The sequence below is a fragment of the Balaenoptera borealis genome (genome assembly GCF_965194805.1).
Source record: "Balaenoptera borealis genome assembly, chromosome: 1".
Lineage (NCBI taxonomy): Eukaryota > Metazoa > Chordata > Mammalia > Artiodactyla > Balaenopteridae > Balaenoptera > Balaenoptera borealis.
In genome coordinates, this window is record NC_138860.1 from 21,158,743 (window position 1) to 21,220,828 (window position 62,086).

General features: G+C 40.9%; 1 protein-coding gene across 1 annotated transcript; it reads left to right on the top strand.

Moving 5' to 3' along the window:
• Nucleotides 1-7,593: 7,593 nt before the first annotated feature.
• On the top strand, nt 7,594-60,641 carry MIA3 (MIA SH3 domain ER export factor 3). The gene is given in 29 exon segments (XM_082349689.1): nt 7,594-7,746; nt 10,598-10,731; nt 14,735-14,821; nt 17,084-19,916; nt 21,500-21,661; nt 23,921-24,066; nt 38,705-38,836; nt 41,805-41,826; nt 42,540-42,628; nt 43,019-43,096; nt 43,183-43,293; nt 44,627-44,698; nt 44,878-44,982; nt 45,676-45,798; nt 45,908-46,019; nt 47,152-47,207; nt 47,298-47,388; nt 47,535-47,673; nt 53,840-53,941; nt 55,002-55,062; nt 55,165-55,200; nt 55,281-55,348; nt 55,472-55,572; nt 55,743-55,882; nt 55,884-55,912; nt 56,618-56,658; nt 56,784-56,863; nt 58,627-58,777; nt 59,793-60,641. Coding segments are annotated over 29 exon segments (5,745 nt in total). The 5' UTR covers nt 7,594-7,613; the 3' UTR covers nt 60,104-60,641.
• The last annotated feature ends 1,445 nt before the right edge of the window (nt 60,642-62,086 follow it).

A 62,086-nucleotide genomic window follows, 5' to 3' on the forward strand; every position in this document is an offset into this window, starting at 1 on the left:
AATACAAACAAAAAAACAGACAGACAGAACCCTAGGACAAATGGTAAAAGCAAAGCTATACAGACAAAAATCACACAAAGAAGCATACACATACACACTCACAAAAAGAGAAAAAGGAAAAAAATATGTATGTCTATATATAAAAAAAAAAAGGCAGAAGAGAGCAACCAAATCAATATATCTACCAATGATAATAAACTGTAAATACTAAAGTAAGATAAACATAAATCCAGGAACAAATTAGATGCAGAAAGCAAACCCCAAGTCTACAGTTGCTCCCAAAGTCCACTGCCTCAATTTTGGGATGATGCGTTGTCTATTCAGCTATTCCACAGATGCAGGGTACATCAAGTTGATTGTGGAGATTTAATCTGCTGCTCCTGAGGCTGCTGGGAGAGGTTTCCCTTTCTCTTCTTTGTTCGCACAGCTCCCAGGGTTCAGCTTTGGATTTGGACCTGCCTCTGCCTGTAGGTCGCCTGAGGGCGTCTGTTCTTCGCTCAGACTGGACGGGGTTCAAGTAGCAGCTGATTACGGTGCTCTGGCTCACTCAGGCCAGGGTGTGGGCTGGGTACGGAATGCGGGGTGAGCCTGCTGCCGCAGAGGCCAGTGCCACGTTGCAACAGCCTGAGGAGCGCTGTGTGTTCTCCTGGGGAAGTTGTCCCTGGATCCCGGGACCCTGGCAGTGGCGGACTGCACAGTCTCTCAGGAGGGGAGGTGTGGATAGTGACCTGTGCTTGCACACAGGCTTCTTGGTGGCGGCAGCAGCAGCCTTAGCGTCTCATGCCCGTCTCTGGTGTCTGTGCTGATGGCTGTGGCTCACTTCTGTCTCTGGAGCTCATTTAGGCAGTGATCTGAATCCCCTCTCCTCACGCACCCCAAAACAATGGTCTCCTGCCTCTTAGGCAGGTCCAGACTCTTTCCTGGACTCCTTCCCAGCTAGCTGTGGCGCACTAGCCCCCTTCAGGCTGTGTTCACGCAGCCAACCCCAGTCCTGTCCCTGGGGTCTGACCTCCGAAGCCCGAGCCTCAGCTTCCAGCCCCGTCCCGCCACCCACCCCAGCGGGTGAGCAGACAAGCCTCTCGGGTTGGTGAGTGCTGGTCGGCACCGATCCTCTGTGTGGGAATCTCTCTGCTTTGCCCTCCGCACCCCTGTTGCTGCGCTCTCCTCTGTGGCTCCAAAGCTTCCCCTTCGTCCAACCCTCACCCCGTCTCCACCAGTGAAGGGGCTTCCTAGTGTGTGGAAACTTTTCCTCCTTCACGGCTCCCTCCCAGAGGTGCAGGTCCCGTCCCTAAGCTTTTGTCTCTGTTTTTTCTTTTTCCTTTTGCCCTACCCAGGTACATGGGGAGTTTCTTGCCTTTTGGGAAGTCTGAGGTCTTCTGCCAGCGTTCAGTAGGTGTTCTGTAGGAGTTGTTCCACATGTAGATGTATTTCTGATGTATTTGTGGGAGGAAGGTGATCTCCATGTCTTACTCCTCTGCCATCTTGAAGGTCTCCCTATTATAGTCTTCTTAGTGGATATGAAATGATAGCTCATTGTAGTTTTGATAGTTCATTGTGGTTTTGATTTCCTAATGGCTAATCATGTTAATCATCTTTTCATCTACTTATTGACCATTATATATTTTCTTTGGAGAAATGTCTATTCAAATTATTTGCCTATTTTTAACTAGGTTATTTGTCTTTTTATTATTAAACTTAAAGAGTTCCTTATATATTCTAGATCTAAGTCCCTTATCAGATATATGAATGGCAAATATGGTTGTCTTTTCACTGTCTTGATTAGATCCTTTGAAGAGCAGAGGTTTTAAATTTGATGAAGTCCAATTTATCTATTTTTTATTTGGTTGCTTATGCTTTTAGGGTCATACCTAAGTCATCATTGACTACTCCAAGATTTCTCCCTATGTTTTCTTCAAGGATTTTCAATCTTCCCAATTTTACATTTAAGACTGTGATCCATTTTGAGTTAATTTTTGTATGTGGCTAAGGTAGAGTTCAGTTTTATTCTTTTGCATGTAGATATTCAATTGTCCCAGCACCACATGTTGAAAAGACTTCACCTTATCTTTGAAAAATATTTTCACGTGATATACAACTCCAGAATTTCATACTTTACCCCCAGCACTTTAAATATATTGATCTTCTGTCTTCTGGCTTGCATGTTTCCAAAGAGAAATTTATCTTTACTCCTACATACATAGTGTGTCTGTTTTCTCTAGACGAGTTTCAATTTTTTTTCATTATCACTGGTTTTAAGCAATTTGACGTGCATTGGTTTAACTTTATTCATGTTTCTTGTGTTGGGGGTTTGTTGAGCTTCTTAGATCTGAGTTTTCATCTTATTTGGAATGCTTTCATTCATTATTTCTTCAGATACCTTTTCTGTCTCCTACCTCCTTTAGGGACCCCAATTACATAAATATTGGGCTAACCGAAGGTGTCCACACTGATGCTCTGTTCATTTCTTTCAGTCTCTTTGTTTCATTTTGGGGAGTTTATATAACTATGTCTTCAAGTTCACTAATATTTTCTTCTTCTGTGTCTAATCTACTGTCAATCCTGTCCAGTGTATTTTTCATGTCAGCCATTGGTTTATTCACCTAAGTTTGATTTGGATCATTTTTCTATCCTCTGTGTTTTCCTTTACATGTTTATGCTTTCCTACAGAATCTTGAACATATGAAATATAATTGTGTTAATGTCCTGTGTAATAATTCTATCATCTGTGTCATTTTGGAACATTCCTATTGATTGATTTTTCTTTTCATTATGGTTTGTATTTTCCTGCTTCTTTGCATACTTCATAATTTTTTTTTGTATTCCAGACATTGTGAATTTACCTTGTTGAGTGTTGGATATTTTGTACTCTTTTAAATAATCTTGACCTCTGTTCTGGAATGCAGTTAACTTACTTGAAAACATTTTTATCTTTTCAAGGCTTGTTTTCAAGCCTTGTTAGGCAGGATAAGAGTAGCTTTAGATCTTAGGCAGATTTTTCCCTTTACTGAGTACTCTACCTGATGAACTGAATATGACAGGTTTTTCACTCTGGCTAGTGAAAATACAAACTATTCTCTACTCCAGTGATTGTTCTCCTTTTTCCCTCAGTGGTTCTTTCCCTGGCCTCAGGTAGTTCCTCACACACAGGCACTTATCATTACTCAGTTGAAGACTTGAGAGAAACCTTCTGCAGATCTCTGGAGCTCTCTCTGCAAAGTTCTCTTTTTTTCCATGTAGCTCTCTTCTCTCCTGTACTCTTCCCTTATGCATTCCAGCTGTGTTGGCCTCCCCAAACTTGCAAATCTGTCTCTTCAACTCAAGGCGATCACCTGTTTGAGTTTCCCTTTTCTGGTTGTGTCCTGGAAACTTTATCTGGGAAGTAAGTTGGGACAATCATAGCACTCGCCTCGTTTGTTCCACTTATTTTAGGGGTCACTGCCTATACTGTTTGTTGTCCAATGTCTAAAAATTATCATTTCATAGATTTTGTCTAGTTTTCTAGATATTGAATTGAAGCACAGAGGGAGGGTAAATCTAGTCCCTGTTACTCCCTCTAGACTGGAAGCCATAGTCCTTAAAGAAATGTTTTATCCTATTCTCTGGACTCTGAGTGGTTTCAGCATTGGGAACAGACTGGGTTATTTCTGATAACTTCAGTGTTAGGCCTTATGGATGTTCCTGGGTAGGCACGATGGGAGGTTTACAATGATATATGTTATTATGCTGTCCTCTATTTGTTTCAGATGTACTTGTGTTGTTTTCTCAATCAGATTGCAAATTCTCTAAGGTCAGGGACCCTCCATACCTTATACTTTATGCTCTCCCTGCCACCAAACTACACACATTTATTTTTTGACTTTTACTCAACCTTTACTTAGTGGAAATTCCATTTGAGGTGTTAACAAATAATGTACTTGAGATTAGAATTTATGTTGAACATCTGTGTTTAAATGCTATGAGTAAAGCTGAATGCTGATTCATCCACTATAATTATATATATGCAGGCAGGAAGAACTACTACCACCACTCTCACTGTGGTCAGCTGAGATTTTTTTTGATTAGCCACCAAACTTGTTAATATCTCTTTAAGGCAATAATAATAGTAAAAAATAATGCACATAAACCCCTAGAAAAGCTACAAACTAAGCAGCCAGTTCCTTAGTAACTGAGTACTCTCACTCATATAAAAGCATATGTGAAAATCAGTCAAATTAAATATTAGTGAAGTGATATTCAGTTAGGTCATTTTGGAATTTTGCTTTTTCCACCCATGAATTGTCATTAATACTGCTCTAAATAGAAATAACAAAAATTAAAATGACCTCTTGAGCTGCTTTAATATTCTGATAAGATACAGGAAAAGAGTACAGTGCAATTTCATTCACTCCACAACAAATATGCCCTCAATCAACAGTGCATATATTCCAAGTTCGGTTTCCAGTGTTGAGGGTGCCGCTGAAGGGAAAACACAAAATGCCTTGCTCTCATGGCATATTCCCTCTCGGTACTATTTATATATGGAGGCTCCATGTAGGTTAATAGTGTAGTATATTTACAATACATGAGGAATTATGGGTTCATCTATCAGATCATTTGTTGAGTACCTCATACATTCTAGACGTTTTAGACATTTTCCTTGGGGATTATGTTACACAATGAGCAAGGCAAATTCCTTTCTCCCATGAAGCTTACATTTGGGGGAGGGGGGCAGTCAAATAGATAAACAAATGTAAGGCAGGTGGTAACTGCTCTGAAGAAAAATAAAGCAGGGTGACGGGCTAGGTAATCATGGGAAGGAGTTCTTGTTTATATAGAGTGATCAGGGAAGGCATCTCTAATAAGATATGGTATTGTTACAGACCCTTGATGAAGTGAGGGAACTAGTTAGCCAAGCAGACTATTTAGGGGAACCGTTCCAGGCTGAGGGAAAATTGCAAGTGCAAATGCTCTGATGCAGGAGTGGGCTTGGTGTATTTGAGCGAAACTAACAGAGCCAGGGGAGAGTGCTAGGAAATGGGGGTAAAAGGGATGAGCAGGGTCAGATCAAGTAAGACAGTGCAGTCCATAATAAAGTCATTGCATCTGACTTGGAAGTGGAAAGCTAGAGGAAGGTTTTGAGTAGAGGAGAGACATGACCACATTTATATCACGAAATGATCGCTCTGGCTGCTATTGAGACAATAGACTTTGGGAGGGCAGGGCAGAAGCAGGGAGAACAGTGAGGAGGCTCCTGCAGTCTTTCAGTTGAGAGATGATGGTGGCTTGGCCTGCAGTGTTAGCATAGGAGACGGTGAGGAGTGGTCAGATCCTGGACGTATTGCAAATGCTTATGCTGAGTGAAAGAAGTCAGACAAGAAAGAATACATAATGTATGATTCGATTTATATCAAATTCTAGAAACTATTCAATACAGATCAATCTGTAGCAACAGAAGGTTGTTTGGAGATGGGCAGGGGAGGGGAGGGAGGGATTGCAAAGAAGCATGAGGACTCTTTTTGGGGTAATGGATATGTTAATTACCTTGATAGTGGTGGTGGTCTCACGAGTGTGTATGTGTCAAAACTTATCAAATTGTAAACTATAAATGTGTGCAATTTATTGTATGTCAATTACACCTCAGTAAAGCAATTCAAAGAGAGTGCCCAGGATTGTCTGATGGATTGGACTTGGGGTATGAGACAAAGAGAAGTCAAGAACAGTTTGTAAGTTTTTGACTTGAACACCTGGGAAATAGAATTAAATGGCCAGTTATTGAGATAGGGAAGATTGAAAGGAGCATGGTTTGAGGGAGAAAATAGGAAGTTTGCTTTTCAACATATGAAGTTGGAGATGCCTATTAGACACACCTAAGATTCTAAAGCAATGAAACACAGAGTAGAAAAGAAAAGAAGAACTCCTCATGGCACTGCTATTTGGACAGTCACCTAATCTATTGTACATTCTCTCCAGACAGCATGGAAACGACACTGGACCAATGGGACATCTCATGGCCCCTATAGATAAACAACTGTGAACATCTCTCATCTTTTCCTTTATTCAGCATTATGGTTTGCATGGATGGGCCACATTCTTTCCTCTTGCTTTTAAAGAATCCAGTCAGTTTGGGAAACCAACTAATGCATTTGATTGGCATTCAAGGTTGATAAATAGCCTTGGCAGAGACAACAGTGAGAAGACCCTGGTCACAGACAAATGCAATGTACTCATCTTGAAAATGAAGATAGTAATAGGACCTACTATTGTTGTGAAGATACATTAAACAAATTGATTTTATGTATATATATATATATATATATACATACACCTTAGAATAACACTTGGACGTAAAGAAACTGCTCAATAAATGTTAGCCACTATTGATTAGCTTTTTCCTCCTAACGACATTTATTCTTTTTAAATTAATTTTATTTTATTTATGGCTGTGTTGGGTCTTCGTTTCTGTGCGAGGGCTTTCTCTAGTTGCGGCAAGCGGGGGCCACTCCTCATCGCGGTGCACGGGCCTCTCACTGTCGCGGCCTCTCTTGTTGCGGAGCACAGGCTCCAGATGCACAGGCACAGTTGTGGCTCACGGGCCCAGTTGCTCCACGGCATGTGGGATCTTCCCAGACCAGGGCTCGAACCCGTGTCCCCTGCATTGGCAGGCAGACTCTCAACCACTGCGCCACCAGGGAAGCCCGACATTTATTCTTTAGTCGTTTTGATGTGAGTTGTTTCCACTAAATTGTGGGCTTCTTTAGACAAAGGCCTGATATCTTGTCTGTTGATCTACGTGTTTCCCCTCACCATCCTAATGCTTTGTCCAGCGTCTGGCCTGAAATAATAGCATAAAAGGGAAACTCAATATATTTGCATTGAATTAAATTATTCTCCCCTTACGGATAAAGACCCCCAAATCTGAAGATCTCAGCATGAGGAGCCATTGCCCACCTCCAACCCCCAGGGCCGGGGGTGGGGAAAAAGACCAAGCAGGCCACCGGCTCTATTGTACGTCACCGACCCACCATTCCACTGACACCCCCCTTTCCTAATATAAGGGGGTCATGGGATGGGGCCCCCCAAAACCCCTGGGAGTCAGAAGAAGACGGAATCTCGAACTGGAGACTATCAGTGGTAAATCGTGGGTGGGATTTGGTAGTTCGGAAAAGGAGGTACCAAAGCAAGAAGGGGCGGTGAGGGTGAGCAAGCTGGGGACGAACCAGAAATCAGAAGCTGCAAGAAGGTATCAAAGAAGACCTGCTGTTGGGATGGCCGCGGGGTCGGGGGATCCAAAGTCGCAGAGAGGGGTGGGCGAGGGAGGGAGTGTCGCGGAGGGCCGACTGCGAATGGACAGGGGCAAAGGCAGGCGATTGGACGAGGGAGAAGATAGAGTCCCGGTTGCCAAGGCAGCAACCGGAGGAGAAAGCCTTGGGAAGGAGGTGCGAGTGCGGGTCCCCCTCCTCCTCCCGGACCCCCTCCATCCCCTCCCGGAGGCCGTGCTGACGTGTCGGTCATGGACTCACACCCCGGCGGGCACCGCCCCGCCCCGCCGCGCGTCCGCCCGCCCCCCGCGCTCCGCCCCCCGCCCCGCCCGGGCCGCCTCCTCCGCGTCACCGGCTCCGCGAGGTGACCACAACATGGCTGCGGCGCCGGGACTCCTCTTGTGGCTGCTCCTGCTCAGGCCGCTCTGGCGGGTACCCGGCCAGCCGGACCCGGACACCGTCCGGCGCTTCTCGCAGCACAAACTCTGCGCGGACGACGAATGCAGCAGTGAGTGCCCGGGAGGGCGGCGCGGGGGCGGGGGCTCGGCAGCGCACCAAGCCGGCCCGGGGGGCGCAGGCCGGGCGGGCGGAGCGCCGAGGTGGGCGAGCCCCGGGTCCTTGCGTCTGCCCCTCCGGCCCTGCGGGCGCCCGGGCCAGCCGACCTCGGCCGTGGGGGTGCTGCACCTCCCACTTGTTGCCAGCTGTTCATTTTTCCTTTGCCGACGGAGGCGGGGGGTGGGGGTGGGGGGGTCGGAGGTGGCCCCCGGTTTCCCCGGGGATCGCTCACAGCGTCCCCTCCTCCGGCCCGCCCCGGTTCCGAGGAAGGATGGGGTGGCGCGCCGCGCTCCCTGGGCTCCCCGCGCTGCCCGCAAGCGCTATCCTGCCTCCTCGGCGGGGACCTCGCTGGGTGCAGTCCGGGGGCAGATGCGCTAAGGGCTCGGTGGGCGTCTTCCCTGCGGCAGGTTGCTGGTGGGGCTCGGGAAAGGCTTCCTGGCGCTGCCGCTTCGCCCCTCTGCTTCACTGGGATTCGGGGATCGGACTGCCTTTTGAACAGGGATTGGAGTTTAGGTTTGGGACGAGCCTGGAGTCCAGGCTTGCGGTGTGTTCCAAGGTCTCCTCCCCGGCTCTGCCTCAGTTCTGTCATTTCTGTGCTTGGAAGGCTCCTGCAAGCAGCCAGGCAGGGAGGGCACCGGAAAGGCCAAAATCTTTCGTTCTCGAAGGAGGCCACCTGGGACCAGCAGCCTCCTCTTCGCGCAGGAAGCGGAATGGTTCCCTAACCGCGAATTGGGGGTGGGAGGGCGGACTGCGAGCCAACTTGAGGAGGGCAGAGAGCCCCAAACTCAGGTGAAGAGGATTGTTAAAGTAAAAACAGTAAATACTGCAAGAGTTTTATAAACCCAACTGGCTTCAGCCTTAATCATTTGTGCTCTTGGGTTGTCTTCCTGTGTGTTTGCCGGACAAGTATCATCCTTGTGGCCTCCCGGCCGGTCTCAAATAACCTTGTAAACTTACCGATAACCGCTTCAGAAACGGTTGTTCATCTGTTGTAACCAGTACCTATAGAAAAATGTTCGTTCCGAGGAGGCCGAAGCCTACAATTTAGCTATTTATATTCAAAATGGGTGTTATTCGAAACCAGATTTCACTGTTTGAAGAACTATAGCACTGCCAGCCGTTAGAGGAAAGAAAGGAGGCAGTCTTTGATTTGTGTTAAGCCATTCCTAGAAGTAACCCTAGGACTGATGTAAATAAACGCCACAAAAGTGGAGCAACTTCCATGAATTGTTCCTGCAGTTTTCTCAGAGTAAATCCGGGTTATTAGCAAGCAGGGTTGGATATAGCAGATGTTTGCTATTCGTTGCTTTCAAGCACTATCCTACCTGGGTTCCTCAAAACCAGTTATCTAGAGAATCACATCACTGATGCTTCCTTAGTATGGAGACGTGGTGTTGGAAGGGCCCATGGTGGTCACATAACTTGAGAAATGGCATGTGTCAAAACAGATGTAACCAAACACAACAGGCAGCAGCTAGAGCAGGCTCTGGGTCTGTGTTGTGTTGCCTAAAGTGTTTACTTAGTAAGGTGTGTGCCTGTGAGCTGTCTTTGTGTGCTTTTCAGATAGCTGTTCCTCAGTGTGCACTATGTTGTTATCTGATTTATTATTACAAATCTGCAGTGATCTCTTTTAAGGGGGAATAAGAGATACATTGCCGTTTCCAATTCTGATAGAATCCCCAGTCTTAAATTGTCCATCACCTTCAACTTGGCCTCTCACCTAATTATATCTGAATTAGGATGCTGACATGTGTTAAAATAATAAGATTTTAGCTTTAAAATCCGAATAACCCCTTTTATATGTTTGTCCCTCAAATACGTATTTAAAGATGTGCTTTAATGTACTTATTGCTAATTGGCTGTTAGAAAAAGTGTTATTTCCCTTTCATTCTTCTTTTTCTCTGCTACTTAATTGCATTTATTGTCCATTTCATCTTACATTAGAAACTGTGTATTTGGCCAACAAAAAGAAAAATATTGCTTCTACCAATTTCTAGATCGAGTGTGATTTGTCCTGCATTTTAAGACTGAAGGTAACTACTAAACAATTCTCATAGTTTTGCTTGTCCCTGCCACATATGATTTTGTTTATAGAAACAAAACCCGCTTGCCTACTTTTGATTTTGTTTATAGAAATAAATAAACCTTAATGTTGGGTATAGTCAACATTATATACTTTCAGAAAAATAATATCTTGTAATGTGACTGGATCCATAATAGGGTGTGATGTCCTTTCCCATTAATTTATCCATCTACTGAGGGAGAGAGCAACTTGACTGCAAATGAAATGGACAGTGTTTACTGCTGCGTGGTAACAGTTACAGCCACTTAAAGATATAGGGCCTTTCAGCGGTTAGTTCAAGTTAATTGACCCCTTGGGGGTTCTTGGGTGCTCTCCCCAATTACCTGTTACCTCTGCATTTAGTCATGCTTACACTAGTAGCATCTGCGCTCGAATTTACCCAACTGCAAAATGAAGCTTTTTATGATTATGCAACAGCAAAGACTGAGGACTAGACAGAGAGGGAACCAAGAGCTTCACTTGAGACCAGCCATGTGTGGCGGTGGACGCATTGGGAAAGTTTCCCTCTCTCCTGTCTACTTGCAGGGGGATGTCATGATCTATAACGAATAAAGCTCTGTAGAGGCTCTGCGCATATGAGTTGAAAGCGATTGGTTCCAGAGAGTACTGGAGAAACCTGATTGTTGTTTACAGTGGATTCTTATATTTCCTGATCACCCAATATGGACTGTGGAAGTTGAATCCTGGTATCTGCTTGTTTTTTTTCTCTCTTTATATACAGTGTTAATGTACCGGGGTGAGGCTCTGGAAGATTTTACAGGCCCGGATTGTCGTTTTGTGAATTTTAAAAAAGGTGACCCTGTATATGTCTACTATAAACTGGCAGGGGGATCGCCTGAAGTTTGGGCTGGAAGTGTAAGTAAAAATTTGACATACTTAATTTTCTTCCTTTTTATTGGCTTGTTTAGCACTGTAGATTTTTTTTTTAATTTTTATTTATTTATTTTGGGCTGCTTTGGTTCTTTGTTGCTGTGCGCGGGCTTTCTCTAGTTGCGGCGGGCGGGGGCTACTCTTCGTTGCGGTGCGTGGGCTTCTTATTGCAGTGGCTTCTCTTGTTGCGGAGCACGGGCTCTAGGCGCGCGGGCTTCAGTAGTCGTGGCTCGCGAGCTCTAGAGCGCAGGCTTAGTAGTTGTGGCACGTGGGCTTAGTTGCTCTGCGGCATGTGGGATCTTCCCGGGCCAGGAGCTCGAACCCGTGTCCCCTGCATTGGCAGGCGGATTCTTAACCACTGCGCCACCAGGGAAGCCAGCACTGTAGATTTAAGAAACTGTTTCTTGGGGTCTTTAATGGAGTTAACCTGTCCTCTCTGCTAGACTGTGGAAAAAGAGGATGGTCCTGTGTCCCCAGCTGGGGACACAGAAGAGGGACTTCAACAGAACTGAGCTGCTTCTGGCTATCACTCCTCAGCATCAAGTTCTAGGCCTTACCAGCCACGGATGCTCCATACATATAGTAAATAAGGATGTGGTGGATATACATACAATAGAGTATTATTCAGCCATAAAAAGTCTGCAGTCTTGCCATTTGCAACAGCATGGATGGATCTGGAGGTTGTTGTGCTTCGTGAAATAAGGCAGAGAAAGACAAATACTGTACGTTATCACTTATAAGTAGACTCTAAAAAGTAAAAACGAATGAATGTAACAGAACAGAAGCAGACTCACAGATGCAGAAAACAAACTAGTAGTTTACCAATGGTGAAACCTGAAAAATCTTAACTTCATTGTTTCAAAAAGGAAGTATTTGTGGGCTTAATCCTGTAAAGTATGCAAGGTAGTGTTTCAGGTATTCACGTTTAGAGTTAATTTTAAAAATAATTTTTTTCTAAATTATTCACATACCTAATCATGTGTGCTGTTTCTGTTAAAAAAGCAAAATGTCATTTTCACTGTGTGCTTTCTTGCTTGTTTTGCTTGCAACTGCTGGGGCATCCTTTTCCTGCTTTTTTGGACAATTGCTCCCCCAAGTTCACTGAAGCAGCTCTATTCCCAGCCAGCTCTGTGGGTGCCAGGACAGGAGACATGGAAATCAATGACTTTGTCATGCTTTGATGTTTTTAATGAGGAGATTCACTAGGAGTGACCTGATTGGGAGGCTTATGAGCTCTTGTCCTTTCCTTTTTATGTGATGTGTGGACTGGTTATTTACTGAAAGTAATAAGAGTCCTCAGTGCCCTTAGGATTGTACATACTTAGAGAAACACCCAGTCCCAAATGTGAAAATTTTCTCTCTCAATAAAACACCAAACAAACAACAGGAAAGAGGGCTTGAGAATCCCCCATCGGGAAAAATCGATTTATTTTGCTGGCAGTCCAGATTCCTAGGGAGGAGTCTTGTAAGACCATCTGGTCAGGTACAGCCCTTGTATTTAGGCGGGATCCCAGTTGAATCACCATATTCAAAGAAGAATCTATTCTGTTTCTTTCAAGTCTACTGCATGAGATTTCTTGATAGTCTGTACTCTTGGAACATTTTTTCCAAGTCCCTAGGCTGTGTTTTTCATATAGTGGTGAAGCTGGAGCGTTTGGATAAGTGAACTTGGCTTTGCATTTTCCCTCTTCCACACCTTAGCTCACGACCATATTCACGTCTAGAAAGGCTGCCAATCTTTCTGGTTCCCAACTCTGACCCTGCCTTCCTAGGGAAGCACTGCCCTCAGCTCCCAGCCAGAAGGGATCTTTGCTGTCTAATAATTGTGTAGGTGGCACTTTGTTTGCACTGCTCATGTGGCATTCCTTTTACTGCCTTGTGTTGTAGTTAATGTGTGTACTGTCTTTCCTCCTGTGAAGTCAAAAGCTCTGTAATGGCAGGGCCCATGTCTTACCCATTTTCCTTGTGAATATTTCCTTTCAGGGCAGTGGCACTTATTTACATTTGTCTTAATAGTAGCTTATGCAGAATTTGTTCTCTTGAAACAATTCCCTTCCCCTGCCTTCCCTTCCCTTGCCTTCCCTTTCCCTTTCCCTTCCCTTGCCTTCCCTTCCCTTGCCTTGCCTTCCCTTTCCCTTCCCTTCCCTTGCCTTCCCTTCCCTTCCCTTCCCTTCCCTTGCCTTCCCTTGCCTTGCCTTCCCTTTCCCTTTCCCTTGCCTTGCCTTCCCTTTCCCTTTCCCTTGCCTTGCCTTGCCTTCCCTTCCCTTCCCTTCCCTTCCCTCCCCTTCCCTTTTCTTTCTTTTCCCAAATCAAATCAGCAGTTCCTTGGCAGAGATGATATACGGAAGCAAAATTAGATATAAAGCTTACTTTCAGTCATGAGGGCCCATGATTCTGCATCTTTTTGTCAGATCATAAGAAACAGGACCCACTCAATGTAAAAATACGGAGTATTTTATGACCTATGGTCTCAGTTGACAAAGATTATACAAAGATAAATGTATTTCCTTTCTCCACATAGCTCTGATTTCTTTCCCTTTTCCATATTCTCTTAATAAAATAAAATTTTCCTGAGAAGGAAGTAAATGTGTTTTCCCTCAGTCTCCTGTGTCATTTCATGAACCTTATACTTAAGGAAATTAAAAACTCTCTCTCCTGAGCTTTCAGAATGGTTCTTGTTTTTATTTCTTAGTTTTCATCCTGTAGCTTCTTATTGTTTTTTAGAGTTTCAGACTTTAACTGCCAATGTAGCAATTTAAAATTGCCTTGTCTTATCTAATCTTCAAGGCAGTATTCTACTAAAACTGGCTTTCACATAGTTGCCAGATATAACAAGAGCCCTGGTAATGAGGATATTTTAGGGGTTACTGATAAGATAGCCTTTTTTTTCTTTTTGTGCATTTGATCTGCATGTCAATCTCCTTTAATGCTTGGAAAGAGATCTGCTTCTCCCTTTCAGACTGTAGCTAGCAAAAGACAGTGTATGTTTCTCAAGAGGACAAACCTAATATATCTTAGCGGTTAGTGCTATAGATAAATGGGATAATCTTCTATAGAGGTTTACTTTGCAAGAAACTAAGCTTGCTGTGTAATTAGTATGAATTTTATTTTCTCCCCAAATACTTGAAAATCCATTTGTTGAAAAAGCTAGTATAGCCCATGATATCAATAAATATTTGCCTTTTGTTGTAGTGGTCATGCATTTCAGAAATGTTTTTTTTTTTTTACTTATTAATTTTCATGGCTTTTTTTTTGTTTGTACGGTTCTTTTTGGCTGCGGTTGGTCTTCATTGCGGTGTGCGGGCTTCTCATTGCCGTGGCTTCTCTTATTGCGGAGCACGGGCGGCTTTCAGTAGTTGTAGCGCATGGGCTCAATAGTTGCCGCGCATGGGCTCTAGGGTGCACGGGCTTCAGTAGTTGCGGTGCGCGGGCTCAGTTGCTCCGCGGCATGTGGGGTCTTCCCGAGCCAGGGATCGAACCCGTGTCCCCTGCATTGGCAGGCGGATTCTTAACCACTGTGCCACCAGGGAAGTCCCCTCATGGCTTTTGTTTATTGGTTTAAGAAAGACTTCTAAGTACTGGTTTATGAGTGATACTGTGAAATGTGCAGATAAATTCTTGTTAGAGGTTATTTGGAATTGTTTCTAACCAGCCTTGATTTACATAGTTTTAATCACATAATATACAATAATATTCTCTTATGCAGATCTTCTAGCTACTTCAGAAATCTCACTTTATGTGCCCTGTGTTTAAAATTAAGCTGAATGTTGAAAGAAAACTTAAGTGGTTTTAGAAAAGTTGCCCTTACAACATTCTGTACTTAAGTTTTATTGGAATAATAATCTCTGTAATCATAATAGCAACTATGCATCTCTTGTGGTTATATCTACCTATCTATATGTTTCCTCTCACTACTAAGAAGTCTCTCATTTATATTTCTTCTACAGAATTTTTATTGATATTCATTTCTTTTGCCCATTTAATATAGGTTGGGCGTACTTTTGGATATTTTCCAAAGGATTTAATCCGCGTAGTCCATGAATATACTCAAGAAGAGCTACAAGTTCCAACAGATGTAAGTTGTGGATTTTTTGTTGTTATTGTTCTCAATTATAAATTGGTTTATAACTTCATCAGTTACATTCAATTAAGTATTTTTGCAAGTCTTTTAATGTGTTTTGATCAAAAAAAAAGTTAACATCTGTGTATCAGATTTTAATTTATTAGACACCTTTAAAGAAAGAAAGGAAGGAAGGAAGAAAGAAAGAAAAGTTTGAAAAGAATTTACGGGAGACTTTATATCATAATCTGATAGTTATACGTTGAAGCAGGTGTTCTTATACAAGGCTATGTATACTTACTCAGGATTTTTCTTTGCTATTTTATGTGAGGAAAAAAGGACGAAGAATTCAATATCTTTGTATTTAGTTATTAAATTTAGGAGGTAAATACTTTTTTTTACAAGTAAGATGAGAAGGTGTCTCACTTTGAAAACTACTCATTGAATAGCTTTTAGACATTTTAAGTATGTAGAGATCAGGTTAAATTAATCAAACCCCAAATTACACTAGGTTTTCTTATTGACTCTAATGATTTAAGGGATTAGAGTTATGTGATAGATTTTGGAAAAGGGAACCTGAGCATTTCACATGAGGTCCAGCCTCAAATCTGCAAGGTCCTGACTGCACAGTCTATAAAGCATTCATCCAGGGTGCACCAACTTAAAATAGCTTTGTGATGACAAGGATTTTGTGCTCTGGGATCCTCATTCCAGCTGATTATTTTCTGGAGTTTTAAAATTTATAAGAATTGATACCCACCTTCAAACAGAAATCTTTGAATAACTCTTTGGTGTTGCTGCAAGAGCATGTGAGCTGCTGGCCTGGGGTACTTCTCAGCTGAGCTCGGCAGAATGGATGAAGTCATAGAGCCATTGCTGTTCTTGAACTTTCCTTGTCTTTTCGAGGGACATGAAATCAGCCCTATTGCCTGTTAGGCTTCACTCCTAATGAAGATGCTGCTGGGCGGGAAATACGCATGAGACAGCAGCTCACTGGTCACAGAGACCTCACTTGTTGGGGATTCTGCCTTCTCATTGTACCTCTCACTACACGCTTCCCTCAGCATTAAGAAATGGCTTAGAAATGCACGCAATGGGAAGAGGAATCATTCATCCTTACCGCACTTGTCAGGTCTCTCCAGAGTATTGTGAGAGTTTAGTTAGGAGAAGGAGATTATCTTTGCTGGTTTTTTAACGTTTCCTTCTGTTTACGACCCATTTTATGTCAATTTGTTTACTAGCAGAGGAAAGGAAGACTATAGACTTACAGGTAGTCTAAAAGCAGATCTTATTGACAGCTAATCAGAACCCTGATTTAGAGTAGAATGTATCCCTCACTGAATCTTGTTTTCAAGCTGTACTTGTGGTGATAGTTAAGTGGGGAGCCCCTTGACACCATTCTCTGTTCCTTAACATTTTTACTTCCCCTGCACCTGTATTTCAGTAAGGTGCTTCTTAAGCTGAGTTATCTTTCCCAATCCAAGGAAAAAATGAGCCAGAAATCTGTTGTAGACTTAGAGCCTGTCAGCTAGGTGATTCTCTCTGTTTCCAGCTGGGTAAGCAGAGAAGCACAGCGTAGAGGGGAGGATGATGGAGATGCTGGGTGGTCTTCCAGCTTCTGGGCAAATTAGTATGAGGTAAATTCCCAGAACATCAGGCATAGGTATTGGAAGTCGGGGGACCCAACAAATGATACCCTACTTTTCCCTACTTGTGCTTAGAACAAATCGAGAAACCCAGGAGTCAGGTAGATGGAGACCAAAATGTCACCATTACTTACTGGTAAAGCTTTTTGGAGAACACGGCTCAAGTGTGCGGAAATTAATGGGCTTTTGAACATTGCAGTCTAGAATAAGACAGACTTACCCAGCCACAGGCAGAGCTAGCCAAGTGGGGTTCTCCCCAAGGGGGGCTGTCCCTGTAAAACTGACAGCATGGAAGAGAGAGGGTGTGTGTCTCTTCCATCCAATCTCAAGCAGAAAACAGGGATGGTGCAGAGCAAACCCACCAGCCACATGAATCATTCCTCCCCTGGGGAAGAAGAATGAAGGGAAGCCAGGAGGAGCATTACTCAGGTAGAAGTCCTTCCTCATGGAAGCAGGAAGCCAGGGAAGAGTGGGTTCCATCCTCCTATCTCCCGACTCCCCAAGGTTGGCACAAAAGCCCCTCTAGAGCCAAACATGAATTTGAGATCATCTCTGTCATTAGCCTGTGGGTAAGCGTTTGCTCTTGTGACACTCGGTTAGTGACACACTAATGTTTTTCCTTCCTTTGCAGGAGACAGATTTTGTTTGTTTTGATGGGGGAAGAGATGATTTTGATAATTATAACGTAGAAGAACTTCTAGGATTTTTGGAATTGTACGATTCTGCCACTGGAGATTGTGCGGAAGTTAAAGAAGAAACTTCTCAGCATGTGGAAGAACCTCCTGAAGCGTCTAAGGGAAGTGACCCTGAACCTGAGCCAGTAGAACCCAACTCAGAGGAAAGTGAAAGTATATTATCAGAAAACACTAAGGAACTCAGGGAAAGACACGAGGCTCAGAAGAGCCACCCCCATGTAAATAGTCAAACGGGTCATGCTCAGGGAGAGCGTTCTTCATTTGAACCTTTTGGAGAAATGCTGCAAGATAAGTTAAAAGTGCCAGAAAGTGAAAACAACAAAACCAGCAATAGTTCTCAGGTCTCGAATGAACAGGAGAAGATGGATGCTTATAAACTTTTGAAAACAGAAATGACTCTGGACTTGAAAACCAAATTTGGCTCAACTGCCGATGCACTTGTATCAGATGATGAGACAACCAGACTCGTTACTTCGTTAGAGGATGATTTTGATGAGGAATTGGATGCTGAGTATTACACAGTGGGGAAGGAAGAAGAGGAGGGTGAAGAAAACTTTGATGAGCCGCCATTACTAACCTTTATAGGTGGAGAAGATACGAAAGCTCCAGCGAACTCCGGAGTTGAGAAACATTCAACAGAGAAAGAGCAGAATTCAAATGAAGGCCATGAAGTTGAGGAAACTCAGACCCCTGGCATCAAAAACGGTGATAAAAATATACTAACAACCTGGGAAGATACCATCTTCTCTGATGTCACAGAAGGTAAAGAAAACACAGGTACAGATTTAGAGAGTACTGAATCAAAGGAAGAAAAGGAAGGGGATGATGCATTAGTCCTGGACAGCAAACTGGGGAAACCACAACCAGCAGTAGATCATATTGACCCTGAAAAGGCAGCAGACGGCCTTTGGAATGTAGAAGTCCCTAACACAAATAATGACAAAGACCCAGAAGTGGACACAGAACTTCACATTAAAGGAAAAGGGCGGAAGGTTGAGGAACCCGAGAGGGACCTGGTGCAGGATGAGGCAGGATTAGAGGAGGAGATGCGAGAAGGCATGACTGTGCGTGTTCCTCCTCAAAGCGGCCACCTCAGCTCCTCGCCAGCAGCTGAAAAGGGTACAGAAACATTAAAACCAGCCTTTGCCAACCAAGAGGATGACCTAAAAGGAGCAGCTGTTCATATCGCAAAAGAAATGCTCCGTGAAGAAAAGCCTGGAGGGCAGAGTTTGGAAGGTGCCTCAGAGAGGGAATCGGTACCTAAAGTGGCAGGGGATCAAAGGGACGAAGGAAAGATGAAACAGGAGTCCGTGGGTGTGGCACCACTCCTGGGCGGCCATCAGCATAATGCTTCCAAAGAGAGTGTGCAGGAAGTAGATGGTTCGGTAAACAGACCAAAACCACACATGCTCTCGGGGGAGCAGCCAAGTGAGGAACTTATAAAGGAATGGCTTCTTAAACCTCAAAATCAGACTGGACCCTCCTCCCCAGGTGAAATTGGTTTGCCAGGAAAACCAGCAGAAGAGGGTCCCATTCTGGGAAGAAATGTTTCCTGGCAGCAAGGAGATGGGGCCGCCGCAGTGAATGAGCCAGCGAGGGAGAAGAGAAGGCTCTCTGAGGAAGAGGTCACAGAGGTCACGGCAGATGCCTCGGATGAAGGGCACAAGCCACTGCCGGCCACGCAGGAGGTAGGAAAAACGGGCCAAACTGATAGCACAGAGGGACCAGGTTTCCACACTGAAATACCAGAAGCAGAAGATGACGACTACAGCCCCGAAGAACTACTGGAGGATGAAAACGCTGTAAGTGCAAAACGGTCTAAAGAAAAAAGCCCTGAGATTCAGAACAAGAGGTTAGATGTTGGCCTGCAAGTCCCTGAAAAAGCTGTTTTAGGCGCCATTAAGACTGATCCTGCAACTGAAGAAAACAAAGAAGAAACTAGTAATATATTGGAAAATGAAAGAAAAAATGAGACTGCAGGTAAAGGGGTGGACATTCTAGGCAGGGACCCAGGTAGTCCGATGGTGGAAAAAGAAGAAAGCTCTCATGGGGATCAGAAAGCACAGAGACCCTCTGAAGGAAGTGACTTTCCTGGCAAGAAAGAAAATCAGACTCCAGAGTTCAGTGAAGCGTCTCAGAATGAAGATCCTGATTCTCTTAAAGAAGACAACCTTGAGGAACACCTGAAGACCTCAGGGCTCGCAGACAAGCCTGGGATAGAACTCTGGAAAGAGGATGAGGAGGAGGTACAGAAACTCGTGGATGCAGGAAGCCAGGGGTCTGCTTCTGAGGACCGTGACGATGACCCATTCCCCTGGGCTCCACGTGCACCCGTACCGCCTGAGCACAGCGTCCGCATGGAGGACTTGCCCATCATCAGCAGCTTCTTTAAAGATCAGCCGTCTCTGCAGCGCTTCCAGAAGTACTTTGACGTCCATAAGCTGGAAGCCATGTTCCAGGACATGTCATCCAAGCTGAAGTCGGCACAGCGGGAGAGCCTGCCCTATAATGTGGAGAAAGTCCTAGATAAGGTCTTTCGTGCTTGGGAGTCACACATTCTGAGCGAGGCAGAGAAGATGCTCGATGCTCGTGTGATGGAGAATAGAGACCTGGGGATGAAGGACAGTAGCATCTTTGAAGAGGCTGCGGTGCTAGATGATGTTCAAGACCTGATCTATTTCGTCAGGTACAAACACTCCACGGTGGAGGAGACTGCACCCCTGGCAGTGGCGCAGCCTGCAGAGGAAGGCTGGGGTGGACCAGCGGAAGGTGAGGTGCCCACCCGTGGCCTTGTAGGGTTGGGCTCGAGAAACGGGTGTGGGGACCAGGGGGCTGCTGAAGCACCTCGTGCTGTGCTTGTAAAGCTCCGTCCACAGGTCCCAGCGTGCCCAGAGGTGAGGGGCAGCACGGGGACGCCCACACGGCCCTTCCCGCCTTCTTTCTTGGAGGCTGGAGCGTGGATAAGGATTTCTTGCCCTGCTTTTCCCTTAGACAGTGAGACTGGTAGCATTCTCAAAAGGAAACTTCATAAAAAGAGAAAAATACGAACAAGAAAATGACGCACAAAGTAGACCTGTTAACAACGTACAGGTTTCATGAAAGGGCTTTTTTGAACACACAGAATAACTGCTGTCTGTCCAGGGATTGACTGGCATAACTTTTAACTCGATGCCTTGCCTGAGTTTCTTCATTCTCTCCAGCTTTCATCTTTGGTGGATGCCATGTTCTTTCCTGCCTCTTTAGGGCAGTCACTTAGGTAGTTCAATTCTACCAGGCCCTCAGGTTCTCGCATGCAGATTAATCAAGGATCAAACCAGGATGCAGAGCCTTCTAACACAGCACTTGGCGGAGAAGCCGTTGAGGAAATAGTGATTGAACTGACCCTGAGCCAGCATCCTAGATAAGCTGATTGCTAGCTGCATAGTCTTTTCTCTGTCCCCATGCTTTTCAAATGGAGGCATTTGAACTGAGGGTATACGGCAGACTAACAGGGAGACATAAAGCCACAGAAAAAATGTATCTTCCCAGAATGCCAATTTGGAGACGGGAACATTTTTACTTTTAATCAAAGCAACTATATTTTGGATTAGAATGCAAAACTCAAATGAATTTTCAGGGTAAACTGTGAGGTTTCAAAGAAATTCACCTTCGCTGTGGGTCTCATTGGGCTATGCTCTGAGCCTCTTAGGGACAGACATGAGTTCACTCCTTCTGACTCTTGGAGGTACTTTGAAAATATTTGAAAGGCACTTCAGCGAGCTGCCTTTGTATGTAATGCCCTTCTCTGGGCTAGCTCTGTGAAACAAGCATGCTTGTGTATGAAGGGGGTCTGTTATTTCTGGGTAGAATAGACGTCTCCTATTTCTGCTCTTGACTGGAATTCCCTTTTGCACATTTATCTATGTGGGCATATGTTGGTTTGCCAAGAGAAGTTAGGCTTATTGAAGTCCCTACCATAAATGTATGTATTTATGAAATTCTTCAGGATGAGGGTTTTTTTGTTTTGTCTTGTTTTGTTTGTGTGTTTTGCCGCGTGGCTTGTGTAATCTTAGCTCCCGGACCGGGGATTGAACCTGGGCCATGGCAGAGTGAAAGCACAGTAGTCCTAACCACTGGACCACCAGGGAATTCCTGGGATGAGGGTTTCTTTGTCAATTTCATTGTGTAGCTTAGGCATCTGTGAAGTGAAAGGAAAGCAACTGAAACTCTTTTTTTCCTTGCCCAGTTGTGCCCCACGGGATGGTAGCACACTGAGGGCAGGGGTGAGGGGCCCTGGAGATGTGTGGTGAGGGGCTGCTGGAGGGGGGCTGTCTTCGAGCTTTGCCAGCCCAGTGCGTTCTTCTCCCCTATAGACATACAACCACCGCTGGAGGAGAATATTCCACAGGAGAACACAGAAGTTCTTATAATGCAGATTCCTGAAGAGCCCAGCCACTTGGATCAGCCTGTGACCAGTGACATGGGTACATCAGAAGTGTCCCAGGAGCCAAATACTGAGACAGCTGGAGACCCAGGTAAAGCTTGCTAATTTTTCTCTACGAACTAGAAGCCTATCCTAAAGAAGCCCTCCTAGGAGATTTGTTGCTAAAGGTAGGAAATAGAGGGGAGAATAACACAGGTGTGAATGCATTAAAAGTAGGAAATCCCAGAACTAACAGAGAAAAGCAGGAGTCAAGACAGATGGAGATCAATCATAGGAAGCAGGTCAGAGACCATAACTAACCTACCAACCAGTGCTTGGCTAGCATTAGCTTATGCAAGTAACTTAAATCTAAAATACTATTCTTAAAAAGCGTTATGCTCAAAAACAGTAGTTTGCTGCCAGACCAACAGCGGCAGAAACTCTGGGGGTGGAGACCCGCAATCTGTTTAACAAGCCCTCCAGGGAATTCTGATCTGTTACAAGTTAAAGTTTGAGAATCACTGCTCTGAAACTCACAAATTCTGTCTTCCCTCCATCCACCTCTCCCCTCCAATAGAGTACATTGTAGCTTAGTTCTTTTGTTAATTTGCTACCTGGACATAGAAGTTTCTTTTAAAACAGTGAGGGGATATTTATGTCTAGATATCGTCATACTATAAGATGAGAGGAAACAGTACAGAATTTTTGCAGTACATAATGGCCCAGTGTAGACGGACCCCTGTGAACAGTATTTAATCACTGAGCACAGTAAACATCCAGTGGGAGAGCAACTCATTTCATCTGGATTGAGAAAGTTGTTTTAAAAATAAAGTTTTAAAGAGTGCAACCCAAGTAATAATATCAACAGCTTTCTAATTTTTGTGTAGCTCACTCATTTTACCAATAAGTCATGACAGCTGATTGTGTTATTTTGTCTATCCAATATGGCAATATGAATCATTACCGTTTTACGTTTTTAGAGGTCATGGTCTCTAACCATAGGTAAAGCATTACCCTGTGATACCACAGGCCTGGCAGCACTGGGCTGCCCCCCTGACTTGCCCCCCTTTAAAATATAGGAGAGGTCACAGCAGGAAGAGGAATTCAGCTAATTTGAGAAGAAATGGCATGTTAGAGGTCTCCTAGGTTCCAGAGGATGTTGCATTCATGTATAATACTCTCCACTTCTAAACTCTTGTAACTCAAAAAGGTTCTGCTTGTTGAGAATGAGTCATATACCAATAAGACTTATTACTCTCTTGCTTAAAAACATTCAGGGTTGGGAAAGATTTTGCTTGCAGAATTAAAAACAGAGGTTTTGCCTTGTCCTTTAAGTTCCAGCACAAAATGGCATCAACTACCTTTAGAGTCTGATCTTCCCAAATGGTCCTTCATGCATCTCAGGTGTTGAGGTGCTGACCTGATTGGGAAAACCTCACCAGTGGTCAGATTCATAGGTCAATAGCGATGGAATCTCAGGGCTGGAAGAGATCTGAGTGGCAACTAGTCCAACTTCTCACTAATTGCTTCTTGGACTCCTAGCTGTTCATAAGAAGCACCCCAGACCCAAATAACTCATCCTGAAATCTCCTCCCTACCACCCCCTCATGTGGAGATCCTTTCAGGAACAGCTGGAATTTGACCTTTTTCACAGCGCTACACGCCAGGCCCCCTACCTTGTAAGCAGTTCCCTTTCATCTCTCTTGGTGTTTACCATATTCCCTTTTGTGTAGCTGTCATTCATCCATTGCAGTAAGCAGTTACTGAGTGCCTGCCAGGTGCCAGATGCCGGTGCTGAGTATGGGTGCAAGTCTGCAAACTAACACTCTTTTTTTTTATTTTCAATTTTGTCTATTTACATATTCTCTCACATAAAAGGAAACAAATCCATCAGTTTTTAACCAACTCAGAACTACAGTTTTTCAGATTTAAAAAAGATCATCCGTTTGGATAGATTTACTAACACTCTTTTCTTACTCATTGTTTGCCTGAAGTTTCTAATACAGTGCTTCACCAGCACTAAATAAATGTTTGTTAAATGTGACAGTGTGTATATGGGAAAAGCATAAAATTCTGGTTTTCTCAATCCCCATGAGTCTGTATTGTTCAGAGAGCAGTTGCATTGCCAGGGATGTGATGGAGGGACTGCTGGTGGGTAGAGTGGGTTGGAGGTGATGTTCACTTTATAGTTGAGGATGTGATGGCTCTAATGGGGGTCCGGAAATTTTTTTATATAACTGTCTTCAGGAGAAGCACATATCCAGGCAGAGTGACTGATATTTAGTGGGCACTCAATAAATATTTTAAATGAAGAGAAACAAATCTTATTCTGAAGCATAAATAAAGTATTAGCTTTCTCCCTCAATTTTAGGGATAATTACAACAGAAGTCACTCCTATCGATGCTGTTGATGCAGAAAAGCAACTAGAAACAAATGCTGAAGAACCATCGAGTGTCACACCTTTGGAAAATGCAATTCTTTTCATATACTCATTCGTGTTTTATTTAACTAAGACGGTAAGTCTGACATACAATTTCTTCAAATAGAATGTTGATCATTGCAGTTTTCAAGTTGATTTTAAGCATGAGATGAAGAACTTAAAATGTCTTTATGAAAATTACTCCTGAGCCTTTGAAGGTAGCCTCTGAAACAAGCCGCAGGTGTGTGATGTTGGTTGGTGGGTTCTTAGCTCAGTTCAGCACTTGAGAAGGACGTGCTGCCTGCCAGCACTAGACGTGTGCACACCTGTAAAACGCGGTTCTTCCCTCGAGGACCTTTCAGTCTAGCAAGGCGATAAGGACACTGACTTGAAACACTGTATGATATGGGAAGGAAGAGAAGTATTTACCTGATGGTGGAATAATATGTTGAATAAATTAATTCACTGAGGTGGGAGGACGGTCAGAGAAGGTCAGAAATTAGCCGAGACATGTTTTGAGCAGGGTTGAAGGACCCGTGTGAGTTTGATGTGTAGTTTGTTGTTGAATAGGACTGGGGGAGATGCAGTCACACGGAAGAAGGCATGTTTGAAGAGTTGGGACATGAAGAAAAGGTTACTTGGGGAAGCCAGGGAAGCGTTAGTCGGTGTTATCCAAGTATAGAGTTAGAGGGTCGTGGTCTTTTGGAGGGAGATGGGCACACATAAAGGAAGTTGTGTGTCATGATAAGTGATGTTAGGGATGGAGATCCTTTGAAGGCTTTAAGGAGGAAAGAAGTATGGTCATATTTGTTCTTAGAGTCACTTATGGCAGAATATTTATTCAGATTTATCTGTCTGAGTCCTGATCCAAATGAGACATTTAATCTGTCCAGAAGCTTAAGCTTTTTAGGACTTAGCGCCCCCTTGTGGTATTTGTTGAAATTCCACGTTCTTCTTGGTAAATATGGGAATGAGCAAGCTTTCCGAATTTGGAGACAATAGAGCTATAGAGAAAGCTATAGCTATAGAGAAAGTATTGGAACTATAGAGAAAGTATTGTCTCCAACAAAAATATTTTTCCTTTAGGTTCTGTTATTTCAAGACTTTTGTAGGAAAAGGGGTTATTTTTTATTTCAAACGCAGTGAGGATGGTCCGGTTTCAAATCCCAGGTTTGTCATTTAGAAGCCTGGGCAAATTACTAAGTTTGACCCTCAGCTTCCTCATCTTTAAAATGCAGACAATGCCTACTCCAGTTGTTATAAGAATTAAATGAATTGATAATGTCAAGTGTCTCGTGTAGTGCCTGGCATTTTATAGGATCTCATCCCCTGCCTACTTCTCATTTGGATGGTCAGAGTGCAGTGTAAAGACATTGAATACCTGGGGAATTCAGGAGAAAGGCCACCAGGATGGGAAAGATGGAGGAAAAAACCAAACCATTTTTCAGTTTTCTCCATGGTTGTGGTAGTGGAAGCCACCCCGGTGATGGTGTGCATGACTTGTGCAGTTAGAATAATGAAATTTTCAGTGATTAAGGCAGTCTTGGAATTGAAATTTGGCTATCAGCATGAATCATCATCACCTCTAAAATTTCACAGCCTCCAAATGTGGGAGGAATTCTTCATTCATTTTATTTGTGGATATGCACGGAGCCCTGTTCTAGTCCTGGGCGGGGGACACAGATGTGGTAGAGGATACAGTCTCTGCTTGAGGGATGGTGGGAGAAGACACAGACATGAATAGCAAGAGAAAAGGGCGCATGTTACAAACTAACAATGATTTGAAAGGTATTGTCAAGAAAGTATTTTGATGGCCCAGTATGTACAGAGTATTGTGCTAGGAATAAAAGAGTCTAAGAGGTATGAAGCATCATTCTGATTTCTGAAAGGCTTAAAAAGGGGTGTATCAAATCTATATGAAAATTGGAAAAATGGAAAACATGAAATCGCTTTCGTGAAGTATCAAATAAGTAGCATAGATAATTATTTGATAGAGCTGGGGAATAATGGGGTACTGACTTGTTTGGAAAAACTGCACCAGAAGTCAGATGCATAGATCAATAGTTAATGGCATCTCAGGGCCTGGAGAGATCAGAGGGAACAATTAGTCCAACTTCTCACTAACTGCAGTAATTTCCTCTAGAACAGCCCTGACTAGTAGTTACGAGGTCTGGGCATCAAAAATTACTAGTGTGATCAACCTACCTTATAAGGCTACACATTGCTCTGTTGGCTAGTTCATTTATTGACTCCAAATTTTCCTCCATATGATTTTTTTTCTCTTAGAATCTAATTCCTTTTCTATATAGTAATCTTTTAAATATTTGAAGTTATTGCTTTAATTTGTGGGGTTTTTTTAGTGTTTTAGCATGGAAAAATTTCAAAATAGTAATAGTAAAGAGAGAGAAGAGTAAAATGAAATCATGGGCCCATCACTCGGCTTAACGGTAATTCCTTAATATCACCCATTATTTGACACATTTCAAAATCCTCTCCCCTCCTTTTAAAATTGTTCTTACTTAATTTGGGATCTTGTTGAAGTCCAAAAGTTATAAGGGGTTGATATATGCCCTAAATCAACTTTAATCAGACATATATTACATATAACAAAGTGTACCCATTTTAGGAATATGGCTCAGTGAGTTTTAACAAATGTATACACCCGTGTAAAAACAACCATAAGCAAATACGGAACATTTCCTTCGTTTGAAAAAGTTCCTTGCATGCCTTCCCAATATATCCCCCAAACTACCTGCTCCAGGCAACCACTGACAAAACTTTTTCTCATGTAGATTAGCTTTTCCTGTTGTAGAATTACAGTTGTAAATGGATTTATAGTTAGGCTTGAAATTGCCCAGTCACATGGTAAGTTTATTTTATCTTAGAAACTGCCAAACTGTTCTCAAGGATGACTATACCATTTTATACTTCCACTAACAATTTCTAAAACTTCCAGTTGGTCACATATTTGCTAACATCTGGTATTATCAGTCTTAAATTGTAGACATTCTAGTGGGCGTGTCTTTAAGGTTTTAATTGTATTTCCTGATGCTTTATGATGTTGAGCGCTTTTTCATGTGGCCATACTTTTTTGTGGGTTTATGTGTGAAATAGCTCTTCAAATCTTTTGCCCCTCTTTATTTATTTACGTTTTTTTTCAATTTAATTTTTATTGGAGTACAGTTGATTTACAATGTTGTGTTAGTTTCAGGTGTACAGCAAAGTGAATCAGTTATACGTATACATATATCCACTCTTTTTTAGATTCTTTTCCCATATAGGCCATTACAGAGTACTGAGTAGTGTTCCCTGTGCTATACAGCAGGTCCTTATTGGTTATCTATTCTGTATATAGTAGTGTGTATATGTCAATCCCAGTCTTCCAATTTATCCCTCCCCCCTTCTTACCCCCTGGTAACCATAAGTTTGTTTTCTACATCTTTAACTCTATTTTTAGATAAGTTCATTTGTACCCTTTTTTTAGATTCCACATGTAAGTGATATCATATATCTCTGAATGACTTACTTCACTCAGTATGACAATCTCTAGGTCCATTCATATTGCTGCAAATGGCATTATTTTGTTGCCCTCCTTTAAACTAGGGTTTTTTCTTTCTAAATATTAAGGTCTAAGAGTTCTTTATATTCATATAGTTTAGATACAACTCCTTTGTCAGTACATATTGCAAATAATTTCTTATTTATTTATTTATTTATCTTATTTATTTATCTGGCTTGGCCTTTCAATCTCTTAACATTGCCTTTTAAAGAGCAAATTTTTAACTTTGATGAGCACCATTTTATTAATGTTTACTTTTATGTAAAGTGCTTTTTACTTCCTGCCTAAGGAATCTTGGGCATTTCCAACGACGTGAATATTTTCTCATGTTTTCTTCTAGAAGTTTTATAGTTATTCCTTTCATGATTAAGTCTATGTTCCATTTTGAGTTAATTTTTGTGAATGATGTGAGGTAAAGGTCAGGTTTCATTTTTTTCCCCCCCAAATGGATATCCATTTGCTCCCATACCATTTCTTTCCCCTTCAAATTACTTGGCACCTTGAGGTGAAATCAGTTGACCATATATGCATGTCTCTTGCTGGACTTTATTCTGTTCCACTGATCTCTATTTCTGTCCTAAGACAATACCACACGCTTTTAATTACTACAGCTTTATAATAGGTCTCGCAGTCAGGTAGTTCTTTTGCAAAATTGTTTTGGCTACCGCATTTCCATGTACATTTTAGAATCAACTTATCAGTTTCTACAAAAAAGCTTGCTGAGAGTTTGATTGTTATTATATTGAATCTATAGATGAGTTTGGGAAGAACTGATATCAACAAATATTAAGGCTTCTAATTAAGTTCATCTCTACATTCATTTAGATCTTCAATTTCTCTAAACAATGATTTGTAGTTTTCACTGTACAAGTTTCATGTGTATTTTGTTTATGTATGCCATGTATTTCATGGTTTTTGATGTTGTAAATGGTATCTTTTTTACGTTTTGTTTACAGTTACTTTTTTTGCTGATGTGTAGAAATATAGTTGACTTTTGTATGTTGACCTTGTACCGTACTAAATTTACTTATTATTTACTTATTATCTTAGTACTTATTTACTGAATTATCTATTATTTCTAGAGGGAGTTGTAGATTTCATAGGATTCTCTGTGTAGATGATCATGTCATCTGTGAATAAACACACCTCTTTAAAAAGTCAGATTAATTAAAGCATAATTTACATCTAGTAAAATTCACCCTTTCTGTGTACAGTTCTATGAGTTTTCACATTATTTTTTCAAAAAATTTTTGCGTCCCCTTTCTCTTGCCTCTGCTTCTAGAACTCTAACTATACATATGTTAGCTTACTTTATGTAGTTCCACAGGTCACTGAGGCTCTGTTCTTTTTTGTTGTTTTTTTTAGCCCTTTTATGTCTTTGCTTCAGTTTAAGTACTTCCTGTTGCTGTCTTCAAGTTCGTTGATCTTTTCTTTTATGGAATCTAATCTGTTGTTAAGCCCATCAAGTGAATTTTTTATTCCTGATATTTTATTTTTTAGCTCTAAAGGTTCCACTTAGTCCTATTTTATATCTTCCATTTCTCTCCTTAGTATGGTCATTTAAAACAAATTCTTAAATATATTTTATGATTCTCTTAAAGCCCTTTAAAGCTAATATTCTGTCATCTCTTGCAATTTCTTGGTTTGTTTTTACTTATCTCTTAGTTATGGGATACATTTTCCTGCTTTTTTCCATGTCTAAAGTTTTTTTTTTTTTGGTTTGTTTGTTTTTGTTTGTTTTTTGGATGCTAGGCACTGTGAATGTGAATGTTCTTGGATGCCTGGGTTTTGCTGGCTTCCTTTAAAAAGTATTGAAGTTTGTTTTGCTAAGCTGTTAAGTTACTTGATGATCAGCTTGATCCTTTCTAGTCTTATTTTTAAGATCTGTTAGGAGGTGTAGTATATGTATAGGCTTTACTCCACGACTAGTGTTTCTCTACTATGATGATGTTATTCTTCTGTAATGTACTAACTACCTTGGGCATTCATTAACGTTAATTCATGCTGACTAGCTGAAATACAAATGTCTCCCAGCCCTGTGTTAACTGGGAATTGTTCAGCTTCCAGCCTCCTTATAGTTGTTCTTTTTGCCTGTAATTGTTCTTTGCTGATCCTCAAGGAATCTTGCTTACACAGGTGCTGCTCTGAGTTCAGCCCAAGACTGAAGGAGTCATCCTTGCAGATTTCTGGAACTCTTTCTTTGTAGTTCTCATCTTTCTGGTAACTTTCCCTGCATATTTCAGGCACCTCAGTCTCCCTGAGCTCTCATCTCTGCCTCCTAGTGAGACTGGTATACTCTGCTTTGGTTCTCCCTGCCTGTACTGAGGTCTAGAAAGTGCCTCTAGGTAGAAAGCTGGGTGATCACAGGGCTCACCTCATTTGTTTCCCTTCTCTCGGGAGTCACAATTGTGTGCTGCCTATTGTTCTGTTTCTGAAAAACTATTTTTTTTCATATATTTTGTCCAGTTTTCTAGTTATTTTCAGTGGGAGGGCAAGTATCAGATTAGTTACTCTGTCTATAGATGTCTCTTTTTTGTTTGTTGCAATGTATTCATTGAAGAAACAGGTTTGGCTGCTAGGGGGTATCGTAGTGTGGATTTTGCTAACTGCATTCCTCTAGTACAATTGAACATTTTCCCTTGTTCTTTATATTTCTTGGGAATTGGTTGGTCAGATTGGTAGTCAGATTCAGTTTCAATTTTGTTTGGCAAGAATACATAATAATAGAAGATGTATACTTCTATCAGAAGGCAGCTAATGTCTAGATTTCCCTCTTTTTTTGATGTTACTAGTCATTGGTAACATTGACTAAATCTGTATCATAGGCTGCAGAATGGTAATTGACTGTATTATTCCTACTTCATGTAAAGGCTGGGATACTTCTACAAAGAGAAATTTACAATCAACTGTGCTTTACACTGAGATTTGATGTGTATAGTTAAGGCAGTATAAATATTTGATTCTTTCTGTTTAAATAGTTTTCAAAATAATGAGTTGTCTTCCCAGCATTATCCAGAGATTCCCAGAGGCTTTTGTGTGTGTGTCTCTTCTAATTCTTTTTTAAGAATCATTATGATGTCATGAATTTGAAAATATTTAGTGTGTTACAATCCACTGTAGTTATTATTCTTATCAGTGCTCAATTTCTCCCATTGTTGGTCAGTGGGAGCCTCTTCAGCTTGGCTCCTGGGCCCTTTTGACACCACCTCATGGTCACTGATACCTTCCTTGCTTTCTAGTGTAACTAGATGTTCCAAGCTCATTTTGTACATTTTCTGCCCAGATCTCAAAGGAGCTATTTCTCTAAAGAGCGCTGGTTCCTTTTAGTGGGAAATGGTATTTAGAGGCAACATTCTGGGTACTAAGATTGCTTATTGCTTTTGAGTTGGCCGTCAGGTCTAGGCCTTTTTTAGAGGACAAAGCTAGGAAATATGTGGGGATTTTCTTATGTGAGTATTCATCATGATGCCATGTGGATGCTCCCAATCAGAATTAAGGATGCTAGTGGAATGTAAGCTAACCACATCTATCTGACATTGTATTTTCTTTCTCCAGTGTTGGAAATCTCAGTTTTTACTGACATCAACATAATTATTTACCTTATTTTACAATATTCACATAACAGTATTAAAAATACCAATATCAACACTGCCACCAGCGATACATTATTGAAAATACTGCAAGGATGTTTTGCAATTCTTTTTGTCTTTAACCTATATCCCACTAGGGTATGCCTGAAATAATTCCTTAATGTTGTTCTCCCACCAGCTTGATACACAGTTAGGTTAATTGTTTCATATTTGCTTTCAATTTTTAGGGATTGTTTTTTAAGATTTTTTATTTTATAATTATCTAACATTTACAAGAGCCCAAGTCAATTTGTAAAACAAGGTCTATTCAGAGAAGTCTAACTTTTGTCCTAGTTTCACCCAACCTGTTGATACCCTCCTCTGTAGGTATTTTAAAAATTAATTTCATTATCTACCCTACCATTAAAAAATAAGCAAATGATTTCTGCATCTAGCCAAGATAGATAGATTTTTAGGTACCAGCTTTACCCTCCTAACTGAAACAGCTAAAAAGAAAAACTCAGACAAAATACATGAAACAAGATTTTCAAGTCATCAGGTAACAAAGGACAGTAATTCCTGAAAGATAGGGAACAGATGCCATGAGGGCTACAATTGTTACATTTTATTGCCTTGAGAAAGTTCCCAGCCTGTGGCACAGAAAGGAGGAACCCTGAGTTAAGGGGATGGAGCTGAAAGTCCAGGGAAAGCAAAGCAGCTAGAATTCACAGCACGGAGTACCGAAAGGAGAGCACTACACAGAGAGAGAACCCTAGGGATATTTGAGAGGTCCGCTTTGAGTATTCATCAGAGTATTGATCAGCACATGAGTGTGACAAGACTATTCAAGGTCAGAGAAGACACATCAGTGAGTAGAGGGAACAGTTGCTGACACAGGGCCAGGAACAGTACCTCCTGATTCTAGGGGAATTGGGTAGAGTTTCAGAAGGGTTTTGCCTCAGACTAAATGTTGCTCATGTCTTACATAACAAATCTTAAAAGCAAGACCCAAAAGAATCAGATTGTTTCCCAGTGACTTACCTGCATCCCAGGACAAAGCTTAAGAATATCTGTTGTATTAGCTAGGTTTCTCTAGAGAAACAGAACCAAGAGGATATACATATAGGAAGAGATTTATTACAAGGAATTGACTTACACAGAGATGGAGGCTGAGAAGTCCCACAGTATGCAGTCTGCAAGCTGGAGACCCCACAGAGCTGGTGTTGTAATCAGTCCAAAGTCCAACGGCCTGGGGAGCTGATGATGAGATTCTAGTCTAGGTCTGAGGGCCTGAGAACCAGGAGCACCAAGAATAGAAGACTGATGCTCCAGCTCAAGAAATCAGGGAAGAAGGGACAAATTCCTTCTTCTGCATTTTTTTCTATTCAGGCCCTCAGTGGATTGGGTGATGCCCACACTGGAGAGGGCAATGTACTTTACTGATTCCATCAATTCAAATGCTAATCTCATCTGGAAACACACACAGACATATCCCAAAATGACATTTAATCTGGGTACCCCATGATCAGCCAAACTGACATAAAAAATTCACCATCACATTTATTCATAATGTATGGCATCCAGTCAAAGATTACCAGGCATGCGAAGAGGCGAGAAAAGATGACTCATTATGAGGAGAAAAATCAGCTAATCAAAACCAATCAAGAACTGCCAGAGATGTTAGAATTAGGCAAGGATGTTAAACAGTTATTATTACCATTTAAGTAGAGACATGAAAGATTTTTTTAAAAAAAAAGACCCAAATCAAACTTCTAAAGAATGAAATGCCTGAGGTGATAAATATACTGGGTGGGATTAATATTAGACTAAACATTGTAGATGAAAAGATTAGTGAACTTGAAGATATAGTAATAGAAGCTATCCAGAGTGAAACATACAGTAGAAAAAAGACTCAAGAAAAATGAACAGGTCATCAGTGAGCTGTGGGGACACTTTCAAGCACTGTAATAAATGTATAACTGGAATCCCTGCAGGAAAGGATAGAAGAGGTGTCCAGAAAATTATTTGAAGAAATAATGGGTGAAAATTTTCCAAAATTTATGAAAACTATAGACCCACAGATCTAAGAAGTTCAATGAAACCCAAGTATAAGAAGCATGAAGAAAACTACACCAAGACATATCATAGTCAAGTTGATCAAAATAAGTGATAAAGAGCAATCTTAAAAGCAGCTAGAGAAAAGAGATTTTAGGAAGTAAGATAAGGTTGACTTCAGGTTTCTTTTTGGAAAAAAGGAATGAGAAAATACAGTAGAATAATATCTTTTAATATACTTCAAGGACTTCCCTGGTGGCGCAGTGGTTAAGAATCCGCCTGCCAATTCAGGGGACACGGGTTCAAGCCCTGGTCCGGGAAGAGCCCACATGCCGCGGAGCAACTAAGCCCATGTGCCACAACTACTGAGCCCGCGTGCCTAGAGCCTGTGCTCCGCAACAAAGAGAAACCACCGCAATGAGAAGCCCGTGCACGGCAACAAATAGTAGCCCCTGCTCGCCACAACTGGAGAAAGCCCATGCACAGCAACAAAGACCCAACACAGCCAAAAAATTAATTAATTAATTAAGTAATTAAAAATATATATATATACTTCAAGAGCAATATTGTTAATCTCCAATATCATACCCAGCAAAATAATTTTCAAAAACAAAGATTAAATGAAGATTTTTTTTTTCCAACATACAAGAGCTGAAAGAATTCACCAGCACATCTGCACCATAAGAAATGTTAAAGGAAGACCTTTAGGCATAAGGAAAATGACAACAGATGGAAATAATGGAGCTACACAAAGGAGTGAAGAATGCAGAAATGGTAGCCATATGGGTAAATATATAAAACCATTATCTCATTATTTAAATATCTTTAAAAGTTAATTTACTGTTTAAAGAAAAATATTATTAATGTACTTTGGGGTTTAGAAAATATGTAAAAATAAAACGTATGACAACAATAGTTTAAAGGTCAGGAGAGGGAGAAGTGGTAATAACTCTTGTAAAATTCTTATTGCATATATGAAGTAGTATAGTATCACTTGAAGGTAGACTGATAAGTTAAAGATGTATAGTATAAACTCTGAAGTAACCACTAGAATAACAAAACAAGGAATTATAGCTAATAAACCAACAAAGGAGATAAAATAAAATCATTAAAAGGCTTGATTCAAAAGAAGGCAGAATCAGGGAAAAAGGGAACAAAGAACAGATGGGACAAATAGAAAAAAAAAAAAAAAGATGCTAGGCTTAAACTTAATCATATCAAGCCACAGACTAGGAAGGAATCATTGCAAAGCATATATCTCATAAAGGACTTATATCCCAAATATATAAAGAACTCTCAAAACTCATTAATAAGAAAACTGATAACCCAGTAAAATAACAGCACCAAAGAAGATATGTGATGTGGACAGCAAATAAGCACAGTAAAAAAAAAAAAAAGCTCAACATCATTAATTATGAGGGAAATGCAAATTTAAACCACCCTGAGTTATCACTGCACACAATAGAATGACTAAAATTAAAAAGACCAAGTGTTGGAGAGGATGTGGAGGAACTGGAAATATACACTGCTGGTGGGGATATTAAAATGGTACAACCACCTTGGAAAACATTTTGTCAGTTTCTTAGAAAGGTGGACATATGCCTGTCAGACGATCCAGCCGTCCGTCTGCTAAGCATTTACCCCAAAGAAAGATAAGTTATACATCCATAGAAGGCCTTGTATGTCAATCTTCATTGCAGCTCAATTTGTAAAAGTCAAAAACTGGAAAAAACCCAAATGTCTATCAGCAGGTGAGTAAGTAAATAAATTGTGGTTTATCCCTACAATGAAACACTACTCAGCAGTAAAAACTAATGACCTATTGATACATGCAGCAACATGAATGAATCTCAATTTATACTGAGTGAGAGAAGCCAGAGAAAATAGAATACACAGTGAATTATTCCATATATATAAACCTTTAGGAAATGCAGACTAATCCATTAGGACAGAAATTCTGTGACAGGTGGTGGCAGGTAGGGTTACCAAGGAGATGAGACTTCTGGAGGTGAAGGATATGTTCATTATCTTGAATGTGATGATGGGTTCACAGATGCACTCATCCAGATGTGCACTTTAAATATGTGCAGTTTACTGCATGTCAGTTTTACCTCAAAGCTGTAAAAAAAATAATTTCTCCTTTTATTTTTTTAGATAAAAATATACTTTTCTCCACCCCCTTTTAAAAAGATATGTATATTCTGGACATCATACCCTAGCAGTATATAGAATTATTTGATTTCTTTTTTCCAGTTTCGTAGTACAGTTGACTCTTGAACAATACGAGTTTGAATTCTTTGGATACCTAATTATACGCGGATTGTTTTCACTAAATGCATGCTACAGTATTACACAGTCTGCAGTTGGTTGAATCCTCAGATGCAGAAGGATACCAAGGAAACTCGCATAAGGAGGGCCCACTGACTATAAATTGTATGGGGATTTTTGACTACTCAGTGGGTTTGTACCCCTAACCTCTGTGTCATTCAGTGGTCAACTGTATACTGTAGTGTATTCAGCAACTCTTCTGTCGATGGACAGTTTGGTTATTTCCAGTCTTTTGTTATTATAAATAATGCTGGAATAACATGGTTTTGTGCATATATCTTTCCAGCATTTGTTGTTATAGTTCTAGTATCTTTGAGATAGAACTTTAGAAGTTGGATTGTTGCATCAGTAGGTAATTACACAGGTAATTTTGGGAGACGTTGCCAGATTACTGTTCATAGGGGTTGTTATCATTTTGTATAATGATCAGCAATGCATAAGAGTACCCATTTCCTCTGCATTCTCTAAGAGAATATGTTGTCAAATGTTTGGATCTTGCCAATATAAGTGAGAAATGGTATCTCAGTGTGGGTTTAATTTGTATTTCTTTCATTATGAGTGAGACAGAGCATGGTTCCCTGTTTGTGAGCTATTCCTACTTCTTTTCCTGAGGACTATCTATTCATTTTTTCAGCTCATTTTACTATAGGTTTGCTGGCCATTTTCTCTATTTGTAAAGTTCTTTATATTTTAGGAATAACCCTTTGTAATATGTTACAAATATTTTTTCCGCAGGTTTTCATTGTCAGGCTTTGCTTATTTTGTATTTTTGTGTCCACGGGCTGGACACTTTTTTTTTTTCTCTCCGAGTAATCAAGGTTACAAATCTTTTCCCTTGGATTTTGAGACCTAATTAGGAAGGTTTTGCTCGCTCATAATACATCCATATTTTTTTTGTAGTAGTTCTCATTTTTTACATTCAGGTTTCTGACCCATTTGGCATGTATTCTTGTGAATAGTGAGAAAAAGATGGAATTTTTATTATTTTCCATTTGGTTATCCAGTTAGGCCAACACCACCTTATTAAAAAGTCTGTTTTCCCCCCAACTGACTCCTACTGTATGCTGAGTTGCCAACGCAGTTGGGCCTATTTCTAGATTTTCTGTTCTGTTCCATGGTCTGTCTGTCTGTATTATTGGGCCAGTACCAGACTGTTTTAATTACAGAGCCTGCTTCAACCGCCTGCCTACCTTCCACCCATGCCATGCCCTTCTTTTTCAGGCTTTTCCTGCTTGATTGTTCTAATGAATTGGCTTTATATTCAACTCATAGACATACCTTTAAAGATCTGCAAACATCGTTTTCCCCCCCAGGTTAAATATCCTTAGTTTCTTCCACTTTCAGAACGCAATTTCCAGACTCTTCCTTGCCCTTTTCCACAAGTCCTATAAACCTAAAATGCGGGACCCAGAACTGACCTCATTGGCATAGGTGTGGTAATGACAAGATTCCCTAGAATTACACTTTTTAAAGGGGCATCGGCACGAATGTGGGACAGTGTGGACATTTGGAGTCCAGGAAGGGCAAAAGCAAGCAGGACTGGAGCGGGCCGGGAGGGAACCTGGCCCAGGAGACGGCGGCCGAGGCAGGGGGTGGTCCATCAGAGGGAGCGGGAGCGGCTTATCTCCTGTCTGGGCATTTTAGGGCAGGTGCCCGGCGTCTCAGCACCTGGTGACAAAAGGAGCCAGCTCTGGGCAGGAGTTAAGTGGCCGGCCTTTCTCCTTTCCCCCAGCCCCCGCCCACTCTCCTCCTTCTCGAAGCTCCCGGGCCCATGGAACAGCGCTTTCTCTCCCAGTTCCTGCCGCAGGTGAGCCCCTTCATCTTCGCCTTGTTACTTGGTTTCTTCCGCGGAGGTCTCTTCGCTCTGCTCCCCCGCCCCGCTCGACCGTTGGTTTCTTCCGCTACGGCCCCGCCTATGGCGGACCCGGCCTCCGTAGACTCGTGTACTTCCGCCCGGGGCCGTGTCTGATGACGTGTTTTACAGGAGGAGTAGGGCGAAAGTGCAAGCGGCCGGGGCAGGCGAAGTTCAGTCCCAGGTTCCGCCCCCTGAGCCGGGTCCTTTCCGAAGGAGGAAACGGTGACACAGAGGGGGTCCGGTGCCATCCCTCGGGGAAGCGTCGCCTCCGCTCCGCTGTCCCGTCACGATGGACTCAGTTCCTGCCACTGTGCCTTCTGTCACCTCTTCCCCGGGGGACCCGGAGCTTCTGGGACCCCTGTCGGTGCTCTACGCAGCCCTCATCGGCAGGCTTCTGGAGGTGACGGGCCCCCGCCCCCAGCTCTGGCAGGAGGGTGGACGAGTTCTGAGCGGACGGGTACACTGACTGACGGGGCGAAGCGGAAACAGAGTGTGTCAGGCCCGAGGCGGGCAGGACGTTTCGGTGCTGTTTAAGGAGATGGTGGGAGCGTATTTGAGAAGGTTTTGTCGCGTGTTCATTTTTTAATTGAGTACTTATGATGTGCCAGGCACTGTGTTACTTTCTGGTACACAGTCGTGATCAAAGCAAGCGAGCATCATCACGTCCCTACGGCTGCTTTTCACGTAATCCTCCGCACCTTTGAGGGATGGGGCCAATATGATAGTTAACTTGTACAGGGCCGTGAAAACCGTGTAGAAGCAGACAGGAGTTTAGTGCGCTGTCTTTGAGTAAACATTTAAAATGAAAACATTGAGTTTATAGAAGACAGTTGAATTCAGAGCAGTCTATCTAAACCAGTTAGTTATCAGGAAGTGTTTGAAGTTTCTCTGCGTTTGGCTGTCTGTGAGTAGAAAACAATTAAGATTTCAAATCTTAGAGGAAAAGCTGATTATTTGCGTTGTTCATTATCACTTCGGTTTTATTTGCAGCCATAAAAGATTCTATAGTATGTTTCAACTTTATGTTTTATGTGGCTTCTTCAGTCATAAAAACCAGCTAAGAGAAAAGTATGATCCAGAGGGATTCGAGCCATGTGTTGGACAACATGATGTGTAGGGCTTATTGCAAAATGGAAATATATGCTCAACGTAAAGAGAGATTCATAATGTTTAAAAATACGTCAAGCCAAACAAGAAATAGGAAGCTGCCGGTATCCTCTTTTTATTGAAGCAGTGGAAACTATTGAAGAACTTTGAGGGGAGAGCTATCTAATGGAGTTTGAATTAGATTTCTGCGGATGATTCTCTGTGACTGCTTTATTGTAAATTTCTTTCAGGTTTCCCACAATTTCTAATATCTCTATTTCAGCTAGTTGCTACATTGCCTGATGATGTTCAGCCTGGGCCTGATTTTTATGGACTGCCCTGGAAGCCTGTACTCACCACTGCCTTCTTAGGAATTGTTTCACTTGCCATTTTCTTCTGGAGAACTGTCCTTGCTGTGAGTAAATAAAATTAACATATACTTTTAGACTCATAAATACAGGACTGTTTTATAATCACTTGCCCTTTTGTTTCTTTTTTAGTTACTAAGCTGAACACAAATTAATATTTATAATCCAAGCTAACAGTGTAGTCTTCGTTGGTAAAGACATAGGTGAACAAGACGACATGTGTATAATCTCAATGGGAAAACTTCAGTTTATAAATCAGAAGCCTTAAAAATGTTCGTGTCCTTTTATATAGTATAATACCATATCTAATAGTCTATTCTAAAGAAGTAACCAATCATACATTAGAGATCTTGTACAGGGTGTTAAAAATGGAACCGTGTTTATTAGAGTGAAAACTTCACAGAAACTAAATGATCCATCGTCGGGGGGGGTTATTAAATTATTGTTCATCTATATAATGAGATATTAGGCAGCTCTTAAAATTTATTTATTCCAAAGACATTAGGGCACAGAAAATGCTCACAATTTAATGTTAAGTGGAAAAAAGCAGAAACCAAGACTTTAAAGTGTAGATAAACTGTGTATTATATAAATGCATATATACGTACAGAAAAAATGCTGCACATGGTAAAAATATATATCAGGAGAAGAGGTAAATTTTCAGTCCTTTCCCTTATATATATCTGTTTCACAGATTTTTCTAATTTGATCATGTGCTGTTGTGTTCAGAAAACATCTTTTTATTTGGAAATACATATTATATAGTGTCCAAAGACACACTACTAAAATTTTTATTCCTTAGGGTCTTTTTCTGTGCATAATTTGTCTTTCATGCTTATGTATATATATATATATGTATTCTCGTACAGATACATGCTTATGATTCTGTTTCGTGGTCATCTAACATAATTGAGGAAGAAGTCATTCTGTGTAAATGAGCTTTGCAGATGAAAAGCTTTCAGTTTCAGTTGAAGCTTAACAATTAAATGGCCAAAAGCATTGGATGAGTAGCATTCTAAACTTGACTATTCTGATTTCTTAATTTTATCAGACATATCATTGTTAATAAGCTTTCTCTCCTTGCACAAGTGATTGTAAAATCACTTAGAAAGAAGGGTCTTTTGCCTGGATTCTTGTGCAGACTCCTTAAACCTCATGGGGCTTTTCCTCAGATACAAGGAAAAAGAATAGAAAGGGTGAGCAGAAGGGGAAACGGTGAAAACGTTTTCTGCTTCCCACTCGTGATTCTCCCATCTCAAAAACCCTGACGTGGCTTAGGTTTTTACAAGGTTATGTAGGCTTTATGTCCTAACTGCTGCCCTGCAACCTCAACATTTGGGACCTCGGTCCCTACTCTCATTGCCTGCTTGTTGCATCTTCCTGCTTTCCCTCGCCTGTTGATTTGGGTGACAGGAGGATAAAGGAAGCTTACTCCCTCATTAGCAAGGCTGTGACGTCAGAGAAATAGTTATTTATTTCTGTGTTGGAACTCTGAATGCAGTTTCCTGTAACAGCATCACTAAAAATGGTATTAGATACTGTAATAATATTGAGATCGTGGATGATTTGTGGACTGATCTGAGCATCTCATCACCATTTATGACATTTGACAAGGGAAATAAGTTCTGGGTTACAAAGACATTTAGTAACACTTTTTAAAAAATTGAGTGCTGCTTGGATTTTATTCTCCTGTAATTCGGTGCTGTCTTTAGGAGATGGTGTAGAAGATGTTAGCTGTTATTCCTCTCATTGCTTGTGTATTTTCCTGTAGCAGTCTTCTTTTCCCTTTTAGATTTATGACTGCTATTTTTAGGGGGTTCGGAAAATCAGATGCTCCAGTCTGTTAGATTTCTAAATTCACCCAGTAGCCAACTTTGATTAGGAATTCTAAGATGTTTTCTGATGAAAGAGGCATATCTTAGTACAACAATCATGCCCTTAATTTTGTTTCCTCAGAGTCTTTTTCAATTATTGTTTCTGGATCTCATTCTGGCTATTTGGGGTTGTCAAATAAATGATTTGGATAAGTGAAGCATTAGTATATTTAATATGAAATCATTATTCCTTTTCACTTTTTTTAATTGAGAAATAATTGACTAGTAACATTATATTAGTTTCAGGTGTACAAATAATAATTTGATATTTGTATATATTGCAAAATGATTGCCAATAAGTCTAGTTATTAACATCCATCACCAATACATAGTTACAAGATCTTTTTTCCCCTTTTCCTCCCTTTTAAGATCTGCTCTCTTAGCAACTTCCATATATATAATAATCCCTTTCCATTATGGAACTTAAGTGCTCATTTAATAAGATTGGTGCTCATTGAAAAGATACATGAACGTATCTTTTTTTTTTAATTAATTAATTAATTTATCTTTGGCTGCGTTGGGTCTTCACTGCTGTGTGTGCGCTTTCTCTAGTTGTGGTGAGCGGGGGCTACTCTTGATTGCAGTGTGCGGGCTTCTCATTGTGGTGGCATCTCTTGTTGCAGAGCATGGGCTCTAGGCCCCCGGCCTTCAGTAGTTGTGGCATGCAGGTTCAGTAGTTGTGGCACGCAGGTTCAGTAGTTGTGGCTCGCGGGTTCAGTAGTTGTGGCTCGCGGGCTCTAGAGCGCAGGCTCAGTAGTTGTGGCGCATGGGCTTAGCTGCTCCATGGCATGTGAGATCTTCCCGGAGCAGGGATCAAACCTGTGTCCCCTGCATTGGCAGGCGGATTCTTAACCACTGCACCACCAGGGAAGTCCCTGTGAATGTATCTTTAGTTGCAGAAATAAAGTATTTACCTTCGTGCTTTTATCTATCAGAAACTATTAATGAAGTATCACTACCAATTGAATTTGAAATATTTTTTAGCCTTTTCTTATTTTTTAATCCTGTGGATCCTTATGCTGAACCAAACCATTATTAAATTTTCATTCTGTTATGATTTGACTATTGTGTTAAGAACTATAATATTTCTATTAATAAGATGTCTTGACATCAAGTTTAACTTTATTTCTCTCTCTTTTAGGTAAAGAATAGAGTATATCAAGGTAAATATTCAGGCTTATTTTGTTATTTGTACTATTCCCTCAGTATTGGTATTTGATATGAGTTTTGTGTAAGCTAAAAGTAGATATGGTGACTTCTGATCTCTGATTGACTTACTAACTCTTGAACATTTTACTAATCCTAGGTTGCTAGCTTAGATGACAGAGTAGATGGAGATGCTAGTAGATGAGATAGGAGTTGAGGTGGCAGCAGGGAGAAGAGGATTCGGCTTGGGCAGATTGACTTTGAATGTTGAACTAGTGCAATTTATTACCTGTGAACAGTGTTCCTGTGCTAATGGTTTATTCAGTACAGTAAATATGTATTTAAGTAGATAATTTGAGGAATAGAGATACGTCAATATGCTGGCATTTTCTGTTTCTGTTTACAAATGGCATATATTTGAAATGACCCCATTTTCTGAGAAGAGCGGTGCTCATGAAGGGGAAAGACATTGAGCTAAAACATTTTACTGTATTTCCTGTCTTTGAAATAAGTTTAAATTGGAATCTCATTGAAGTAAGGGTTCTTATTATGTTTTTCTTAAATTTTAATATTTTTACACCCTTAATGCTGTTAACTACAGTTTGCTTTTTAAAGGCATAATAGTTACGCTGAGTTCATTTCCCTCAGAGTGCCAGATAGCATGTTTTTGCTGCTAATGCATTGGGTAATTCAATTTTTGATGATTTTATGGATTTCCCCCCCTTTTTAGTCACTGAACAGCAGATTTCTGAGAAGTTGAAGAATATCATGAAAGAAAATGCAGAACTTGTACAAACATTATCAAGTTATGAGCAGAAGGTATTACTTATTCTTTTAGTTTTTTTCCCCCTGTGGTTCCAGCTCGAATTATTTCCTCCTGTCTTACAGTTCAGTTGTTATGGTGTTTTTAAGTCATATTTAAAAATTTTTTTTATCTCTTACAAACTATCCAAATGTGAAGCAATCATCATATGTGTAAAGTACTGCTTTCTTCTCTGAGGGATCTCCTATTTGGAGATAAGTTTTTTTTTTTTTCTTTTGGCTGTGTGGCCCGACATGTGGGTTCTTCCCTGACCAGGGATCGAACCTGTGCCCCCTGCAGTGGAAGTGCAGAGTCTTAACCACTGAACCACCGGGGAAGTCCTGGAGATAAGTTTTGGTAGCACTATAATTTATGTTTCTAAATTTTGAATGCTTTATTTTATTTAGATCAAGGAATCAAAGAAGCATGTTCAAGAAACCAAGAAACAAAACATGATTCTCTCTGACGAAGCAATTAGATTTAAGGTAAAAATCCCTTCTCTTTTTTGAGATTACATTCTAAAGACAAAAGAAAAATAATGAGTAATTATTATTAATACCTTTTTTTGTAGGATAAAATCAAGAATCTTGAAGAAACTAATGAAATGCTGGGTGACACAGCTAAAAGTTTGCGTGCTATGTTAGAATCTGAGAGAGAACAGAATGCGAAGAATCAGGACTTGGTGAGAGTTTTGCTGTTATGTGTTACTGTAAATTGGCTTTTGAACTATTTTGTAGGTTGGGTGAGATGAACTCTGCATTTTCCCGTGCTTTAACTAGAATAATATTGGGAGTCAGGGAAGTTGAACCTACTTCTATGCATTTTCGTGGAATTTTAAATGCTAATACCCCAAGTTATTAATTTTACAGGCCTCGGAAGTATTTTTGTCCTCAGCCCTGGGTAATTTTCATATTGCTTGGCTCTGCCCTTTGAAACATGTAGAGCAAATAAGAAATAGTTGCCCCTTTGAGTGGTCTTAGTAGTTTGTTTTGATTTGTTTTTGCATGGTTCTTTTCTAAAAATAAACTTTAAATGCTAAAACAGTTTTTTTTTTTAATTTAATTAATTTATTTATTTATCTTTGGTTGAGTTGGGTCTTCGTTTCTGCGTGCGGGCTTTCTCTAGCTGCGGCGAGCGGGGGCCACTCTTCATCGCGGTGCGCGGGCCTCTCACTATCGCGGCCTCTCATGTTGCGGAGCACAGGCTCCAGACGCGCAGGCTCAGTAGTTGTGGCGCACGGGCCTAGTTGCTCCGCGGCATGTGGGATCTTCCCGGACCAGGGCTCGAACCCGTGTCCCCTGCATTGGCAGGCGGATTCTTAACACTGCGCCACCAGGGAAGTCCCTAGAACAGTTTTTGGATTACATAAAAGTTGGAAAGATAGTAGAGAGGGTTCTCATGTATTGCACACCCAGTTAAGCTTGATCAGCTGGCTGAGGTAGTATTTGCCAGGTCTCTCTGCTATGAAGTTACCCTTTTTCCATCCCCTGCATATTGTGCTCTTTGGAGGGAAGTTACTGTGCACAACCCACAGTTACAGAGTGAGGAGTTATGCTCCATCTCCTCGACACATTCCTTGATAAATTGTGGAATTCTGTATCTGAGATTTGGCTCTTCCCCCTCAAGTCCAGCCATTTTTAGTGTAGCAAGAGAATTTTTAAGGGACCTTGGGATTTTTGTCTCTACCACTAGGAAAAATCACTGATTTGAACTGGTTTACTTGAATTTTTTTTCATTTTCTTTCCTTTGACTTCCTTGTCTCGTCATGTACCACATTATTTCATAACTAGGAAAGTTGTGGATGGTATGAAATATTTATGTCTTCAGTATTTTCTTTCCTCATGTCTTTACATTGTTGACTTTTCTCCTAGGCCAAGACTGGATCATCTGCTTTTACCTGATATCTAGGGGATGGCTCTGGGATGTGTTTTGTTAATGTTTCTTCTTTTTATCATATATCCCAGTGTTTCTACTGAAATTCTAATACATTTTTGTGTTCTTTTTCCCCATGGCAGATATCAGAAAACAAGAAATCTGTAGAGAAGTTAAAAGATGTTATTTCAATGAATGCCTCAGAATTTTCAGAGGTAAAGCGCTCTACACTTCCTGCAAGATATAGTAATATGATGTCTTGGTATTTTGAGGAGCAAACATTTGATGTGTGCTAGAAAATGCAAAAGACAAAAACCGTATGTCTAATTGGGAAAGTAACTTTTTTTGTGTTTTTCTTTGGAATTATTGCACTAATAGGAGTGTTTTGCATTAGGTTCAAATTGCCCTTAATGAAGCTAAACTTAGTGAAGAGAAAGTGAAGTCTGAATGCCATCGCGTTCAAGAAGAAAATGCTAGACTTAAGAAGAAGAAAGAGCAGGTAACGGAACGTTAACGTCATAGATTATGTAAACTAGAAAACCAAATATCATTACCTCTTGAATATCTTTTCTTGGATATGGTTTTTAAGGAAATGAAGTATGTATGCAGGATTCAATTTTTAGATATGCAGAGTTTAAACTGCGCTTCCCAAATTGAGTGCATGTGTACATTCTCCATCTGTTCTAGGTTTTCTGTTCTTTTGTACAATTCCTTGCAGCTATCAGAATGTTTAGTCTTTGTCTCATCCAGCACCAGCCAATTATTAACTTGAATAGCCTCAAGAGGGCGATGGACTTGCTTCTTAGGCCAAAGAATTAGGTATTTATTAGCCTCCTTTGAGCAGTTACTGTTTCTCTGACCAAGGGACGGTTACATGATCTGGAGTCTGGACTTGGTAGGCAGTGAGACGTGCCCTTCTGTTCCTACTGGAAGTGAATTATTTGAACTGGCTGCAATTTCCTGAAGGATGCAATGCACTAGATCAGTGTCCTTGACGGCTCTTAGGTTCTCACTGCAGTTCTAAGGGATGGAGTCACTCTCCCCTCTCCCTTAACCAAGGCCATAGTATAGTCCCTAATGACGAGCCAAGGAGAAGCATGGCTCCCTGCTTCCCTGGCTCATTTTTTGTGGTCTTGCTGTCTCCAGTGCAAAAGCCATAACGTTTAGAAATTCATGTGTTTTAACTTTCCAGTTGCAGCAAGAAATCAAAGACTGGAGTAAATCACATGCTGAGCTCAGTGAACAAATCAGATCATTTGAGAAGTCTCAGAAAGATTTGGAAGTAGCTCTCACTCACAAAGATGATAATATTAATGTGAGTTCATTCTCTTGAATACATGCTTAATTCTCATGAATTCTCATGAATCTGGGTAATTGAAATTGAGAGGCTCATTCTAATAAATATCCTTTTGCTTCTTTTCTAGGCTTTGACTAATTGCATTACACAGTTGAATCAGTTAGATTGTGAATCTGAATCTGAGGGTCAAAATAAAGGAGGAAATGAATCAGATGAATTAGCAAATGGAGAAGTGGGAGGTAAGATTGGTTTCAGGGAGGTTGGACCTCTTTTTGCCTTCTAGTCTCTAAGTACACTGATGCCTTTTTCAGCGGTCTGAATTTCCTCTTTCGGGTTAAAGCTGTAGACGCCTGTCACTGAATTTGTACAGTTGGCCCTCCGAATCTGTGGGTTCAAATCCGTGGATTCACCCAACTGCAGTTTAAAAATATTTGGAGAAAAAAAATTCCAGATAGTTCAAAAAAGCAAAACTTCAGTGTGCTGCATGCCAGCAGCTGTTTACGTAACATTTACATTGTATAAGGTATTATAAGAAACTTAGAGATGAAGTATGTGGGAAGATGTGTGTAGGTTATATGCAAATGCTGTGCCATTTTATATAAGGGACTTGAGCATCCACGGATTTTGGTTTCCTGTGGGGGGCGGGGGAGGGGTCCTAGAGCCAGTCTCTTGTGGCTACCAAGGGACGACGGTACAGGTCTGTATGCGTGGGGCAGAGGTGGGCTGCTGGCTTGCGGTTCAGCAGTAGGCACGCACTGGAGCCAGAGCGGCAGCAGTCCTGCCTCCCAGCTCTGTGTGCCGAACACTCCTCAGTAGGAGAAACTGCTTTCTGAACTTCATGCTTCTCATTTCTGTAGCTCTGTGGTGTTAGGGCCACAACCAGTTTCAAAAGTACCGAGTGGTTGGAGCCGTAAACTTAACTAAGCAGTTAGAGTGGAGGCTAAAGGGAAAGAGTGTTTACTGATGAGAGAAATGTTTGTAGACACTCTATCCCAAGTTGGATATTGTTCACATTGTGGGTGTTTTAAACTACACCTGGTAGCCGATTCAAGGGGAGAGCAGAGGAATGAGTCTCTCTAAATAAGATATTTGACTAGGGGCTGGTAGATCGGAGAGAGAAGAAAGAGCTTTGCTTCACATATCCCTTCTTGCTCAAGTACAGCATGGATAATATTTTTATTGTACAAACTGGGAATTCGTTTTTTCAACCTAAGTTTGCACATCTCTTAAAAGTCAAATAGCTGAATCCGTTCTTTTGGTTAGTTTGTTCTTTCATTGAATGTTTGAACATGATAATTGTTTGGGGGAAATCAAGAAAATATAGTTAAACAGCAAGGAAGGAAAGAGCACTGAAATCCTTTTGTTTTTTAGGTGACCGGAGTGAGAAGGTGAAAAAGCAGATTAAGCAGATGATGGACATTTCCCGGGTATAATCCTTTTTATAGAGTACTATAAGTGCCTGTGAATTCTTACTATGCCTCACTTTTAAGACTGTTTCTCTCTTCTGCAAATTTTAGACACAGACTGCAATATCAGTAGTTGAAGAGGATCTAAAACTTTTACAATTTAAACTTAGAGCCTCCATGTCCACTAAATGTAACCTGGAAGGTAGGTTGCTTCTTGAAAAGAAATTGCCACTGGAAAAATAAAGAGTGGCTTCCTGTTTGCATGTTCTCACCCCTCTTAACGCTGGCCTCTTCAGCAAGTTCTCCAGTTCTTGTGCACACAAAGTGCAAATGTTTTATCCCTTACAGACCAAATAAAGAAATTAGAGGAGGATCGCAGTTCTCTGCAGTCTGCCAAAGCTGTACTGGAAGATGAATGCAAAACACTGAGGCAGAAAGTGGAGATTCTGAATGAGCTTTATCAGCAGAAGGAGATGGCTCTGCAAAAGTAAGGTTTTCGTGGTTCATTGTTAACAATATTGTCATCTAACTAAATGTCTGTACTACTGTAGATAATCTTGTCTTTTTTAAAGACTGTTTATAGTTTTTTCTGTCTATAATTAGTATAGATTTGTCTTTCTTCCTTTCTACCTTGTTTCCCATAACTTGCAATTTTTTTTTTTCCATTTTAACTAATTGTCAGCAATTATTGCCTGTAATTTACTTGAAGCATAGTAGTTATTGGTACTAACAGTTGCTGTTCTGGAAGTGCTTCTTTTGACGACTCATACCCTTTCTGAGGCTCCACCACTTACTCCACTTTTCTTTCACTGTTGTTAGTTACGTCATTCTGATTTGTCTTGCATTTGTTCTACTAGTTTTTAATATAGCCTTTAAAAGTCCTGAGTGATTTGTATGACATGATTTTAAATAGAATAAATACTTCAAAAGGAGTATTTAGTTACTGACAGTATTGTAAGTTTTGGACTTAATATAGTCAATATTCAGACTATACATATATAATATGTAATTGTGGCAAGGTTGTTGGGAGTTTTGAATATAGAAATGCTTGTTTCATCCTCGGAGCAACTTATGAGATAGATACAATTATTATTTGTATATTCAGTATAGGAGGCTGAGGCTCAGAGAGACTAAGTAACTTACCCAATATCACATCGTAGTGAAGCAGGGCCTTGTACTAGGTTTTTCTGACTCTGTAGCACATGCCCCTAACTTTTTAACTGCATGTGTTCTAAATGACAACCATATGGAAACCATAAAAAAAAAAAAAAAACCTGTTTCATGTGTACGTTTAGGTATTAATCTTTTGAAATATACATCTCAAATTTGGAGTTAGATATCTTTTGAAAGATATACTTTCATAGTTCAAGTTCTCTCCATCAAAAATACCTGAATCCTCTAAAATAGTTTATTGGTGGCAGTTGCTATTTGTGTTTGCTCCTATACTTCACTCTTTGGCATTTATAGCAGTCTATGAGCAGGCTTATTTTGCTAAGCAAATTTAATCTTTTTCATATGCTTAGGTTGCTATTGCCAGATGCCATTAAACATTGGAACCATACCACTAACTTTTTCTCTGATTCTTTGCTCACCAAGAAATTAGTTTAGATTTTCCAAGTTTTATTCAGGCCAGCTCTAAATACCTGACTTGCTTCAGATAAATATTTCCCATTTCATTATTTATTATTATTTTTTAAAAAGCACTTCTCTGGGGACTTCCCTGGTGGCTCAGTGGATAAGACTCCACACTCCCAGTGCAGGGGGCCTGGGTTCGATCCCTGGTCAGGGAACTAGATCCCACATGCGTGCCGCAGCTAAGAGTTCGCATGCCACAACTGAGGAGCCCACGAGCCACAACTAAGGAGCCCGCCTGCCACAACTAAGACCCCACACCGCCAAATAAATAAATAAATAAATATTGAGGGGAAAAAGGCACTTCTCTGCCACCAGTAGTCATCTGAATCACCTAAATGGCAATTGTCTTTCTTTATGATATAGTCAGTGTGGCACTATTTTATTCAACTCCTCCAGCATCCATTCAGTCACCATGTCAGGGCACAAGTTGCACGCACTTCATTCCCCAAAGCCACTGTGTGTGCTCAGGCCCAAGTCATCTTTTCTGCCAGCCCTTAACTAATCACCTATCTCCAGTTTCTCTTTCTTATACCTCTTCTTCCAGGTCTACAGCTGCTAGAAGGAACTTTCTAAAATACAAGTCCTTGTGTATCATCATGTGGTTTAAAATCTGTCGAGGAGGCCCCCCCCCCATTGCCTTCAGGGTCAATTTCCGACTGTTTGGCAGGCACACAGGGCCCCTCAGCTGTCCTGAGCTGCCTCTCCAGGTGCATTTCCTGCAGCTCCTTCTGATGCTGCCTGACCTGCAGCCTGACCTGACCACAGTTCCTTCATGCCACTCTGAGCTTCTGTGTAGTTATGCATGCTGCTTTTTCTGTAGTAAAAATGTCCTTTTACATTATTTCCACCTGGCAATCTCCTGCCTACTCAAATGTTTATGTTCCTTAAAATCTTTTCTAGAGTGAGTTGTGGCATAAATAAATAAATAGGTGAGTACTCATTTTTTCCTTATAATGTAATTCCTAAATGTATATTTAGGTTTAAATCTACATATTGGTATTTGCTTTCTATTTGATGGCCTGTTCTATGTTCCTTTTTCTCTTTTTTCTGTCTTTTGGATTATTTGAATATTTTTAATAATTCTGTTTTTCCCCTGTGTAAGCTTGGTAGTTATTGGTTGCTTTACTTGTCTTCATATACTTACCCTAAAGACCACAGCATGTATCCTGGACTTACTCAGTCAATAGATTTACCTCTTTATGGGCTTTAACTCCCTCCTGAGTTAAGATGCTCCTGCATTTTAATTCTTTGTATACTTAAACTCCACAAGATATTTTCATTGTCTATTACAGTGCTTCCCGGCCAGTATTCACTTGATTTACACACATATTTATACAAGCATACCTGGGTTTATTGCGCTTTGCTTTATTGCACTTTGCAGATACTGCATTTCTTACACATTGAAGGTTCATGGCAACCCCATGTCAAGCAAGTCTTTCGGCACCATTTTTCCAACAGCATTTGCTCACTTTGTGTCTCTGTCACATTTTGGTAATTCTTGCAGTATTTCAGACTTTTTCGTTATTATATTTGTTATGGTGATCTGTGATCAGTGATCTTTAATGTTACTTTGAAGATTATGAAGGCTCAGATGATGGTTAGCATATTTCAGCAGTAAAGTATTTGATAGTTAAGACTTGTATGTTGTTTTTCAGACATAATGCTATTGCACACTTTATAATAGACTACAGTATAGTGTAAACATAACTTTTACATGCACTGGGAAACCAGAAAATTCCGAAACTCGCTTTCTTTCCCTGCTTTACTGTGGTGGGTCTGGAACTGAACCTGCAGTATCTCTGAGGTCTGCCTGTAGTTCCTGTAGTTCTTTATCCTCTCCTACACCTTTGGTCTTCCATTTGGGATCACTTTCATTCTACTTGAAGAATGTCCTTTAGTGACAGATTTCATCAACTTTGTGTGAAAATGTCTTTATTTTGACTTCATTTTTTAAGGCTATTCTGCTGGCTCTGGGATTTTTGCAGTTATTTAATTCCAGCACTTTAAAGATAACCAGTTAGTTTCTGGTTTTGAAGTTTCTTTAAGGAATCCAGTATCACTCTTATTTTCCCTGTTCAGATGTCTCACCCCTGCTGTTGCTGCCGTTAAAAGTTCTCTTTTGGTGTTTCAGCAGTTTTATTGGGAGGTGCCTAGGTGTGGATGTTTTTGGTTTGTGTTTCTCTTCTCCTTCCCCTCCCCTTCCCTAACTGTTTTGCATTTATGCTGTTTGAGGTCATCAGCACCTCCTGAATTTTGGGGTCTCTCTCCATATGTTGATTCTGCCTCATTCTCTCTTCTTCTGAGATTCCATTTAAACCTTTTTTTAAGTAATTTCCCCTATGTCTGCTACATTCTTATCTATATTTGCTTCATTCTGGATTTTTTTTCTGACCTGTCTTCCAGTGTGCTACCATCTCACTTCAGTTATCAAATCTGCTACTAAAATCATTCATTGAGTTCTTAATTCCAGTTACTGTGTTTCAGTTTTGTAGTTTCTAATCCTTTGCTGAAATTTGTAATCTTGACACTTTTGCTTCCATGAATATATAAGGCACAGTTATTTTAAAGTCTGTGTGATAATTCCATTATGTGGATCCTTGATGGGTCATTCCTCTTGTCTTTTAGATTTTAATCACAGTGTCTTGTGGGGTGCCTAGACAGTTTTGATTGAGTGGCAAACATTGTAGAGGGAATTGGAGGCCTAGAATCGTGTTGTTTTCCTAGAGAAAAGATTTGAGTTTATTTCTAGCAGATGGTCATTATTTTAATCCAGTCAGCAATAGAGGTCATTCAGAAATGGCTTAGTTCCGGACTTCCCTGGTGGCACAGTGGTTAAGAATCCGCCTGTCAATGCAGGGGACACGGGTTCGAGCCCTGGTCCGGGAGGATCCCACATGCTGCAGAGCAACTAAGCCCATGCGCCACAACTACTGAGCCTGCACTCTAGAGCCCGCGAGCCACAAGTGCTGAGCCCGCATGCCACAACTACTGAAACCAGCATGCCTAGAGCCTGTGCTCCGCAACAAGAGAAGCCACTGCAATGAGAAGCCTGCGCACCTCAACAAAGAGCAGCCCCCGGGCTTCCCTGGTGGCGCAGTGGTTGAGAGTCTGCCTGCCAATGCAGGGGACACAGGTTCGAGCCCTGGTCTGGAAAGATCCCACATGCCGCAGAGCGACTGGGCCCGTGAGCCACAACTACTGACCCTGCGCGTCTGGAGCCTGTGCTCCGCAACAAGAGAGGCCGCGATAGTGAGAAGCCTGCGCACCGCGATGAAGAGTGGCCCCCGCTTGCCGCAACTAGAGAAAGCCCGCACGCAGAAACGAAGACCCAACTCAACCAAAGATAAATAAATAAATAGATAGATAGATAAATAGATAAATAAATAAATAAATAGTTAGATAGCAGCCCCCGCTCGCCACAACTAGAGAAAGCCTGCACGCAGCAACAAAGACCCAATGCAGCCAAAAAAAAAAAAAAAAGGTCTTAGTTCCTTCAAAGGACGCTGCATTGCTCATTTGGTACTCCAAGTGCACAGCTCTTTCTAGCCTCAACCTAAAGCCCAGGGCTTTTACTAGGGTCCCTCTCACTGGTAGCCCTGAGCTCCATCATTTTCTGTGCAGCAAGAAATCTTTTGAAAACTCTGTTCAGTAGCCTCCTTATATCTCTACATTGTCTTAAGTGCATGGGTGAACCTAGGGGAAAAGTGGCTTCAGATGCCAGGCTTATTTGTATTTCTGAGATTCCTTTTTTTTTTTTTTTTTTTACTAGATCTTGGCCTCATATATTAGCTTACTAGCTAATATATTAGCTCTCTGATGCCTTCAAGCATGTTCTTTATATTTTTGTCGAATGTTCTATTTGTTTTCAGTGTTCTCAGACTAACTCATTCATTCCTGGAAGCAAAATTCTCTCTGATCTTTTTTCAAGACCCAGTTTTCTCACATCTCTTCCTGAGTCAGGGATTGTTCTGTTGTTAGGTACATCGTTTACACATTAAACTGCGAACTCAGTGTGGGGATAGTACTTTGCCCATATTTTTATCTTTAGCGTCTTACTAGGTAAAGTATATTATAGCTATTCATAAGACATATGCTGAGTATTGAATGGACAATAACAAAAGAATATACAACCCTTTTTCTCTTTGATTACTAACTGTTTTTACTATAGCTCTTCTGATTATGCTTCTGTTTCATAGAAATTGTTTCAAGTTTCTTTTGAATCAGAACTATGGTCAAAGAAGTACGAGGGTAACAAGAAAATAGCATTTTAAAACCATGTTGCTACCATTGCAATCTCTGTTATAGTAGATTGATATCTTGAGCTCCAAAGTTAGTAGGTTAAAACCAGTTTCCCGTAGATGATACTCTGATTATGGGACAGCTTAGATTCTTTTTCTATCCAGTAGACATGGCCAATTCTAAGATTTTTCTCTTTCCTTTAATCATAATTCTATTGAAGTAGGCAGTAGGAGTCCCACATCTGAAGTGTGGAATTAATCTGTGGTTAATTGCACAATTAGAAGACGTTCTAAAAGGCTTTTTGGGGGCTAATTATCATGGTACCAGCCTTGGATTGAGAAATAGTCCTTCCAAGATTGAAGTAAGAGAAGTAATTACAGGTCTTTCCATGGCAGAAATAAGAGCAATAATTATCCCCTGCTCTATCCTAGTAAGTTTAATTGTGTTAGGTTCATCAGCCCTGGCTTTCCACATTGAAGTAAAATGAGCTTTCATTGTCTCAAACACAGGAAACTTGCCCATGGGGCACAGAGTGTTTTTTCCATTTGTTTGTTTCATTTACTAGTGAGTAGAGAATTATGAGGAGAAGTTTAAAAATGCAGGTGATTTGCCAACAGGCCAGAGTTTGATTTTTATCCCTAAGTGGCAGGTTTGAATTCCTTCCTATGACTTGTTTGTATGTGTGTTTTAGAGAGGATGGGAAGTAACAAGGAGGCATTCAGACAGACGGCTGGGAAAGCAAGAGAAACACTTTCATTTGACAACTGATTTTATCTTAGGAAATTGAGTCAAGAAGAGTATGAGCGGCAAGAAAGAGAGCAGCGGCTGTCAGCTGCAGATGAACAGGCGGTTTTGGCGGCAGAGGAAGTGAAAACGTACAAGTGAGTTCAGCTTCTAAGGAGGGTGTCAGTGGCTGATGAAACTACTGTTGGCTTTTTAAAAAAAAAACTGTTTTACACTGTGTAGAACAAAATGGCACCAGAAGCAGAAATAAGTGGTCAAAACATTTAATTAACATGAGAAAAAATAAATTTTAAGCTAACAAAGGAAAAATTGTTAAATTAACAAAAATTTCCTTACACCCAATACTGACAAGACTGTAAGGGAAATTGGTTCATGCCAACAGTTCTGAGTGGTTTTATATATCGGAGAAATTCTTTTTGGAAGGCAGTTTGCAGTATGATGTATTTAAAAACCATTAAAATGATCATGCCGGGGCTTCCCTGGTGGCGCAGTGGTTAAGAATCCACCTGCTAATGCAGGGGACACAGGTTCAAGCCCTGGTCCGGGAAGATCCCACATGCCATGGAGCAGCTAAGCCCGTGTGCCACAACTACTGAGCCTGCGCTCTAGAACCCGCGTGCAGCAACTACTGAGCCCACATGCCACAACTACTGAAGCCCACATGCCTAGAGCCTGTGCTCCGCAACAAGAGAAGCCACTGCGATGAGAAGCCCTTGCACCGCAACAAAGAGTAGCCCCCACTCACTGCAACTAGAGAAGGCCTGCACGCAGCAAAGACCCAATGCAGCCAAAAATATAATTAATTAATTAATTAATTTTTAAAAAATGATCATGCCATTTGATAGACCCAGTAATCATAGCTCTGGGAAATTTTCTGTGGATATAATTAAAGGAAGAAAAAGCTTTTTGGAGAAAAATATTTATAGCAGGATTGTTTGAGAACATATTGAGCAGTTAAGGAAATTATAAGGTATCAGTTCAGAATCTCCAGCTATTAAATAATAAGGAAGGAAATTATGCAGTATTAGTTTTGATCACAGTGTACTCTTATTACAGCCATGTAGAATGTGTTTTTATACATATGGATGAAGTCTGAAAGGGTACAGCTGTAGCTGTTAGAGTAAAGGGAACATGGCGAGATTGTTTAAAATATTGTTCAGTTGTGCTCTAAATGATCAAAGCAAGTTTAATTCTTAGGCGGAGAATTGAAGAAATGGAGGAAGAATTACAGAAGACAGAGCGCTCATTTAAAAACCAGGTAGTAATTATACTGCCCTACAGCAGCAGACTTCTTTGCTTTCTAATACATATTATTATAATGAATCTCTGAACATATTTTTTGATGTGTTATCTTTTTCAGATCGCTACTCATGAGAAGAAAGCTCACGATAACTGGGTAAGATTTTTTTTTTTTCTTTTCTTTATTTTGTGTGTTGTCTACCACAGCTTATTTTGGATATTTTTTTTCTCCAATAGCTCAAAGCTCGTGCTGCAGAAAGAGCTATAGCTGAAGAGAAGAGAGAAGCTGCCAACTTGAGACACAAGTATGTGATTTTAAAACATACTTTCAGTGTGTTTTAGAGTCTCTAAAGGCTGTGCTGTGTGGTATCCAATAAGGAATTAATTTTCTATTTCATATTTAAATCCATTCTTTCTCTATATTCAAGATTACTGGAACTAACCCAAAAGATGGCAATGCTGCAAGAAGAACCTGTGATTATAAAACCAATGCCAGGAAGACCCAACACACAAAGCCTTCCACGGAGAGGTAGGGAGCACTTTTAAAGGGCTGCAATCTATTTTTTGGTGAAAAATGTGTTTAAATTACTTTTTATTTCTGAATATGTGTGTAATATTTATGATGCCCTAGAAATTATCCCAAGAACTTAGGAAAAAAAAGGTTCACTTAAAGTGGTAATTATTGCCCGTTGTCTTCAGGTCCCCTGAGCCAGAATGGCTCTTTTGGCCCATCTCCTGTGAGTGGTGGAGAATGCTCCCCGCCGCTGACAGCAGACCCACCCGCAAGACCTCTGTCTGCTACGCTTAACCGAAGAGAGGTGCCTCGGAGTGAATTTGGTGAGCATTGACGTGTTACCTTGCAGTAAACTGTTTCAAGAGTTTTTTCCTTCTTTGAGAATTCTAATGCAAGCAGCGGTTGAGAATTTGGGTCTGTCCAATATAAAGAAGGAAATTTCTTAATTTTGTCTTGGTGGATAAATAGTCTACTTTAGATTTGCTTTAGAACAAAAAGCATTTATTTATTATTATAACAATACTATTTGTCATGTATAAGTATATATGTAAAACAAATATGTAAATATCATTTATTCTTATTGTTGTTTGTTTCTTTTCAGATTTTTGCTGTGAAGTATAGGCCTTTATCTTTAAACTTCTGTTGAGTTCCTCTCTTGAATAATATAAAAGTAGCCTTAAAACTATATAATTTATGCAGTGTACATCTATTTCTCATTAATGTGAAATGCTATAAGTCTGTTTCTAATCATAAATATGTCTATAATACTTGGTAAGATATGGAAGTCAGATTACATATAGACTGAAAAAACAGCATATACAATTGCCTGTAGCTTGAAGTACCTGAGCGGTGCTATTAACGTGCAGGTCTTTCAAATCCAAGATAGTTCTTACTTTAATTCTTTAAGTTTGTGCATAAATTGTTAGTGATTTCTCCTCATACGTATTGGGAGACCCATTTTAAATTTTGCTTTCTGGGTAGAACTGAAACCTGACCTGTCCACAATTGGTTTCTTCTGAAAAATTCATGCAAGGGCTGTTATTTCTCTCTCAAGGGTCAGTGGATGGTCATCTGAGGCATCTGGGAACCCCTCTGCCTCTGGTAAGGGGCCTAAGTGTGTTCAGAGAGCCTCAGATTGTAGAGGAGGTGGGTAGGGGACTTTGTATTCTTCTTCAGAGAGTATACAAGTCAGAATAAGTCTAAATCAGTCCTCTGGCCTCCCACAGATCCAGAATCTGGTGCAGCTCCCATGATGAACAGTAGCTCAAGAAGCTCTTCCCCCTCTAAGGTGATGGATGAGGGCAAGGTAAATTCTGCAGTCATTTTGAATTGTAATTAGGTATTTCAGGAAACATCTAACTTTTTCTACAAGGCCCTCTCTTTGCCTCGTCCATCTCCCTTTTGTGTGTTCTGTTATGTCTGTACCATCTCATTTACTTTTTGAAAAAGTAAACTGTTCTCCAAGAGCCTGAAGGCCCTTCAGTTCCCAGCATTACGTCTTTGGCTGAGCATCCAGTAGCACTAAGTGCTTGTAGGTTGAACTGGTCTTTTTACTTGGTGTATTTCTGGAAAGGATCAGAGGAGCATGACACTCATCTACTTTGCTTTAAATTGCATGGCAATGCTGACCTTACTGTTGACTTGGAAGTGTTGCTGGGTTGCTGAAGTCTGGTTGGTTGTTTGGTTGGTTGGTTGGTTTTTACTCCTTTTTCCTGTTTTGGCTAGGTGATTAATCTCTTTAGAGCATCTGTTGTAATTAACCTTAAAATGTGAAAAGTCATCACTTCAATTCTGTATTGTGTGCTTCGGTGTTGAGTGCTCTAAGGCAAGTCAGTTCATCGTATATTGTGTAAATTCATCATTATTACGTACTTGCTTGGAAGTGTGCTATTTAAGAATATCTCCAGTGGTATACCAGGCAAGCCCTATTTTGAATAATCTGAAATTACAGATTAGTAACAGAGGATGTTTGCTATAAGTGAAGTACTGAATAGTGGAAATCTTTAATTACCTGTTGTGGCAGTTCCCAGCAGTAGCCTTGAATTATGTTTACATAAGTGTATTCTCTCGTAACTTGTGTAGCTGCGACAGCTGCTAAGTCCTCTGATCGTACCTCACAGTGCTTTATTGTGTTGACGTCGAGATACGTATTTTCATTATTGAGAATTTCCAACCCAGCTTCCGTAGGGAAGGATGGGTCAGCACCTCACAATGTGAAGGACAGTGTTAGCGGTGAATGGAGGTAGATGCTGGAGCTGTGCCTGCTGAACGTGTACATATAACGTTAGCTCTGCTGGGAAATACCTGTGAGTTCCAGTGCAGGACTCCAGGAATACACGTCACCTGAGAGCTCCTTGTGCCCCAGGGCAGCCTGGCTAAGACCCAAGGCCCCTTTGAAGTAGCGGACTGACTTCAAAGAGAGTAGAGCCTCCTCTGATAGCGGGGGCAGAGGAGGAAGAGCGCTGGCTTGGAGTCAGGCTGATAGTGGATTCCAGCCCAGCCTCTTACGTGCTGTGTGACCTTCGGCAAGTTATCTAATACTCTCTGTGCCTCTGTTCCCTCATGTTTAAAGCAAGGTGAGATCTTATTATAACACATGAAAGGAAATTGAAGGTACTCTGAATATTAGCTCTTCTTACGTGTGTAGAAAATGGATTTTTCATTCCCTTTTGTTCTTTCCACTCTTAATGTGGAAAAATGAGCTATTGTGGTGGCGGGAGGGAGGGCCTGCCTAGACGCAGTGTATGGCGTGGCGTGTATGGTGTGATTGTTAGTTCTTCGTTGGGAAGCACCGCTGTTAACATCCTTTGACAGTCCTCTCGCATCCTCTTCTGTTTGCCTGTACAAGCAATAATATGATTATGGTGGAAGTGTTCACTCTTCTGACATTCTTTGAACCCTCCCGAGCTGTCAGTGGGACAGATAGGAGGGGTAGAGTTTCATTGCCAGAGTTCGCTCTTTGGACAGGTGCCTGACATCTGCTTCATTGGGTTTTAGCGTTTACTGGTGTTGGTGCTTTTATCTGTCATATCCAAGTATTTCAGAACTTTCATTACTTCTCCTTTGCAGGTTAATATGGCTGCAAAAGGGCCCCCTCCTTTTCCAGGGGCACCCCTCATGAGCTCCCCCGTGGGAGGCCCTCTACTACCACCCATTCGATACGGACCACCTCCTCAACTCTGCGGGCCTTTTGGGCCTCGGCCACTTCCTCCGCCCTTTGGTATGATGATTGAATGGTAGTAATGGACTTGTGAAGTGTATTCATCTTTGCACTCTAATCCTAGATAAAATTTTAACAGTTGCTACGCAGGGCTGTGCAATGAAAGGGTAAAGCTGGCTGAGTACATTTGAACTTTTCTGCCAGTTTCTCAGGACACATGGGGTGCTGCATAATCTCCCTATACTGAGATGGGCAGTAGGTATCTCTTGTAGACAAGGGAAAATGGGCTGTTCATAGAAAGTCAGAAATATTATTTCTGCCTATGTTTCTTGAACATCTCTGGCTACATACTAGGCTCTGTTATGGATGGAATTAACTCTCCAAACTCCAAGAGCTCAAGGCGTCCTGTAGGACACATACGTACATGATATGCAACATAAAACTTGTAATCACCATAATGGAAGTATAAGCAACGGGTCACAGAGTATAAAAGAAGGAAAGATTAATCCATCACTCCCCACCTTGGGAATAAACAGGAAGGAAATGTTAAAGAGAAGGTAGAATCTAATAGCTACTAGGTAGAATGTTGCTGAATTTAATTAGGTGGAGCTGGAAGGCCTTTCCCAGCAGGGCAGACACCTTGATTTTGATGGCATATGTAGGTCCATGCTGCCTACTGCATGAGTTTTTAATTGTTACAGTAACAATGGAATTTCCCTTATCAAAATTTACTAACAGTGAAGCCCTTATTTCATAATCTATCGTCTTAGTATGATATATAGTACTTCTAAGTACAAATCAAGCTCTTGTGAGATAAAGACAGCAGAATTGTGTTGTCGAAAAAAACCACAAGCTAGGTAGAGCCACGTTTAAATCCAGCCTATGTTGCTTCATGGCTGGCTGGCTACAGGCATGTAACTTAAACTTGCTGAGCCTCAGTTTGCCCCATCTATAAAGTGGGGATGCCACCACCTGACTTCCAGGGGTATGAAGAATTAACGATTAACATACATGGAATCATCTAAATTTAGCTATGTTCATATGTAGTTACGTGACTGAATTTTAATTTTTCCAGGTCCTGGTTTGCGTCCACCACTTGGCTTAAGAGAATATGCACCAGGCGTTCCACCAGGAAAACGGGACCTGCCTCTTGACCCTCGAGAATTCTTACCAGGACACGCACCTTTTAGACCTTTAGGCTCTCTTGGCCCAAGAGAGTACTTTATCCCTGGTACCCGATTACCACCCCCAACCCACGGCCCCCAGGATTATCCACCTTCCTCTGCTGCAAGAGACTCACCGGCTTCCGGCTCCAGAGGTGAGCCCCCGCCTGCCTCTCAGAGCACTAGCCAGGGCTGTTCGCAGGCTTTCACACAGAGCCCGTAACTGACCTCGGACTTCTAGTCTGAGAGAAAGTGGACTGTGCGCTGTTCATGACGGTAGAGGATTTTCACTGGCTTCAGAATCCAAAAGTTGATTTTAAAAGGTTTGTTTTTAGAACTAAGCTGCCTTGGCAGTGTGCATTTTTGAGCCAAACAGTTAAAAAATATCATTTCCCCCTCCCAAAATAAAAATCACCTTGTAAGCTAGAGCCTCCTTACAACTTTGAAATGTGCAATAAAGAATACCTGTGTTTTAGTTAATGTATCATATGTAACTGCTAAATGATTTAGAATGTCGTGAAAAATATGAACATTTCCTGTGGAAATGCTATAAGAACATGTATTTCCATTTATTATCCTATTTTTAGTGTACACCAGTTGAATACAGAGCAACAATATTTATAAGCTTGATTTTTAAAAAATATCTGGTCGCAAAGACTGTTACGCTAAAAATGTTTACTAAAAGATTACTAAACTTTTATCTCCCCTCTTGCTGAAGTTCTTTGTAGTCATAGTTCATAAAAATTTGGTTATTAATATTTCCCAAGTGTCTGTTGAGTCATTGTTTTCTCATGAGACTTGTACCATTTTGGAAACATGTAAACTCAAGCTCCCAGAACTGAACATGGTGACCTGGCAGCACACTTCCCTGGCTCACCGCTCATGAGTTCAACCTCAAAGTCACCGGGAAGCACCGCAACTGATATGTTTTCCTTCTACTTCAAAGAAGTCAGTGGGCCAATTTGGACAGCATTCACGTGCTTTCTTGTGGCTCTGCCTGGTTGAGAATGGTTTTCTGAGTATGAGTTTACATGTAGCAAGAGTTGTCTGACCTGATGTTCTGTTGCTTTTACCGTTCTTGCGTTAAGGGTGCATAACGGAAAAGTGAAAATGATGTGTCATGACCATAAAAGTAAGAAAATTTCTTTCAAAAAATGTAGAGAGTCTGTTATTTCTCCTATACCTTGCCACTGACTTTCAAGGAATATGGCAAAAAAGGGCAAAGAGTAGGTAATACTATGAGAAAGAATGATTTAGGATTGTGAGACTTGTAACATGCCCTAGGTCAGCAACCATGGGCTGAACTCAGTTCTTTGTTGATTGATCCTACTCCAAAATTCATATTTGAATACTGGCACTTATATTTAAAAATCAGTAAATCTGAGAATCTAGGATTGCAACATACTTGCTATACCCATTACTGCACCAGGTCTTTTAAACAATGTTTCTAAGAACTAACTAACTCACCAGACGCTTTATAGTAACTGTGTAGCACATTTCAAGAAGTTTAAGATTTCAATTAAATCAGAATTATAAAAGGTTGATATTGTTGTTCACGGCTAGATCATAGTCTTGCATTCTCTGAAGTTCTGTGATGTAATGATACTACTGAAATCTGCACCGTGACTTGTCACCTTTAGGATATTTAATCCTCTTAAGAATACCTTATAAAATAAAGCAAATGCTTCACTGTGAAACAAAACTTTTTCTTTATACTAAACTAAAAGATGCCACTTTAGAAAGATATGGACCGTTGAAAGAAGACAACTCTTCCAAAATTCATAACGAATACATAAGGAGTTTTTCAGGAAAAGAGAATTCCATCTCTGTGTCCTGTTTATTATCAAGAATAGAAGAAATTTAAGAGGAAAACTCCATAGTTAACAGCATAGGTTATTTTTAACCATGTAAAATAAAAAGATTAAGTCACAAATACAGCTTTTGAGTATATCAGTCTCTTCAGGACGTGAAATAATGGTGAAGTTAAGATAATTTCAAAATTTAAATAGTATTTAAATATAGATTACACCAGTTAGGAAGATAATATAGTAGCAAAGGTAAATTAAATCTATTTCAACATCAAATCCTGGAGTCTTTCTTTTTCTTTTTTTTAACCTCTAAAGCCTTTTTGGTGTTTATTCTCTGTTTCATATTGAGAAGTCAGTCAGTTGTAGAGAACTTCCACCTGTGGCTTAGCCGAGCGGCC